The sequence below is a fragment of the Stegostoma tigrinum genome, chromosome 8, assembly GCF_030684315.1.
Source record: "Stegostoma tigrinum isolate sSteTig4 chromosome 8, sSteTig4.hap1, whole genome shotgun sequence".
NCBI lineage: Eukaryota > Metazoa > Chordata > Chondrichthyes > Orectolobiformes > Stegostomatidae > Stegostoma > Stegostoma tigrinum.
The window spans coordinates 587,522-650,111 of NC_081361.1; the positions used below are offsets into that span (position 1 = coordinate 587,522).

Sequence of the window (62,590 nt, forward strand, 5' to 3'; positions counted from 1 at the left end):
GGCATGTTTTATGGAATGATGCATTATACACAGACAAAAAGAGTTGAATAGAATAGAAGATCTAACACAGAAATGGACGGGTGTACTGACTGAAGAAATGTACAGATGACGTAAGGCTTAGCTTCTCCAAATCAGAAAGATGAAAGGCTGTAATCCAACAGAGCTCACTGAGAGAGGAACCGCAAAGGGGGCTAGAGGCAGTTGTACAGATAAGGAGCATTTATCAAACTGGACCAGTTCCGGAGACGAAGAAGGTAATGGGTGTACCTGAAGGTTTACATTGACAGAGGTGGAAGTAATGTTTACAGAGACAGGAAAAGTTTAAGGTACAGTAATAGGGAACACAGTGGGAGAGTTGCCGAGTTACACCAAGAGTTGGTGTTTGAGATGTTGGTTTACAAAAAATGGGAGGGCTGAAGGCAGGGGAGGAGCAAACAGAGGAATGAAGTGCTGTAATGGCTGGTAAAGTGTATAGATTGTGGGGAGATTTGTTGGGCCTGGGGGACGTTAGACAAACAGATGGCCGCAGTCTGGAACAAGCCTGACAGGTGGCAATTGAGACACGGGTTGGAGGACGTTACAGAGATAGAGGTTTGCAGGAAATAAAGGAATTTACAGGTGTAAGGAGGGCACCAGAGGCTGGTGCATATTGCAGGGACAGGGTGGGATGATGTACTACAGAGCATCATACAGACAGGTTTAAGGAGCAGAAAAAAGTAACGGAGATAGGGAAGATTTCAATGTTGTAAGAGGTGTGAGCATGTGGGACAAGGTTACAGAGATGGGGTGGCTGTAAGGATTGGAGGAGCACACAAAGGTGGGGCCACTGGAAGATATGACATTTCAGAAATAAGGATAATTCCAGCAGCTAACGGAAGTTACAAAGATTGGCGAAGGATATCGGGCTGCAGGATGGAGCAGATTGTGAGAGGTTTGAGAGATCAGGAGGATACTGTGTTCTGAGGAAGTTCCAGTGATAGGACGCTGTGTAAGTTACACACACAGGGAGGATAGTAGGGACCGGAACTGGTTATGGAGACAGGCCGTGTTACATGGAAACCTAAGAAAGAGGGCCAGGTGTAGGCTATTCAGCCCCATGGGCCTGTTCTGCTATTCAATAATATCACAATTGATCATTCAGCTGTTCCCTGTTCCCAATTTCTCCCCATACGGAGACTGTCATGACTGGAGCAATTTACAATGAAAGGGAGCTTTGGAACGGCTGGGAGAAGTTACAGATAAGGAGAGCTGTGGTGTCCTGTCGAGGTTAAAGAGACCGGGAGAGTCATGCAGTCTGGAGAAGATTACGACAATATACATCAGTAGTGAGGGGTTAGGGGCATTAAGCAGTTATGAATGTAGGGAGGCTCCTCGAGAATGGAAAAGATTACATAGATACTGATGGCGCAAGGGACAGGATTTTTTTCACAGATAAGGAGAGTGGATGGAGTTGATGAAGGTTACAAGGATGGGGAAGGTTTAAGGAGTGAAAGCAAATACATAGGATGGACGGCTGTTTGATAGGAGGAGCTACAGGGAGAGGGCCATTTCTTAGTTTTCTGCCTTGGTTATCTACCCTGCATTCCTTAGGCATTTCAGTATCTGGGTGATCTGTCGGGGTGTACAGCGATAGGGAAGATTCTGCCTCCTTGAGAAGGTTACACTGATACAGACAATGTTCGGGATTGAAGAAACTGACAGAGCCAGTAAGTGTTCTACGGACTAGAGATGGTTCCGAGCAGAGGAAGGATTAGAGGGTCTGGAGGGGATTACAGACAAAGGGAGGGTTATAGACTGGGGAAGAGGTTACAGAGATGGTCAGTGCTGCAGGGATGGCGGTAATTGATTGTGACCAATTGGCATTATTTATATAGAGAGGATCTGTGGTGGCTACAGTCCAAGAGAGATTTGTGCAGGCAATATGAGTTTACAGAGACAGGAATGTTTCTCGGGCTAGACGAGGTAACAGTGAAGGGGAATGCTATAACGAATTGAGAATGTAACATTCACAGGGAGAATTTCAGTGGCAAGAAGAGGTGACAGTCATATTGCCCTTTGTTTGGACAGAAGGTTACATTGGCCAGAAGCACTTTGGAGACTGAGGGGCTTTACAGAGAGTGGTGAATCTGAGCTGGAGGATATTACAGAGACATGGTGGACTGTAAGTAGCGGACAAGATGACAAATCTCAACATTGCTATTGTGACTTGAGGAGGAGGACGATACTGTGATTGGACATGTGATCAAGAATGGAGCAATTTTCAAAGATGGGAAGGGTAGTCAAAATTGGCATAGATTTTAAATATACAGAGGGATTTTAGGGAGGACTGGAGGTGACAGAGATACCAAATGTTCGAGGAGTTAGAAGGATTCAACGCACTGACACAGATGAGTTGGAACAAAGGGCCTATAAACTTGCTGTATGACTGACTGTTGGAGAGGCAACATGGAATGGAAACATCCCAGGGTTCAATACCACCCTCTTGAGAGAAGCCCATTTTTAGATCTGCTGCACTGATCCTCACTAAGACAGCACAGGCCTGGATTGAGAATTATGATTTACCGATTATGATTTTATGATTTATGAATTACTTCCTGTGCTGCCCACAGAAGATTCAGTACAACAGAGCTGAAAGTAGGGTGGTGAAGTTTTTGAGAAGATTTCCAGCTCAGGCTGTGTTTGATGTTTTAGACTTGCTCGCCGAGACAGTGTGTTTGATTGCGGATGTTTCGTCACCTTGCTAGGTAACATCGTCAGTGTGCCTCCAGTGAAGGGCTGGTGTTCTGTTCCACTTGTTATTTATATGTCTCAGTTTGCTAGGGTGGTTGGCATCTCTTCTGATTTTGTTTATCAAAGGTTTGGATATTGGGTCCAGATCAATGTATTTGTTGATGGAGTTCCGGTTGGAATACCAGGCTTCCAGGAATTTTCTAGCATGTCTCTGTTTGCTTTGTACTGTTATGGATATGTTGTCCCAGTCATGCTGGTGTCCTTCTTTGTGTGCACTGAAATCAGTGAGAACTGATTGTGTCTCTTGGTGGCTAGTTGGCAATTGTACATCCTTGTTGTCAGTTTTCATCCACTTTGGTCTGCGAACTGTTTCTCACTGTCCCTGCATGGTATTTTGTATTGGTTCATGGTATTGGATCCCATACATTCGCCAATAGCAGTCATAGGTGGTTGTTGGTTTGTGTGTTGTCCTGATACATTGGGGCCAGCATAGTCTTGTGGTAATCTCTGATAGGTCTCTGATTTGCGGTAGGATGACTGATGTGTCTCGCTGTATTGTGCCTTATTGTTGTAGTCTGTTATAGCAGATTGTGTTTTTGGGTATCCATTCCCTTTAAAAACTCTGTATAAGTACTCCACGTCTGCTATGAGCAGTTCCAGGTTGCTGCAGTGTGTTGTGGATCTTTTGAATAATGTCCTGATGCACCTCCGTTTACGGGTGCTGGTGGATAGTTGCTGGTGTGATAAAGTGCTGTTTACATTCGGTATACACTGTTCTGGAGTTCCCTGTTGCTCTTACGTTCCACCATAGCTGAGGAATGGTTCCTGTCCTCTTCTTCTTTTATGAATTTTCTTCTGTTGAGTATATTGTTTATCTGTCAGTGCGTTTCCTCTGGTCTTGTGCTTGTGATAATCATGAAGGTGTCATCTGCATAGGGGGCCCAGTGTTTGGGTTGGATTGTGTGGAGCGTTTTCCATTCTAATCTTTGTATTACCACTTCTGCTATCTGTCCTGATCTCCGGGATCCCATTGGCTTTCCGTTGATTTGTTTGAATATCTGGATTGTGTGGCACATATCCAGCATTTTCAGGGTGCTGTCCTTGTTGACTCTTTTGGTGTCTTGGAGCGTCTGCCATCCTGGTTCATCCAACAGTGTAGCCATTGTCTCTGGCTCGGTCAGTGCTTATGAATGGAAATAGTGCTGTTATGTCAAAGGATATCATCATCTCGTCCTCTTCTATCCTGGGGTCCTTGACAATGTTGAGGAATTCTTGGGAGCAGTGAATTGAATGAGTAGTGTTCTCCATGAAGTATTTCAGCTTCCGTTATCGTTCTTTGCCGAGCCTTTCTGCTGGTCTGCCTGCTACTGTCTTGGTGAGCAAGTCTAGAACATCAGCAGGGTGGTGCTTGAATCTGGGGTCTTTCTGTGCTGTGTGCCCTCTTCAGCACTGCAACTTCGTCATATCTTATGGGTCGAGGTTTCAAGCCATCTGCTCTGTTCACTGTGAATACCTTACCTGATCTAATGAATGCTCCAGATCTCCCTGTCGTTGTGTCTCGAGCTGGCCAGTTGACTTTAATGTGGTGATGGATGAAACTGGAGTTTGGAATTCTGCTGAGTCAGCATCTTTGAGTAGCTACCAAACACAGAAACATAAACAGACTGAGAAATTAGACTGGCACAGTGAAGATTACAGATACGGAATGGGACTGTGTACCGCAGAGATCTGGACATTCCCAGTTTCCATCTTTGGCCTCTGCTGCCACATCTCTCTGGAGGGGAGAATTCTGTTGGCTGAGGATCTCATAGTAGCTGCAAAAGCTGCACTCAAAGGCAACAAATAGATCCATACTGTGACAGTTACTGCATGAGGAGATACTGGGTGATATCACCAGGAATGTGTCAGGATCATACAATGGTCAGGAAAAAGAGGTTTTAATTCCTGATGCACTGGTATCAGTACTGAGGGATACACAAGCTACGAGAGGGACAGGCAATGGCCTTGTGTTACTTGCAGTAGATTATTCATCCACAAATTAATGACAATGTTAGAAATACTCATCTGACTCCATAATATCCTTCAGGGAAGGACATCTGCTACGCTCACCTGGTCTGGCCGACATGAGACTCCTGACCCAGAGCAATATGCCTGACACCCAACTCCATCTGAAATGGCCCAGCAAGGCACTCAGCTCAAAGGCAGCTTAGGTGGTAAATAAATGGTGGCCAGCTTGAGGCAGCCACATCCGATGAGTGAATAAGTTATGACAGGAACTGTGCTAGGACCAGTGTCCTGGCCAATCACATCGGTAGGTTTATGGACATGGCTTTAAATTGACTGAGAGGGTGCAAGGAAGGCGTTCAGATGAAATAAGTTTTCCATATCCAAACAGAAAAGGAGAAACATTGGAGCAGCTTGGCGATGTGGCTGACGACAAGCAGGAAGGAGCAGGAAGAATTTCACTAAAACTGTATGTCTTGTGAATAGGTGTGTGACAGGAAATTGTGGCAATAAGTAATTTATAGCACTTGTTTTCAAAGGACAAATACCTGCAATGAGATACATGGACTTGTATCACAGAGATTAGTGAGATTTAGACACCAGAGAGACATAGTTGCAGGGCGAACATAAGGTGGATATTATATAGAATATAGAACATAGAACATTACAGTGCAGTACTGGCCCTCGGCCCTCGATGTTGTGCCGACTTGTCTTACCAATCTGAAATATTCAACAATACACAAACATGCGGAAATTCAAGCAGAATGGGAAAACAGGATGGGTAACCCTGACAGAAATGGATAAGAAAAGCATTACAGAGAAAGCGTCTGGCCTCAGATTATGGAGTAGATTCAACAATTCATTGCTCATCACGACATGAAACATGAACTCATTGGAATTTGGAACAAAGGCACTGTGATAATTTTGGGAGACGTCAATCTTCATACAATCTGGGACAATCACACTGGCGATAGTGACATTCAAAGAGGAATTTGGAGTCTTTATTTCAGTGTTTCTTCGAATAACATGTTGTTCAACAGGCTAGGGACTTAACTATCTGGGATCGACAGTTGTGTAATGAAGCTAAATGAATGAGTAATGTCACATGAAGAGATCCTCTGGGAAATTGTTGTAAAGTAGAATTCAAAGGAATTATGAAGTTTTAAGGTGACCACACAAATTGCAAACAACAATCAGAAACATAAACACGCCCAATTACAGGAGTTTGAGAGGGGAACTACCAAGGTGAACAGACTGAAATAATTGGCTGTAAATGGACAGCAAAAACTATTTGAAAGAACAGTGTGAAACATTCAACAAAAGGGCATTCCATTGGAACGGACAAAACCTCAGCAATAAATTCCCATTCTGTCTAACTCGGGTCATAACGTATCATATTTAATTAAGAAATGCTGAGAAGTCAACCCAAATAAAAGCTAACACTTCTGAAAGAAATAATGTGCTTCGGAAAATGACAACGGGCTATCAATACATGGAAGTATGTGTTAAAGAGATTGCAGGTCGTCTCCTTGCAAGAGGATCGTAGTTGCAAGAGGAAACATTGTTAGGGTTCAATGAGATGATATCAACAGGGAGAATTGAAGGTGGTGAGAGTGTTACGGAGTGGCAAGGGCCTGAATGACGTTACAAAGTCAATATGAATTACTTCAGTGTTTTCAGAGTGTGAGGAGGGAAATACGCCCTTTTATTTCTTCATTCGTGGGTTGAGGTGTCATTGGATTGACCAGCATTCAGTGCCTATTCCTGATCGCATTGGGCAATTGATAAGGGTCAGTTAAGATTCAGACATTTTGTTCTGGGTCTGGAGTCACAGGTCGGCCAGGCCTGGTCAGATTTCTTTCCCTAAAGAACATGTGTGAAGAAGTTGGGATTTTTTTTAAGCTGATGATCAACAATGGGCACATCATTACAGAATTTTTTTTTATTGACTTCTAATTCCGCTATCTGCCACAGTGGAATTTGAAAAAAAAAACATTGGATTTACAATTTCCACAGTTCAGTGGAATGACTCAGAGCCGGCTGGCCATTGGCAGTGTACTGAGCAGGGGTAAAGAAGGGGTGGCTTGGTGACGGGATACCGGCCTTTGCGCAGTTATTTCACATGTACACTGACAAAAGCACTTTGCAACACAGGATTGATCAACTGCAGTTCACAGGTTGGTAACAACTCCTCACATAGGACAGAGCATATTCAGTCTGCACATAAACAATAGCAAACAATCACAGTACACGGAACATTTAAAAAAACGACTCATTCCACTCAGGAAACTGACTGTTCGGTCTCCAATTTTTAAAAAAAATCATTTCACACTTGAACAACAGCTGGCAGTCCACAGAAAGAAAATAATCACTCACAAGTCAACATGCAGAGACCTGGCTACTCACAATCTGCAAGAAAATGAAGTACAGTTCTGTATAAAGAACTGGCCATTCCTTCGTCACAGGATGAAATAAACGTTCTCAAACACTGGACTGAAATTTTCCATTGAAAAGGAGTTTTAAAAACAACAGCATCCCACAGAATACATGCTGCCCATCTGCAGTGCACAGGTCAGCACTGTGATGGAATACTCTCCATTTGCCAGGGTGAATGCAGCTCCAACAATACTCTCTAAGCTTGGCACCATCCAGCAAAAAAGCAGCCTCTGTTTGGAGTGACATTTTCTCACTTCACGTGTAACACACCGTGACAGCAGTGTCCACAGTCTGCAAGGATCACCATCAGCAGCATTTCACAACCCCACAAATAAACTGGAAGGAAAATAGCAGCAGGTGTATGACAGCAGCAGCATTATCAAGGTCCCATCCAAGCCACACTCCTTCTTAACAGCACTGTGGCTCTCCACCCTCCCAAAGGATTGCAGGAGGTCAAGTGAGGTAGCTCACAAAATAAAAAAAACAGAAGTTGCTGGAAAAAGTCAACATCTGTGAAGAGAAGCCAAAGCTCACATTGCTCAGAACTACCACCACCTTCTCCAGGCAATTCGAGATGGGAAGTAAACGATGCCACATACATGAATGACCAGGCAACGAAACTCAGAGACGATTCATGTCCCCTTTTATCCTCTTTGCATTCTCTGTGCAAATCACAGTCCCATCTGTGGTTATGCCATGAACACACATGGAACATTATGTTTGATCTGTACATCTCATTCACCAAGATAGATTGTGAGGAGCTGGAGCCCAAGCATGAATCCTTCCTCCAACTCACAAAGTACTGCCTGCAAACTCACAAATCAACAATTTATTAGCATGTGCTTTTCTGTGTTTTGAACAATTCTCAACACATGCCACCACATCATCTCCAAGCCCATGTGGTCCAATTTGTTCATATGTTTCTCAGTGGGAACCTGTTAAAATCCGTCTGAAATGTCAAATAAAGGTTTCTCCTACCGTCAATTTTTGGGGGATATGTATAATAACTCCACGTTCGAATGTCATTATGGAAATTGATAATTCAGTATGAAGCTAAGTGTCTAAATTTGAGGAATTCCACTTACCATTAGATTACCTTTACCACTAGGCATTTATCACTATCATTAGTCAGGACCTGGCACATATAGACTGGGAGAGGAACTTCTTGCAGTGGAGTTTTTTCGGAAAGTGGGACAGTTGTAAAGTGGTACGATGAGAATCCAGGATAAAATAACAAGGTGTAGAGTTGGATGAACGCAATAGGCCAGGCAGCAGAGGAGCAGGTGAGCTGATGTTTCAGGTCTGGTCCTTCTTCAGAAATCGGGAAGAGGAACAGGACTCAGAAATAAATAACGGTGGTAGGAGGTGATGGAATTTGGATAAAAAGCAGATTGGTGGAGAGAAGATAGACAGGTCAAGGACGCTGGTATGAGCTTCACTGGTTTTGGGATGAGGTTAGAGATGGAGAGATTTTGAAGCTTACAAAGTCCACATTGAGATCATTGGGCTGTAGGTTTCCCAAGCAAAATATGAGGTGCTGTTCCTGCTGCCTTCAGGTGGCATCGATGTGGTACAGGATGATGAGGATCTCCAACATGTTAAGATCAATAAGGAGCAAGAATTAAATGCTTCAGGCGTACTGGTGGATAATTTACCAGCACCCAATGTAATTTATCCCAGGCAAACAGAAGAGGCAAGGAGGAGATTGTGGAGGCAGATATATTTAATCGCGTAGTGGCCACAGGTGCAGTGCTGAATGACTGGAGGATAGTTAATGTGATTCCTTTGTTCAAGATGGGCAGCAAAGATTGGCCAGGCAATTGCAGAAGAGATAGCCTGAAATCAGCAGGAGCGAAATTATTGGAATACATTCTGAGGGAAAGGCCAAATCAACACTTGCAAAGGAAGGAATTGATGAGGATAATCAGCACGGATTTGGGAATGAGAGATTCTACCTGATGAATTCAGTGGAAACTATTTTTGCAGAGATGAGAAATAAGAGTGGGTGATCGTTTTGATATAATTGGACAACAGGCATCCAACAGTCGGTGAGAAATTGAGGAGCAAATATGTTGAGAGATCTTAGATAGACATCAGAATAGTAGGGGTGAAATGGTGAGGGATTATAAGTTTCAAACGGAGACTGATACTGCCTCGTGTTCAGCACTTTGATGGGAGGAATTTGTCAAGTGTGTTAAAGAAAACTCCCACAAACAATATGTAGATAACCCAAATGAAGAAGGGGCAAAACCTGATCTCCACTTGCTAAAAAACGTCGGCAGATACTGAGATAATGGGAACTGCAGATGCTGGAGAATCCAAAATAACAAAGTGTGAAGCTGGATGGGTGTGATGATGGGTCTAGGCCCGAAAAATAAGCTTTTGTGCTCCTGAGATGCTGCTTGGCCTGCTGTGTTCATCCAGCTTCGCACTTTGTAATCTCGGCAGGGACTGATGTGGTATTGGGGTAGCACTTTGGAAAAGTGACCACAATTTTATTAGTTTGAAAACAGCTGTGGAAAATGATTGGCCTGGTCCACAAGCTGAAGTTATAAACTAGGGTAAGAAAAATTTTGTTGGTATTTGATGGAAATTTTCATAAGTTACCGGGGGAGGCTATTTGCAGGTAAAAGGTCATCTGGCAATTTGGAAATTTTCAAAAGTGAGAGGTGAGAGCCGACATGCTCTTGTTGGTGTGATGGACGGTGCTGACAGAAGTAGGAAGCACTGAATGACTCGTAATATAGAGGCTTTGGTTAAGAAAACGGGGACACTGCTGGATGAAATGAATCCCCTGAGGTGTATGAGAGTGTAGGAATCAACTTTAAGAAGGAAATCTGGAGACCAGAAATGGGACATGAGATAACTTTGGCCAAAAAGGTTAAGGACAACCCAAAGAGATTCGACAAGGATATTAAGGACAAAAGAGTGAGAAGGAAGAAAATGGGGATTCATACAGATCAATGAGGCCACGATGTGGGCAACCACAGGAGATGGGTGAGATACTAAACAGTATTTCACATTTGTACTTACTTTGGAGAAAGACCAGTAAATTCAGGGAAATAAAGTGTGATGTCTTGAAAAGAGTCTACATTACAGAAGAGTGATATTAGAGGTCTTAAAAAGATTGATCAAGTTGGGGGATCAAGGGGCGAATTTGTTGGATCCTGAGCTCAAGCACAGTACGGTGTAAGGTGACCTTTTCGAAGTTTATGAATACCTGAGCAGTATAGATAAGGTGAATAGCCAACATCTTTCCCCCCAGGGTAGGGGAGACCAAAACTGGCGGGCATAGGTTAGAGGTGAGGGTGAAAATGTTTAAAGGAGAACTGAGAGGTAACATTTGCCACGGAGTGAATGATGCATATAAGGAACGAGTTGCCAGAGGATAAAATTGAGAAATTATGTTAATTAAACAAATAGATCATCATACAACTGCAATGCCTGCAGCTCAGTATTAGTTCGAGCAACGTGTGTAATCCTTGTCCTTCCTCATCACCAAAACTACAGAGATTAGAAAATACACAGACGATTTTGTCAGGATGGTGGACAGGATGCAGGATTACATTCACAAGATGTTGGAAAAGTTGAAAAAGCTGTACCTGAGGTTGGAAAAATTGGGAAGTAAACTGACGGAGATTTCCCTGCCGATGCAAGGTTCAGTGTAATTACATTTGCGGAACATCCCCATCTTTTGGGGTTATCATGCTCAAGAGGTCAGAGATTCAAAAATAACAGTCAATGAGGAAGAAAACATTGGAGTCAAATTTCTTTTACTCAGAGAGCTATTTAAGTGGGCAATGATTTTTTTTTCAGAAATGAAAGTAGAAGCTGATTCCTGAGTGTTTTAAACGATATATGAGCAAACATAAAAGGATTGAGTTAAACAAGGGGAGAGAGTCAGTGCCCAGGTTTGAGGGGAATGGGCGTCGGATACTGGGTGGCAGGGCAAGAAGGGGCAGGGAGATCAAATCAAATTTGAATGACTTTAGGTGCAAAGAAAATTCATGAACAGATGATTAAGACTGAGTGTGAAAACGCTCATGGTTTTGAAAAGTGTGCCATATTATTCAAAGTGAAGCCTGTTGAAAACAGCAACACAACTGATCATGATGTTTAAAAAGAATATAAAGGAAATGTATATGTAAATAAATTTTGTAAACGCGTGCAGCTGAATAGATCGTCCATAAAAATATTTCACGGTTTTGAAATATTTGGCGTATGTTTCTCTGTGAAGCATTGTCAATGGAACTTAGTTTTTTTTTCAATTGGTAAGGAAAGTCATCCCATAATAATTAGGAAGTGAACCACCTCTTGGAGACACAATCCCTGCTTTTATCTAGCAAGTTCAAATTCTACCAGACTTGTTTTTTTTGTCCCTTTTCCATGTGGATAATATTCTAACGTCAAACGGAGACATGTGAAAAAGCAGGAGTTTAACGAAATTCAATCAGAAGAAATATTCATGCAAATATAATTGATTCCTTCTTGCTAGCAGTTAGGATTCGGCGCACTCACCACCATGGCCCATCTCCGTTCCTGTTCAGGGAATCTGGATTTATTGTTCTTGATAGTGACAACAGCAGAAACAGAGTAACTGTGACAGGAATCCTTTCAATGTCTCGGATCATTTAATAATCCCGAGAACATGAATCAATGCCCCAGATTCTTAAGGACGGCCTTCTCCGCTCAATGGGCCAGTTAATATTTAATTCTCCTCTGATTCCACTTCCCAAAGTGTTTCTGAAGATTCACAAAGCTGAGACTGGGTTTTCCATTTTGTTTCCTTGCCATTGCCAGGACAATTGGGTCGGTCGGTTTATGAAATGGAAAGGGTCCCATAAGCAGCTTGTGGGACTATTTCAGCTTCCACTCTTTAATAATGTAGGAACATTCACTCTGATGTTCTTGTTAACATTTTATTGATTCTCGTTCATGTGCAACAGAAATTCAAACCTCAGCCCGGCTTCAGGCCAATGATAAATAGTCATTTGGGAGTACAAAGAAGCCATGAACTGCACAAGACCAGAGAGAAAACTACAATTTCCCTACGCCTTAACCGATGTCATTACCTTATCCATTGTGCTAACCCGAACAAAGCTTAAGAAAGCGAGCCAGGTTTGTTTGAAACCAAGAACATTAGGTTTCTAATGATGCACATGCAGGAATACAGTCAGTTCCTTGTCTTGTCGTTTACTCACAAGAACATTTGTGGAAAATGCCTGATCATGTGTGTATTGGAATATACCCCCACTCCCATCCCACAAACAAATCGTTTATTTCCCATGGTGCCTGTTGGAGGTTCGAAAGTAATTCCTGGATCCGTCCTGTGACACAGCCCGGGATCAACCTCCCCAGTTCAGATCAGAATGTATCAACGAGAATGGCAAGAAAAGAGACGCTGAAAAAATAAAGCGGAGAAGGGCAGGATGAGGGAGAAAAGTACAGACAAACAGGTGGAGACTGATAAAAGGCATTTGGAGACACGCGGAGAGAGCGGGGAGAAAAGATGGAGAAAGTGTGGGACCTTTCCACCTATTTTTTTCATCATAATTTCTCGTTGGGGTATGATCACTTGCCTTAATTCTGCACAGCAGTGCACCTGTCAACTGTGAGCTTGTGGTGCAATGGAAGCGAGTGTGACTCCAGTTCAGAAGGTTGTGTTTTCAAATCATGTCAGGCTTATGGCCTCTTGGCTCAATAAAGCGTTTCTCCTTTATATGCAAGCAGAGCTTGTTGTTTCAGAGTGCTGCTTGGCAGTGTTTCTCCTATTCAGTGGCTGTTCAATTACATGTGGTACTTCCCTGTTAGCTTTATATTGGGAACACTGCTGCAGGGATGTTGTTTGCCCAAACACAAAGTTTTCATCGTGGAGTTTAAACACACAACTGCCTCACTCTGGGCAGATGCTTCATTCAGTCAGTAACAATGCTGTGCTGCTAACATTATACAGATATTTTCTCACTTAATTTGTAAACACACAACTCTACGTTTCAATCTATCAGGATAATTCAGCTCCTCTTGTTAAAGCAGATGACAGTGAGTTCAGGAAGAAATGTTTCCAATCAACAATTCTTTTTTACAGCTGGAATGATGCTTATTGAACAGCAGGGGAGGAAACTGCAGTCCCGCAGCCCCTCTTCACATTCGCGGTGAGGTTGATTTTTATAGACTGTTTCAGTAAAATCCAATGGTTCAGGTCCAATGCTGGTTGGTGCTGTCCACTTCCTGATTGTTGTGTGAGTTACAGCCAAGGTCTCCAGGAAATATATATCATGTGGATGTATTACCAGGACAACTGAACGATGCATCTAAAGCCAGGAACCTGAAAATCGCCTAATTTTGTATACAAGAAATAGGACGCAGTGAAAATGCATCCGATCTTCACGCTGTCCCTGAACACTCTGTGATCAGCAGAATCCAAGTGAGAATGATCTTTTTGCCAAGATTACAGCAGAGAACTGAGAGGACTCCTCCTGAAGGTTATCAAAGACACTGAAGTTTTCTTTTTTCTGTGTGACATGTTTTATTTTGATCAAAGAAATGTTTATTCTCAGATGGGGAGAGACAGAATTGTGAGTCTTCCAGCGTTTTGTAAGTTCAAAGGCACAACTCTGTAAAAAGAACAAAAGTGAAAGCCTGTGACAGACTGAGAGGCACATATAATTCACTGACACAAGGAATAAGGAACAGGGCAGAAGAAATGCTGATGAACCAACTTTTACTGTTAAGTTGTAGCTTCTTTAATGGTCTCATTGTTCGGAACAAGCTCCCTCCACTGTAACCTTGATTTAAAATTCAGACAGAGAATGACTCTGTGTGACTGTTGTGTGAGACGTCACAGTGGGCAGGGCTTCTTAACAAAGATAAACAAGGCCGTTGAGTGTTTGTAGGGTGGTGCTGGCAGTCAGTCTTACATACAATGACTTTCAATGCAGTTGAAGAATCCAAAATATTATCAGTGGAAAACAAATGCAGAGGAGACAGTGTGAAAGGGCCGTGATTAGCCACAAAGCATGGCAGCGTGAAACTAAGACTATAATTTTATCTATGTCCACCTTGCAATAATGTTGGACCTATCGATTAAATGAGACCATGGGCAAAATGATGGAGGAGAAATATGAATAAATTAGGAGCAGAAATATTTGACCCAATGAGTCTGCTGCACCTTTCAGTGATAATCTTCAACTCCATCCTGCTGCCTGACCGGGATAGTGCTTTACCATCTTACTGATTAGACATCTGTCTAGCTCAGTTTGACAATACCCAACAGTACAGTTTCAAGAGCCGTCTGTGGGAAAGAATTCCACAAGTTCACTGACCCCTGAGCGAAGAAATTCCTCCTCATTTCTGAATTAAATGGGCTGAACGTTATTCTGATATGATGTCCGTTAGTACTTCTCTCTCGTGCTAGGGAAAATATTTGTCCATAATCTACACTGTCAAGGTCCCGAAGAATATTAAATGTTAATAAATGTTGTTAGATGATTTTAAACGCCAGTCAGCCTCCTGTGTTCCAAGGAGAACAGTCCCAGCCTAACCAAACATTGTACAAATTTGCATCTTATCCAGAGATAATGGGAACTGCAGATGCTGGAGAATCCAAGATGACAAAGTGTGGAGCTGGATGAACACAGCAGGCCAAGCAGCATCAGAGGAGCACAAAAGCAGACGTTTCGAGCCTAGACCCTTCATCAGAGAGGGGGATGGGGTGAGGGTTCTGGAACAAATAGGGAGAGAGGGGGAGGCGGACCAAAGACGGAGAGAAAAGAAGATAGGTGGAGAGAGTATAGGTGGGGAGGTAGGGAGGGGATAGGTCAGTCCATGGAAGACGGACAGGTCAAGGAGGTGGGATGAGGTTAGTAGGTAGATGGGGGTGCGGCTGGGCGTGGGAGGAAGGGATGGGTGAGAGGAAGAACAGGTTAGGGAGGCAGAGACAGGTTGGACTGGTTCTGGGATGCAGTGGGTGGAGGGGAAGAGCTGGGCTGGTTGTGTGGTGCAGTGGGGGGAGGGGAGATTTTGAAACTGGTGAAGTCCACATTGATACCGTTAGGCTGCAGGGTTCACAGGCGGAATATGAGTTGCTGTTCCTGCAACCTTCGGGTGGCATCATTGTGGCACTGCAGGAGGCCCATGATGTACATGTCATCTAAAGAATGGGAGGGGGAGTGGAAATAGTTTGCGACTGGGAGGTGCAGTTATTTGTTGCGAACTGAGCGGAGGTGTTCTGCAAAGCGGTCCCCAAGCCTCCGCTTGGTTTCCTCAATGTAGAGGAAGCCACACAGGGTACAGTGGATGCAGTGCACCTTATCCAGGCCTGGCAACATTCTCATAAATCTCCGCTGCAACCTGCAGAGTTCTTGAATATTTTTGAGGCAGACCAAGAGATATTGTGCTCAGCAAAGGTTGTCAAGTTTTTCAGGAATTCACTGGAATAGGAATTTAGGATTAGAATCCAACTGACCCTGCATATATAGAATGGTAGGGCACTGAATTTCGCTAATTCCGGGTCTGGGGAACTGGGATGTTAATACCGTCTGCAGCACTGGTTAATTCCCTGTGTGAGGGAACTGCTGAGGCAACCAATGTGAAACTCTATTGCCATTTGAGAAATACATCCAAGGTCGTAGCGTTTTAGAATTATGTTATTTCAACTGGAATATTAATTACATTTGCCAACTGAATATCAGGAAAATTGTTTTCATTTTGAAACATAAAAATATGACACAGCCACTTAGCCCATTGAACCTGCTTCGCCGCTTAATGAAATCATGTAAGAACTCCTACTTCACTGACATTTTATTCCTCTTTCCCAGGAGTTCTATATGTTTTTCATCTATAGAAATCTATACAGTGCACTGGAGGCTGGGATGTTAAATGTCTTCAAGGCGGAGATTGATAAATTCTTGATCTCACAAGGAAGCAAGGGCTACGGGGAGAGTGTAGGGAAGTGGAGTCGAAATGCCCATCAGCCATGCTGAAATGACGGAGTGGAGTCGACTGGCCCAATGGCCTTACTTCCACTTATCTGTTTTATGCTCTTATGGTCTCATAAATCTATTCATCTCAGTTTTGTACAGTCTGAACATTGACATCCTCCATGGCCCTGAATTCCATAAATTGTCTCCACTCATTTCAGTCAGCTATTTGGCAACAATTTCTGTTGTATTTCTGGTGCTGCTCCTGGCATGCCCTCCAGCATTGTGCTTGTTGTACATTTCCTACAAATAATTAATACAGAGATAAATAATTGCAGCCCCATGACTGACCATTGTGGAACTCCAGAAATCACATCTTTCTAACTTGAAAAATACACATTAATCCCGATTCTATATTTTCTGTTAATTAAACAACAGGCAGCCTATGCTCATTTAAACCTAACAGCATAAACTCTTACCTTGTCATCGATATCTTATCTGGCTTGTTGTTGAGGAGCGACTAAAAATTCAAATTCACTTCATCGACCACTTGCCTTTATCAACTGTGCTTGTAATATTCCTAAAGAAGTCTGGCAAAATTCCCATGTCCGCATAACGAACGTCCCAGGCATTCTTTTGGAAACGTAAACCTGATAGCCGATTTTCCATTCGAAGCGAGGCAGTTTGAAGCTTGCATTCACTAACAGCCTACTTTTAGAGATCGTGCAAGCTCCTGCTCGCTGACCTCTGAGACGCAATCGGTCAGTGTGTTCAATTGTTAAACAACAGGGCGATAGTTCAGGGGCACCCAGGCAAGAGTGATTGCTGTTTTCACTTCACCACTTTTGTACGTTACGCAGTTTTGTGTTTTTAATGCGGTACGGGAAGTTTTTCCCAAATGAAAACCTTATCTAGTGAGTAACCACAAAAATGTTTCCATAGCTAACGTAAAGAGCTGCAGATTTGGGGAATCTCAAAAAGAAACAAAAACTGCTGGAGAAACTCAACAGGATTAGAATTACCTGTGAGGTAAAACAGAGTTCTGAAATGTTAATTCTGATTTTCTGCCAGATCTGCTGAGCTTTCCCTGAAATTTATGTTTTTGTTTTAAAATTAATGATTCTCCCATCTATTGGGATGAAACAAACAGAATACTGAATTTAACTCTTCAGAAATCTGAGAAGTGGTTGGATTCAAACAAACCTTGTAATGATTCACGCTCCCTCAGCTCCATCGGGAGAAAGGCGAGAAGCTGCTGTACTTCTGCAATTGTAGGCGAGTGGTAAAGGTGATGAGCTTGAAATGCATTGTGGTATCTCTGCGCAGCTTGGCATCTTGCCGACAACGAATGAGAGTCGAAAGCAAATAAGAAGGGATTTTATACTCTGTCTTCTTGTTTTGGAGAGAAATAGCAGAAGGTGGGGAATAAGCATTTCACGCAAGCCGCCAATGGTGGGCAGTAGCAATTCCTTGCCTGTCAGAGTGAAACAAGCAGAAACCTTCAACCGTGTTAAGTTACATTTCGATGTACACTTGCATTGCTAAACTTGGTGAGGCCATAAGCCAAGTGCTGGATCAGGGACAGCCAGAAGTGTGAGTTTAACTGGTGCAGACCTGATGGGTCGACTGGTCTTTTTCTGTGCTGGAGACCCGGTGTCATGGACCTAGTGGCATCATCTACGGTACTGAAAAAACAGCAATAATTAAAAATAAAAGCACATAGGAAAATATTATCACCAGGGCAGAGAGGGAATAGTTGTACAGATAGCACATCAAAAGCAATGTTAGAACAAGAAGAGGTAATGTTCGCAGCTGCAAGACAGCATGAAGCCAGAGATAATGAAAGGAAAATTTTAAATTTACAAGCAATGGCCAGTTCAGAAGAAAAAGGTGGAATGAATAAAAGAAAGGGCAACGTTAGGAGCAGGCACTATTTGGAGAAAAGGAGGCAAAGTGGTAGCGCCCACATTCTGCCAGCAGACATTGTGCAATGTTTACCTGGATTAGCACACATAGGTAGAAATAAAATGATAGAGGTGATACCTACTTGCTGCTGGTGGAAAGGAATGGGAAGAGACAAAGCCAAGTTTTGTCAAAGATGTGCTTTATGTGCACAGGCTGAAACAGGACAGGGAATTAAAATAAAATGAGCCATCAGCCCCATCCGCAGAGGCCATGGAAACACATTCAGATGGATTTCATAAGGCCACTTACGCAAAGTCAGAATAAAAAAAAAGTTTTCTGGCTATTTTGACCAGATTACCGGATGGGTAGAAGATTTCCCCATAAAAGACTACTGCAGCCTCAGTGGCAAAAATACTGACTGTAGAAATAATGCCTTTGTGGCGGATTCCTCTACAAATAGATTCAATACAATCGGCCCATTTCACTGGCAAGACGCTGAAGGAAGTGCGTAAATTACTGGGAATAACTCAAAGGTATCATATCCCCTACCACCCACAGATCTCGGGGATGGTAGAGAAGATGAATAGAAGACTGAAAAATGTTCTCACCAAGGCAATAATTGAAGAAGGGGTTAAATGGACCGTTTCCCTACCAGCCATTCTAATGGCTTCTCAAGGAACAACTCGCAGACTAAAAGGACTGACTCCTTTCCCATTCATTACTGGTCGCACCATGGGCCTCCTGCAAGGGCGGGGGGACCAGAAATGATCACCTCAAAAGGACAGATTTAGGAAGGCACGTGCCAGCTTTTCATGCATCTCCAACAGCTGAAATACCAGATGAATCAGGTACAGTCGGTTCATGGCTGGGAACAAGAGGGAATGTGCTCGGCATGCCCGATGATAAGGGCTGGGGAAGGAGTCTTCATTCATGAACTGCATCCAAATGGGCAGCGCAGTTCTAAATAGGGTGGCCACAATGAGGTGATTGTCAACGGTGATTGTGGAGTTTTGGTCGTCAAAATTGGGATAGGCAAATGGAGACACCCGTCACAACTGAAAATATTTAACAATTAACAGAATTGGCAAGGCCTCGGGCATGTGTGTTTGCCTTGTGTTTCCACAGGACCCTGTTCCTTATCGTCAAAATGACCGCCCAAGGAATATACATTTGAGGAATCGACACTGGGGCATGCAGTGCTCCAAAACCATTGATGTAATGTTGATGACTCAAGGACTATGGATATATACATAGGACTTAGTAAAATTTGATTGGGAAATAAGGGCATGAGTTCGGCTGCCAGGAATTGATATGTAGCTTATAGAAACCCTCTTAAAGTATCCCGTGGAGATGGTTATCCACTGTTAACATGTAGTCAGGGTAAAAGCCATATGTGGTGTCCCTCTCCTTTGAAAATAGGCAACTGCAGCCGTCCTTGATCTTAACTGCAATACCATGTTCATCTTCAGTGTATAAAGGTAACAACACTTATGCAAATCCTATTATAATCTTGTATATGAGCAAAACACATGCCAGGTTCATCTTGCTGGGGTCAGATCTGCATGGATCTGATGGAGCATCGACTCCCTCCAGCTTTTTAGCCATACTATTGAATGCCAGATATGTGCTCACTTTACTAATGGCATGCCAACTGCTAAACGAACTGTCTCAGGGAACAATTGTCCCTGCCATATTCTGGCGGAATGGGTCCTCTCCTCAACTGCTCTGAAGTCGACATTATCCTTGTTGGGGTGAATGGTATGAACCTCATGGATGCAAATGAATGTTATCCTCAACGCTTCACTGACTACAACCTATTTACTAATTAAATTGAATCTAGAACTACCACACAATTGTACTGATGCATCAGGTCAAGCTTTATTTCTGGAAATGATTAAGTCTGCCCTTGGAGGCATTTCCCTTATACAGATGGTGAGAAAGCGGGGATCACCCAGGCAGAGGCGAGGGTTCTGGCAGGATTCAGGACGGGGTCCTCTGCTGGTAATGCCATAGATAATTCGCTATTACAAGAAAACTCAGAGTGTTGAAAGAGAAGTTGAAGGTATTGTTGGAAAATAACGTAGATTTCCAAGAAATAGCCACTAGGTTAGAAGAAGAAGGATTGAAATTCAGACTAAAACTCTCTCTTTTAACAATTTGAATAAAACTGCTCTGAATAACGAGTTTGAAAAGATTTGTAGCTCAGATTGAGGTTCTGGATGTGAGTTTGCTCGCTGAGCTGGAAGGTTAGTTTTCAGATGTTTCATCACCATTCTAGGTAACATCATCAGTGAGCCTCCGACGAAGCACCGGCATTCCAACCGGAACGCCGTCAACAAACACATTGATTTGGAGCCAATCTACCATCCCCTGGAAAAAGAGCAGGAAATGATATCACCAATGCAGGAAATGACATCACCAACCCAAGGAAACCTAACCAGATAAATAGAAAGCGGAACATAACACCAGCACTTCGTTGGAGGCTCACTGATGATGTTACCTAGAATGGTGACGAAACGTCTGAAAACTAACCTTCCAGCTCAGCGAGCAGACTCACACCCACTGCTCTGAATGTTCTAATTGATTTTGTTAATAATGGGACAATGACAAGGTGGGCATCCTTTGTTCGTTCCTGGCATCCGCTTTATATAGTGACCTGTGGGTGCAACCGTTGGCCTAAGCGAATGGGTTTGACCCTTCTTGAGTCACTTCTGAACTGTTATCCATATGGATCAACATCCCATCAACTAAGGATATTCCCTGAATCTACAAAATTTGTCGTACGCTGCTTGGCATGACGACCACTTGTTCAGGAGCAAATGACTATCACCAATCCTCCTCCGAGTATCACACAACACCAACATACCTATCTCTGCTAAGGCTGTATAACGTGGGCAGAGGAAACAGTTCTCTCCAGGCCACCTCGAAGCATGCCCTTCAATGCACGGTCCATTGGAAGGACATTAGTGCAGTGGGGCTCGACATTACCAAATGCCCTCATGCCCATTAGTGGGTGTGCTTATGTGAGGGTTATTCAGTCCTGCAGTCTGTGTGCGGGCTACACAATTACTCTGATTGCATATGGATATGGTACTGATTTTGTTTCCATTTATGGGTTAACTCACATTTCTATGTCAATCTGATTCTACACCCAAAAGTACAAGAAGTGTCCTTTACCCAGCGACGACATCCAGGACCAGTTTTTAACTAATGCAGCTACAATCAAGTTTGCAACAACTACAGAACCTCTGACCGCCCAGGACATGACTATCAACACTTCTATTAAAACATCTCCGGCAGCTATTTGGAACTGGGCTCAGTTGTTGCAGGCCCTACAAGCAACGCCCGCCCCGACTGAGACATGTTCAAATACCATGGCAAGACCTCGTGAGGATATGCATCAAATTGATGCATAAGTAGCCTAAACTGATGGTGATCATTTCAAAGGAGAAAGGTGATGTAGCTTAAATACTGAATGTTCAGCCATAGTGGATAAGACTGTGGAACGGGCGGTTAAATGTGAAGGTCCATCCTTGGGTCTGCATTGTCTCATTATTATTTAGCTAGTTATCTTGCTTAGAATAAAGAACAAAGTACAATGAAAAAAGAACATTACAGCACAGGAACAGGCCCTTTGCACTCTAAATCTCTCACCCCTGGTAACTGACCCTTCCATCCTAAGAAAAAGAAAGCTTGACTCTGGTGGCTTATACTAGGCATGTATACTTGCCTGCTTTAGAAGCTGCTTACGAAAACTGCCAGTAGAGACGAGCTGAAACATACTGTAGGTTTGGCAACCAGTTTAGAGACAGGAGCTTGCAACAATCTCACCACAGGGACGTGTGTGCAGCTATGCAGCTATTGTAATACTGTTATTCCCATGGGCCAGAAGCATGCGGGGATGCTGAAGGAAAAAGAGTGTAGATTTCTTATAGAACTATACATTTTTTCCACAGGTCTGTAGTAAGGGACAATATACAGATCATTTTAAAAGTCAGGATTGAAAGGTCACTTTCTTCATGCTGAAGAGACAGGCAGCTCTTTGTAAGATTGTTCCCTGAGACATGGCCAACAAATGGAGGAGACACTGCAGAGAGGGGAGTCTCTGCAAAATAGAACGAGGAGTCACAATCAGATCAACCATGGCCTTATTGAATAGTGGACCTGGATTTAATGGTTTACTCCTGCAACGTATTGATATATTTCTGTTTATAACAAGCCAAGTCTCCTTCTCTCCTATTGCATCATTCTGGTAGGGAGTGAGTTGACTCCTCCTTTTCCTGGGAAACAGAATGCTGGGGGCTCACTGGCCTCTGACATTTCCTATGTATTTGTCTCAAGCAGTTGATTGACTGCCTCCTATTCCCGTACACAAAGTTTGTGGAAATAGATGCCCTCCTCCTAATCTGAGTAACAGTTTCGAACAACTGTGTGGTTTCCTGCTGCTCTTGTTGATTGGAATTGAGGGACTGAATGGCCTATTCACGTTACTTACAGCTTCTGTGTCTGAAATCCTTTCTCCTGCTTCTGTAAAACATCTTCAAAATATGAAGTTTTTTTTTCTCTGTAGTTGAGCAAGTAAACTGACTGATTTGACAGATTTGAGAAGCTGAATGGCCTCTTCTTCTTCCTTTGCAGTAGATTTGAGCAGCTGAATGGCTTCCTCCTGTTCCTGTGTAACATACTTGAGAGAATGAATGGCTGGGTTATTAACAGCCATGAAACTGGATCTGACGGAGGTTCCTCCTGCCTGAGTTACAGAAAAACAAACAACACAATGTACTCCGGGTATCCTCTCAGTAAGACCTCATAAAACTGCAGTAACACTTCCCTATGTTTTGAATGATATCCGCTGCAAAATGTGCCAACATTGCAGCTTTATACTTCTTCAAGTGGTAATTGGCGAGTGTGGACTGAATGATCTCTTCCTATCCCTCTGTAAAAGGCACATGGGGTGGAATTGCTTCCCACTGTTCCTGAGCAGCAGGCTTAATAGACTTTCTTAAGGCCATGAACGGATTTGATAACAGCGTGTTCACCAATAGGAGAAGCATCATGCAAAGTCAATGAGCAATAACTGTTATTATCCTGCTTTATGACTTCTAGAAATGTCCCCACTAGTCATTTTATGCATTGTCTGTTATTTTATCCCTATCTCCATTTATAAACAGAGTGAGGCATGCAGTGTAGTGTACTACTATCATATGCAAGCAAGAAAGTTTAAAAAGATGGGAAGATTTATGGTCCATTCCTCAGCAATTTCATTCCTATCATCCAGACTGCATAAATATCCCCTTTTATTGTGATATGAAAAACCGTGTAAAGAGGGTGTTAACTGAATCTGTTTGTTCGGTGACTGTGATTAATTTCAGTCTCCATGGATTCTAATTATCCAAGTGGATGGTTCCATCTTTTAATGATAAATGGACTCCATTCGATGTGTTATCCCATAGTATGAGCTGGAGCATAACCTACAACACTAACAGGAATCAGCAGCTCCAGAGAGAAGGGGAGCAGAGGTCAGAGTCTGAGAAAATTAGACTCAAATACTCCAGCAATGGATCAGAATCTGAGAACAATAAACTGGAATGCTGCAACCATGGAAAGGAGTTTATCTACATATGTTTGGCTTCTTTCTACGTATTATGATGGGATGTCATTACCAGGGCGGATACAATGCACGCTTTACATTATTCAATGCTTTTATTATCCTATCCTTGCTGTCATTGGTGTTCCTGGTAAGGCGCACTGTTCGATTTTTATTTCTATATGCCGTGTTCAACTGTACTGCTGTTCTTTTAATTTACTCTACACTCTTAGCTGTTATTCCTGCTAAGCTTCTGAGTCCAGATATTCCGCTTCAAAACAGTATTAACTGCAATAGTGAACTTGTTCATGAACTCTCTCACTTTTGCTCCTGGCAGTGTCCTCGTGGGTCTCTATACTGAGCCATACAATTTCTGCTGTGATTCGTTGCATTCGTACAATTGTTATTTAAATATCGTGAGTATGAAGGTTACTGTCTTCTGTTCTCATTACAAATTCCATTGACTCCATTCCATCGTGATCCAATATCTCAGGTTGAAACAGTTGAATTACAATGGCAGTGATTATTTTGGCCATGAGCTGGTCCCTGATCATTCCTAATTTTAACTACTGACAGTCTCAAAATTTACTTTACTGGCTCATCAGATCTGCTATTTGAACCTTGAGCTATGAAATTCAGTCTTTATGGTGCCAATAATTTTGGAGACCTGCTGCGCATATGGGTACAGCCCGGCGCGAGATTTACACCATCTCTCCCAGATTTTCAAGGGCCAGAGAGAGCTCACCAGGTGCCATCGGGAACACAAAGCTTTCCAAGGCATGAGCCCCTATTTCAGTGTCAACCCAGTCCAGGGTGCCCTGCCCTTTACAAAGAAAAGAGAACTTTTCCTGGGGGTCTCGCCAGTTTCTTCCGGATTGTTTGCGGTATCGCACTGGACACACTGAGGTGCATGTCTCCACATCTCCGGATTCAGAGATCTGAACCGGAATCCCTTTTAATTGGTGTTATAACATGCCAGAGACTGTTCATGATACGATGGCTCAGTGGTTAGCTCTACTACCTCATAGCACGCGGGACCTGGGTTCAATTCCACCTGTGTGGAGTTTGCACATTCTCCTTGTGTCTGCATGAGGTTCTTCTGGGTGCTCCGGTTTCATCCCACAGTTCAAAGGTGCGCAGGTAGGTGGATTGGCCATGCTTTGTTGCCATATATGTTTGGGAATGTTTCAGATGGGTGGGTTAGAAATGGGGAAATGCAGGATTAAGGGAATGTGTCAGGGTGGGATCCACTTTGGAGGGGTGGTGTGGACTTTTTGATCTAGATACCCAGTTTCCACACTGTAGGGAATTCTATGATATGATGAGAATAATCTGCTGCTGACACTCCCAGATTCAAACCTGCCTAAGTAGGCCTTGGTCAATCCTGTACAGCTTGTATCTGGACTCACAAAAATACCATCCATGTGTAATTCCTGTGCGCACTGAACAATATCAATCTTTGATCTGGTAGTGATTTAATTTTAATATTCTCAAGTACAAAATCACATCTATCCATGAAATATCTCTCAGTCTGTCTAAACTGATTCCCAAAACACTGTCAGATTTTCATGCATGAACTGATTACTTCCATGCGTGTTCTGGCTCACATTTGTACATGTACAACTGCCCTATTCCCCCTACACACACACACACACACACACACACACACACACACACACACACACACACACACACACACACACACACACACCCTCTTGTTTTGCCCTTGTGCAATGGAGCTATAGACACAGATATAAATATATAGATTTACATAAGTACGCGAGATGCCCATTTACTGTCACTTATAGCATGAACTACAATGTTCCCTAAACTCAGTAGTTGTCTAGTGCTAGTATGGTAGCAACATACTGGCAAAGGTTTGCAATGCTGTCTATGCTGGGCAGATAGCCCAGTTTACTGAACAATACACTAACGTAAGCTCCATGTTCAGTTCACATCTTGTCCCATTTATGGAATTTGGGCCGGATCTGTGAGGCAGAGTCAGAATGTGATGTAACGTGTCATTTCAGTTGATTTGGCATTGCTTTTATTTAATGCTGTCATTATTATGATTGGGACCCTCTAAGGTCTCACCCATTCGGTTAGTCCCACTTCCATCCCTTTTTCCCCCATATTTCCACAACATGTTCTCATTTAATTAACTGTCTGTTTCTTTCTCGAATTGGAATCTTTCTGTTCCTCTGTATCCTCCCTTGGCTTTGATTCTTGGCTGCCTAGTGTATAGAATGCTGGCAGGGCTAAGCCGAGAAAAATTAAACTGCTGTGTGTCAGTATTGTCCTGCTGGAAGTGGTGGAAGTGACAGAAGATGATTATTTGAATGTGGATTCTAGTGCAGTGGAAAGTGAGGACAAGGGTATCATTCTGCTGGAGAGAAGAGGAGTGGGTGAGAACAGAAACACAGGAGATGGGTCAGCCCCAGCTGAAGGCTCTGAAATGGGGGAAATTTCTCTTGGAGGGAAAAGGAGGACATGCCCAAGGCTTCCCGCTGGAATATGGCATCATTGAACAGAAATGACAGAAACGGAGAAACTGGGAAAATGGAGTCACTCTCAGCTGATCATGTGCTCAGCCACATGTGGAAGTTTCCCCTGAATGATTCAAAAGAACCAGACATTTAAATTGCAGGTTTTTGTCTTTAAACTGCTCTAAAGCAGGATGTGAAAATCGAACCACAGAAATGTCAGAGGATGTACAGCGACAGAAGTTTAAGTAGACAATCCATAATGCTCAGCATTGATCGTTTCTTTTCAAAAGGATGGACTCGATAAGAAGAATAACTGCCCATAGTTCACATAGGCTGCCAAGGATACCATTCATCACAAACTGAAGTATTCAAATTGTTGAGAGCTAGTGTAGTCCAGAAATGAGATGCTTATTCTTGGAGCCAGAAGCAAATGATGTGAAGCAAAAAGAAAGAAAACATGTTATGAAAGTACATTGGAAAGAAAGACTAAAATATAACAAGTAGCAAGAGATTTTCAATGCATACATAAGAAACCGTTCAAGGTGAGTATGTCACCCTTTGAAGAAAGAAGGTCATGACAGTACGTGTGGTAGATCTGCAGGGTATGACTGGGGGATACAGGGGACAAGCAAGTAATTTACACCAGTGTTTTACATCGTTCCTCACAAGTAAAGACATTGTAAGTGTTTCAGTGATATATGTAAGATGTTACGAGGAGAAAACCTAAATAGTCTCAAACCAAAAGAATACTTTTTTGATAACAATACAGGCATAAAGGTAGACAAGTCAACAATAACTGTTACACAGTTCCAAAAGAAGTAGCAGCAGAGTGGCTGGCAGCAGAGTTTGAAATATTCCATAACTCTCTGGATTGTAGGAATGTTTCAGCAAGATTGGAGAATTTCCATTGTAGCAACTGTCTTCAAGAAGGTACTGAGACAGAAAATAGGAACCTATTGGCCATTCAGTCCCTTATTCAAGACGGAATTGAAGGACATTTAGAAAAGCTTAATGCAATTAGATTCAACATTGTTTTGTGAAAGGAAAATTATGTTTTGCCTTGTAAAATCATGTAAATTTTTCCTGGAGTTCCTTGAGAACATAACAAGCAGATTGATAAAGGGGAACTTGTGTACACTGCTTGGTTTTCGATATGGTTCTTAATAAAACAAAATAAAGATTCTTGTACAAGACAGGAGCTCACAGTGTGATGGTTAATAGATACGTGTGGAATGAGGATTGTTAAACACATAGAAGACTGAGAGTGGGGATTAATATGTCTTTATCAGTTTAAAAAGATATACCTACCGGAGTACCACAAAATCAGTCCTATGACATCAGTTATTTACAATTTATACTGATGGCTTGAAGGCGAGGCTTGAGTGCATTATATATCCAAAAGTGCAGATGATGCAAACATACATAGGAGGGAAAATCGCAGTGAGCATGTAAGGAATATGAAAGGAGACATAGATTAGGGCAATGACTTGACAAATATTTGACAAGTGGAGATTATTTTAACAAAAAGTATGAAGTCCTGTACTTTGGCACTGAGAGGCAAAAGCCACGCTGTTATTTAATGGGGAGTATGCCAAAAAAAATGTATAAAAACACAAAATTAGCATGTTAGTGCAGCTCCTAACTAGGTTGATTCTTGGGGTTAAACTGTTGACGAATCAAGAAGGTCTAAAATGGTTAGGTGATTATTCATTGTCGTTGAAGTGAATGAGGAGTGATATTATTGAAAAAAATGCAGAGGGGCTTGACAATGTAGGTATTGAGAAGTCATTTTCATTCGAGGACATAGATACAGAACAAAGAAGATGTAAAGGATTTTTGTTTCCTTTCAGAAGGTAGTGAATATTTGGAATTTGCTAACCCAGACAGTTTTGAAGGCTAGATAACTGAATGTATTTACAGATGAGGTGGTTGAATTTTGATATATCAGCAAGTTGAGGAATACAAGCAGTTGACATTAAAGTGGAGGTGAACACTGGATCAGAACAATCATGTTCATATTGATTAACGGGTCACGCTGAAGGGGCCGAGTAGCCCACTCCTGATCCTATTTCTGATGTTCTGTTATTAGAAAGTAGCTGTCTTTTTTTAGAAGTCATGTTGTGCAATTTTGCATTCACAGAGACCAGAGCCAATCCTGGGTCAGTGAGCCCTGGGTGAGGTATGGGGACTGTGTTTACAGTGAATCTGGCTTTGCAGCATGATCCACATCCGAAGCAGACATTGCAGGGAGGGAATGCCTGTAAAGAGGGATTGGGGTGGGTGTGGTTGTGTTCTTCCTGACCTAGGTTGGATTTTCCAAGAATATTTTCCAACCTATTCCTCAATGATCTGAGGGGCTGAATCGATCATCAGAACATAAGATGGAGGAGCATGCGTGATCCAATCAACTCTTTTACACTCCTGCACCAATAAATAAGATCGTAGCTCATCCCATTGTGGTCTCAGCTGCACTTTCCTGTCAATACTATATTTTCCATAATTCACCTGTCCATCGAAAATCAAACAAAGTCAGCCACGAAATAATGTTGAGATTCAATCACCACAAACTACTGGGAAAGAGATTTCCCACTTCAACAGATTCCCACTTTGTATATTTCTCCCCAATCCCTGTTCTGACTGAGGTTTGAGGTGTCATTGTTTCCTTTTCCAATCCACTCCTTTATTGGCCACAACAAATTTTAAGTGCAACCAGTCTGGTGATATGGCCAATGACATAGGCCTCAGACTGGGCCAGGCTCAGTGATTGGAACAAGTCAGACAGATTTCTTTTGTCAGCCATAAATAACCGGTTTACAACCGAATCAAGCGTCCTCAGCAAACGCACAAAGCCTAATGACAATACATTTGGACTATGCAGACAGCAAACGGCGATCCACTCTCCTCAATAAGATCACCTTTCATTGAGTGGGTAACATACTAAACCTTCATAATGTGAGAACTTCAATCAAGGAATAATGAAGTGAAACGTCTGTGAACTGCTTCGAATGTCACTTTATCCTTTCTCAGGTCAGGAGATAAAACAAAACCATCACAAGCTCTGACTGTGTCACGTCCTTCTTCCAAAGTTGATTGAAAATGCAGCGAGACGATACATTTTGTGTCTTTTTTTTTTAAAAAAATCATCGTCAATTTATTACCAAGATGAGATTTATTTTTCTTTTCTCAGAGTGTTGAGAGTCTTTTGAACTCTCTTCCCCAGACAGCATTGGAGGTACAGATAATGAATATTCTCAGGCACCGACAGACAGATACATGAATAACAAAGGAACCAAGGATTATCTGGAAGTGGAAAGGAATGTGTACTTTCGGATAGAAATGCTGACAGTGATACAATATGACCAGACTCCCAAGAAATACAATGGAAAATGAAGTGATAATATGGAGAAAATTTTTAAATGAAAGCAGTGATAGAATAAAGTTGCAATAGTCCCAGAGGACCATGGGAGTATTATCTCATGAGAGAGAGAGACGACTCTTGGTGTTTTAACCTGAGGATCATCACACCTCAGGCAAGGACCAAGGTTGAGAAAGTGGGCTGTTCATTTTTATTCCTATTCATTGTAACCTGTGTCAGTGTGGAATTTGAACTTGCGCTGCTGGCCTCCCTCTGCATCACAAACTACCTGCCAGCCAATTGAGTGGGAAGCCAAGAAGCTGATGCAGAAAGAAGTAGACAAAAACAAAGGATTTTAGAAACTTTGATAACAATGAAGAAACTATCAGTCAGGTAATGTTCAAGACGACAGCTGAAGACAAAATCAAACAGATTCTCTGCTAGCAGTCAATGTTAAAGTGAGAGAAGTGTTTAAATGCTGTCATTGACTGAACAATAAGTTGAGGCAAACAAGATAATCACAATTACTAACTGTGAATGGATATTTTTGACCATAAAATACGTGTATATTTTTGATTGGTTTGTGTGAAATGAGCTTACAAATGCATAAAAGTATAAAGCTAATGTTATATATGATTTGGAGAGTCTGTGCTCATGAGAGCTGCCTACTGATCACATGCTTCAAGAAAACTGATGTACGTTAAACCCAAGTGTCATTTGGTCAGTGACAGGAGCTGAAAGGACTGAATGACTAAAGGTTTCTACAACATAGAGATCAGGATACAATTAGATAGACGCTGATATTATTGAAAGGTGGAGCAGATTTGAAGGACTAAATGGCCAGATAATAGACGTTAATTATAAGTCATTTGGAAAAATTACAGCTTTGCTTCTTCCCTTGTATGTTACATATTGTGGGACTGGCATTTTCCTGATCTTGGGATTGTTTGAACATTATCTGGAACATTCTACAAACAACATAATCCAGAAAATTCTAGAGGTGGCATTCGCCAGAGCATTACATAACCATGTGGGGTATTGCAAATGTGAGAGGGGAGATGCTGTATACAGGAGTATGAGTGGTGGAGAATGAGCCTTGTTCAGTAATAGGTGCTATAACACATACAGAGTGAATGTGAGGGAGCAGAAAGAATATCGTGGCACTTATCCTAGCACAGTGGGGAAGGTTATCGAAGCTTGCACTGTATTTCTGGACAATTCTTCAGACTACAGATACTGCTGACTGCTCAGGCTGACTGTGTGGAGTTTGCATATTCTCCCCGTGTCTGCATGGGTTTCCCCTGGGTGCTCCCACAGTCCAAAGATGTGTCGGCTAGGTGGATCGGCCATGCTAATTTGCCCGTAGTGTTGAAGGGTGTGTGGGTGAAAGGAAGATGGGTCTGGGTGGGATGCTTCAAGGGGCGGTTTGGACTTGTTGGGCTGAAGGGCCTGTTTCCACACCGTAGGGAATCTAATCTAATTTAATATGTCACAGATGAGTATGAGCAAATGGAACAAAGGAGCAGGAATATTTCCAAGATAACAAAGTGTGGGGCTGGATGAACACAGCAGGCCAAGCAGCTGCAGTTCCCTGCTGTGTTCATCCAGCTCCACACTTTGTTATCTTGGATTCTCCAGCATCTGTAGTTCCCATTGTCTCTAAAGGCAAATTTCCATGTGAGGTCTGGAATAAGTGAGTCGATGCCTGACTGAACACAGGGAGACAAGGAACTGGATTGAAGCTTGTGCTTTGTGAAAAATTAATGATAACTCATACCTTTCAGAATCAAAGTGGGTTGGAGTCTGAGGAATGAGAAAGGTGAAGTATCGTCAAACCTAAAAGACAAATGAAAACACCATAAAAGTAAAAACCAAATTCAACATGAAAAGAGAAAGAGTACGATCACACTTAAATACTAGACCAAAAAATATGCTGACTTCAGCCTCATTACATATGTCAAATATTCATTTGCGCCTTCACTGTCTACTTGGTCTTCCTTCAACAATTTAACATTTTAACTTGTCAACTGAGCAGCCAGGACATCACCCTTCAGATACTTCAGTTCAAAATGAAACTCAACAAAGCTTTGCTCTAATCCAACACCTTGAACATCTGGAATGATTTCCCAAAGGGCCTTTTTCATCTAAATACTATTTTTTGGCTGCTGTAATGTAGGAAAGGCACTGGTTAATGTGCAGAAAGCACGTTTTCATGAATAACAATTGGTAATGATTAGCTTTTCCATTGAAATAACATTCACTGAGGGATAAATAGTAGATGATTTATACGGGAGAATTCCATTCTTGTTTTTTTTGCGAATTGTTGTGATAATGGGATCTTGCGGTCATCCGAGATGAACATTTTTCCTGCTAATATCACCTTCAGCAAAGACCAGAAGAAACATTTTCCTCCATCAAAGAGCGGACACAAAAATGTGGCCAATATAATTTTGGTTTTGGCAAGTACTGGAACCATTGCGACCCACAACATACACGCATTAATTCAATCGGGTTACCCCACATTCACATCATTTTTCCAGTTTTCCCATCTTTGAAATTCGTACTAAAATCCAATTTCTTTACAAATAGTGTCCAGTATATATTGAATTCAAATTACCTCAAAACTCTTCTCACAACCAAGAGTGATACCACGAAGGTATTGCTCCTTTCCCTCCGCTTCAATTAGTGTTAGTTCTAATTACACTGATGAGGGAGAGAAAAGAAATAAGCGATGCGCACTTGAAACTGCAGAGCTACAAGTCTGCAATGTTCACCTCACGTTGTCTCAACATGAAGTGAGGACACACAGCAGTTATTGTTTATTCTTGTTTGTGTTTATGACATCACAGGCAAACCATTGTGACGTCACTGGGCTTATTCTTTTTTAAAAGAAAACCTTCCTGAGAAAGAACACAAAACCTGTTCGAGCAGTTACCTGCTGTTTTCCACTTCATCTCCGTGTACGCGGTTGTCATGTGGGGAGGGCTTGTTTGTAAACGTGGGCATCATAACATGGATGCAGTTTCCCATCTTCACCATCTTCCCTTAACAGCCTTCCTGGGATATTGCCCATGGGGGTGAAGGCACCAGGAGGCCTGCCCACATGTGACCAATCCGTCTATTAATTTATTTGGTGGCCAGACTGGCTGATCAGCTGTCAAGAGGATGGATGGTCTCATCTGTCCTGAAAGTCCCTTAAAAACATCCCTGAGGTTAATTTAACCTTTATATTCACCTTCGAATCCTTTGCACTCCTCTCATCACAGTCACAACAACACTTACTGTTATGTCCTGCATGTTCACCAACTCTCTATTCATGCTCATACATTACCTTCAGTTCCAGAGCCCTTCTCTTATCTATTAGCCACCAGTGTGACACCCTACAAAATGCCTCTTGGGGATCCAGGTGTTATGCAGCTGTTGGTTTCCTCTTTGCGACCTCACTTGTTTGACTCTGAAAAAGGAATGAAATTGTCAAACATGCCTGGCCCCAGGGTGACCTTGAACTTACCTGCAACTGCCCTGTCTCCATCATGGAATGGCTTCTTCTGGATTGACCACGTTGATTTAATCAGATGATACGATTTTTGTTTTAAAAGCATTGCTGAAACATACTTAATGAAGAGACATTATTAAGCACTTTCCCAACTGATTGAAATCATGTTAACTGGCTTTATCCCTTATTTTTGCTCCTCTTTCTTTCTTACATAGCAGTGTTACAACTGCTAATTTCTACTGAACTCAGACTTTTCCAGAATCCAGGATATTTTGGTAAATCAGAAACCAAAATATCTACGATGTCTGAAGCTGGGCTCCAGGGGTATTCAGTTTCTTGGAAGGACTGACAAGAAGGAGGAGGTAGGTCAGCATTACTGGTTACGGAATAAAATTAATATGGTAATGACAATGGATATTAGTTCTGGTGAAATGGAGTCTGGGTACAGTTTAGAAACATCAAGGGACAGAAATTGACAGTGGTCGATGTATATCCACCCCAGTCAACTCAAGTGGTAATTTTAGCAGAAGGCACTAAACAGGAAATTGAAGACACCAGCAGAAAGGGAGAGCTCTAACTGTGATGAAAGGTCACTGACTTCAAGAGTCAGGTGACTTCAGTCTGCATAAAGATTGGGCAAAGCAAATCAGTTATCATTGCATACAGGAGGAATTCCTGACATACTTATTAAATTCATTCATGGGATGAGGGCATCACTGGCTAGGGTAACATTTATTACCAATTCCTAAATGTCCAGAGAGCAGTTAAGAGTCAACCACATTGCTGTGGGTCAGGAGTTACATGTAAGCAAGGCTGGCAGTTTACTTCCCTTAAAGGACAACAGATTCATGCTCATCATTAGACGCTTAATTCCAGGTTTGTATTGAATTCAAATTCCGCCGTCTGCTGCAACTGGATTCAAACACAAGTCCCCAAAGTACTATCTGGGTCTCTGGATTAAGTGTCCAGTGATAACAATCTCAGGCCACTGTCTCCCCAATGAAGTGTGTGCAGTGCGGGTTTCTGGGTCAACACTTTGAGGAACCAACAAGCAAAACTGAAGTTTGAGGTGGGAAGACTGTGTCCATGCCCCCTCGGGGAAGTGACCCTCATTTTCACCCACAGAAGGAAACTAACAAGGACACCTTCCACTGAGAGTGCCAGAGGCTTTCGGAGAGAGCAACCCCCAGAAAGCAGAACGTCACTCACTTGGCTCTATTGTCCCATTCCAGACTCCAAAACTAGAACCTGTTTACAGCAACAAATGGAAGTATTTGATGGATGCCCTGGGTTTGTGCTCCTCCCCCATTGCTCACCTGCAGTTTTCCTGCTTCACCTTGTACTTCCAGCCAAACATCACTGATGTCAGCTGCTTCCTGCCATTCCAAATGCTCCTCCTCAAGTGGAAGGACAAACAGCAATGTGGAAATTCACACATATTTCTGGTCTGTGGAGGAAATGATACTGTTATAATTTCAGATAATTTTTAAAGGGCTCTTTTTGACCTTTGAAGCAGGCTCGAACTCACAACCACTTGTTTCTGAGACCAGTGCTCTGACCACTGAGCTGTGCAGCCAGGCACAAGGCATGGAAAGAGGGTCTCATGTATTGGAAATAGCAAAAGAATAGATAACTGGAGACTATTACATATCAAGACGTAACAAAACCGAAACAGAGCAGAGGGGCATCATGTGCAGAAGGTTGGGAGAATGCAAGGCCGAATCAGACAGTGTCCTGAGTGCCATAAACTGATCTTTCCTGCTGGTCCAGTGATTACGATTCAGTGCCTTCACTGTCGTAGCCTGTTCATGGTTATCATTTAAAGTAATAAATCTGAAATACTGACTGATCTTGAGAAGCAGAATTATGTCATTGATCAGTCAAAATCGATTCACTCCATGTTACAGTTCCACATCAGCAATGCCAGCTGAAACTGCCTGGCGTGCAATCAGTTTAAAACAAGAATAGAGGGGAGTTCAGGAAAAGTGAAGGGCAATGATAGTTTGTGAGAGTTGGCTGGAGGCCAAGTGGAGTCAGGTTCAATGTGGGTGCTGAAGACCAGTCTTCACTGTTACCCTGGCATACAGATCACATTGGATCAATCACACAAGGATCCTCCTTTGTGTGTTGTCTTTTGCACACAACAACTCGGGTCAGTGCCTCGAGGGGCTCGGATATTTTTAATTTGGCAACTAACTCAGGTCAGTGGTGCACAAACTAAGCTGTGTCGGGACACTATTTAAATGGGTCACCACTCATTGCAATGACCCAGAACTATGCAGAAAGAGGAAGAACACCAATACAAAATCTTCGCTTTGAATGGCTATCCCTGCAATTTCATCCACAGGTACTGACTAAACAGCAACACGAAGAGGACACATTATGCCCTAACACACTGGACACACTGCCACACATCAAGAACATATCAGAACTGACAACTCCTATGACCACTAGGAATTACGGTAGCACACAAGCCCAAAGCCATGCTACGACAAACATTCTCAAGGATTAAAGACACCATACCCACGACATGCAGAACTGACAGTGTTTACAAAATACTGTGCAACGATTGCCACAAACATTATATCAGACAGACAGGAAGGAAACTAGCCGTCAGTGTACATGAACATCAGCCGGCAGCAAAATGACATGACAAACTTTCCCTAATATCAGTACACCCGGATAATGAAGGCCATCAGTTTAACTGGGACAACATAACCGTAGTAGTGCAATCCAAACATAGCCACACATGGGAATTCCTAGAGGCATGGTTCTCAATCCATAATGCAGTCGGCAAACATATAGAATTGGACCCCATATGCAACCCATACAGAACAGAATGCGAAATGACAGAAGTTGCCGGAACAGACCGGGCAGTATAAATTTCAAGTGGAGGAGAACAACATCGCTTCTTCGGAAGTCTCACTCATGACGTTACCTTGCGTGGTGACGAAAAGTCTGAACGAAAACAAGCCAGCTGGGTGAGCAAGTTTACAACTTTACTTGTTATCTTTACCGTTTAATGTGTGGCTCAGTGTCAGTCTTATACACACAGTGTTCTACCCGCTTCTCCTGCTGTACACAAGGTTTCCCAGCAAAAGGCAGCTTTGTGTGGAACACATGCAGTTTCTCCTGACAATGGGTACTGTTGCCATGAGCTGGGATATGAAATATACAATGAGCTGAAGTAGCCCCACACTCAAGTTACTCATTTACCTTTTAATTTCAATTTTCAATTTCCAAAACCCAGCAATCCATTCACTTAAGCTGCTGGGAACCTGACAAAAACAGCGTTGGCCAGACATTCCTCTTCGGGAGTGTCTGTCAATTTGCAAGGGTAGAAAAGCTGTCAACTTCACTCGAGTGAGAGAGGATACAATATTCCAAACTTCCAATTCAAAATCAGATGCCGTCTCAATTACACCACTGGCTCCACACGTCTTGCTGCAGCTTTCATCCTGTCGATTGCGATGTAATCAGGGATACTGGCGGAAAAACCATTTGCAAGGTGAATATCCTGCAAAATAATCACCGTCGCTGCTGCACTTCAACGTTCTCCACTTTGTGAAGCGGTGAATGTCACTGGCAAACGAAACACATTAGCCCTCACATGCCTGGTTCACTGTCACCTGTTTCTTTGCCACCCGTTTCTCTGCTGGAACTTGCCATTGCTTTGTTCACAGTCACTGCAAAGTTCTGCCTTGCATATTTTTTTTATTAAATTATCTCCTCCCAACTTAAAGACATTCCCTAGTCTTGAAATCTCCCATCCTTGGGAAATGACGACCACAATTCATACTATCTACATGTCTCATTATTTTATGAACTTCTAACAGGCCGCCTCTCAACCTCCTAAGCACCAGCAAGAAAAGTCAAAGTCTATCCAACCTTTCTTTATAAATCAAAGCTTCCATACCAGGCAACATCCTGGTAAACCTCTTCTTAACGCTCACCAGCTTCATGATATGCCTCCTGTAATTGTGTGACAGAAACCGCACATTGTATTCCAGAAGAGGTCTCATCAACATCCTGTGCAACCTCAATATGACTTCCCAACTCCTAAACTGAAACAATTGAGCAATGAAGGCTGCCGTGCCAAAAGACTGTTTAACCACTGTCTAAATGAGATGTAAACTTCAAATAATCATGTACCTGGATCCCCTAAGTCCATGAGTAGGCACCTTAACAGTGAGAGAAAGTCTGTGGGAGGATGAGGAATAGTTTTGAATTTCTTTGACCTCACATCTGAAGAAATTTATTGGACACATGCAGCTGAATAAGTTCAACAATTCATACTCCGTGAAGAACTATAAATGAACCTGAAGATTTTTCAATTAAAAAGTAAAGTTAGACCCTCTCGAGTCAGAAGGAAGCCATCGCAGTTCTGTTTCTGAACTTCTCCTACCCAACAGGTTCTGCAACATGTCCATATGAAGATGGATAAGGGAGAACCAGTGGATGTAGTGTACCTGGACTTTCAGAAAGCCTTTGATAAAGTCCCACATAGGAGATTGGTGAATAAAATTCGGGCACATGGTACTGGGGGCAAAATACTGAGTTGGATTGAAAATTGGCTGGCTGACAGGAAGCAAAATGTAGTGATAAACGGGTCCCTTTCAGAATGGCAGGCAGTGGCCAGTGGGGTACCACAAGGTTCAGTGCTGGGACCGCAGCTGTTTACGATATATATTAATGATATAGACGAAGGCATTAGAAGTAATATTAGCAAATTTGCTGATGACACAAAATTGGGTGGCAGTGTGAAATGTGAGGAGGATGTTATGAGAATACAGGGTGAGTTGGACAAGCTAGGTGAGTGGACGGATACGTGGCAGATGCAGTTTAATGTGGATAAATGTGTGGTTATACACTTTGGTGGCAAGAACAGGAAGGCAGATTACTATCTCAATGCAGTCAAGTTCGGTAAAAGGGAAGTACAACGAGATCTAGGTGTTCTTGTACATCAGTCAATGAAAGCAAGCATGCATGTACAGCAAGCAGTGAAGAAAGCTAATAGCATGCTGGCCTCATAACAAGAGGAATTGAGTACAGGAGCAAAGAGGACCTTCTGCAGCTGTACAGGGCCCTGGTGAGACCGCACCTGGAGTATTGTGTGCTGCTTTGGTCTCCAAATTTGAGGAAGGACATTCTGGCTATTCAGGGAGTGCAGCGTAGGTTCACGAGGTCAATTCCTGGAATGGCGTCCGGGACTATCATATGTTGAAAGATTGGAGCGACTGGGCTTGTATACACTTGAGTTTACAAGGATGAGAGGGGATCTGATTGAGGCGTATAAGATTATTAAGGGATTGGACACTCTGGAGGCAGGAAGCATGTTTCCGCTGATGGGTGAGTCCAGAACAGAAGACACAGTTTAAAAATAAGGGGTAGGCCATTTAGAGCAGAGTTGAGGAAAAACTTCTTCACCCAGAGAGCGATGGATATATGGAATGCACTGCCCCAGAAGGCAGTGGAGGCCAACTCTCTGGATACTTTCAAGAAAGAGATAGATAGAGCACTTAAAGATAGTGGAATCAAGGGTTATGAGGATAAGGCAGGAACAGGATACTGATTGTGGATGATCAGCCATGATCGTAATGAATGGTGGTGCTGGCTCGAAGGGTCGAACGGCCTACTCCAGCACCTATTGTCTATTCATTCACCATATCCAGATACATGAACGTTGGATCACTCTCCAAAGGTATCAGTAACTATTGCCAATCCTCAGTTACATCTGGAGAACTTGATGTTTGACCTTTCTGAACCAGTGCAGGTCATGTGGTGAAGTCGCACTTGCAATGATATTAGGTAACGAGTTCCCAAATGATCGTAAAGGATTAGTGATGTTTTCCAAAAGAACAATTTAAATGTTTTCACATTTTTGATTCAATCCAATGATCTGACATATTACACAAGGTTGTCACAAAACAATATTTGATACCAGGTACTTATTAGGACAAGTGACCCAAAACTGGCCAAAGAAGTAGGTTTCAAGGAATATCCTGAACAAACAAGGGGACTTTGAAAACCACGGATGTTTAGGGAGTAAATTCAAGAGCTTATGGCCTTAGGAACTGAAAACATGAAAAAGGTGGGAGTTAAAACCAGAAATCCACAGGAGGTTGGAAGTCAGGGAGAACAAATGTCTTGAAGGAAAAAGCAAAAGGACAGTAGATGCTTGAAAGTTGTAACACAAGCAGAAATTGATGTAAAACTCAGCTTATCTGGCAGTGCTTGTGGAGAGAGAGAGAGCAGCATTACTGTTTTGTGTCCAGTGACCCTTCTTCAGATATATCTCAGAGGGGTTTGCAGCTGGAGGGACTATCAAACGAAAGTGGTGTGATGCCAAAATTTCAAAATAAGGATATGAATTTCAAAACCTTGGTGCTTTGCCACTGAGAAAATGTTTATGTTAGTGAGCACAGAATGGCAAAACTTGAAGATGTTAAAATCGGTGAGAATAAACACATGGGCAGCAGATTTTTGGATCAGTTCAAGATTTCAGGGAAGTAGTATTAAGAAGCCGGCCAGGAGTGTGTTTGGGGAGTTAAGTCGAGAGGTAGCAAAGGAATGGATGAGAGTTTCAGCAGCAGATGACCTGAGATGCTGTTGAGGTTGAAATTGTATGTGGTCTTTGTGATAATGAGTGTGGGGGTGAGTAATGTGGTTAGAAGCTCATCTTGGGGTGAAATATTGCACCCTGACTGTGACCAGTGTGTTACCTGCCAGTTACCCGGGGCAGGGATGGAGTCAGTGGCGAGGGAGTAGAATTTTGCTCCCAGCCTGGATTGACATTTTTCATTGTCTATTTAAATGTGATCTATACCCCTTTTCAAACAAGAACAGACTTGGCAGCAGAACTAATTGGTGAACCAACTGTCAGCTTTATTGAGACAAAGTGTGGAGTTTATCTGTTATGAAGTAAACTACAGTGACAAACTCAGACAGCTACTTACAGTTGAATGTGGATTATACTGCTTAAGTCAATAACTAGGCAGTAGAGCAGTGAAACAACTTATTGGAGTTTCTGCAGCCGCGGTCTTCAAACTTTTTCTTGTGTTGGGCTTTTATCTTCTGATTCTCGTTGCTTTCCATTGCACAGACCTTTCTTGAGAGTCTCTTTTCTGCTTGTTCTTTTTTGATTAACCTCCCTCTCTGTCCAATCACAGTTCATATGAACAACACTCACCTCACTTCACCACGTGATGTTCTTCATATTCATAATTATTCCCTTTACATCTTACCTGAGGACTGCTAGACCTGTATTTATTACCCTTATTTCATCGCTATTTCTCTATTGGCTGACAGAGCGGTATCAAGAGTACCTTTAGCTTTGAGCTGCCGGAAGCCTTTTCAATCGCGACTTATTAAAAAATAACAAAAGAACTGGGATGTTGTCAATCAGGAACAAAAACAAAGTTGCTGGAAAAGCTCAGCAGGTCTGGCAGCATCTGTGAAGGTAAAAAGACAGATCCAGTTTTCAGTCTCATTCGTCTCAAAATGCAACATTGCGACGACGTTCATTTGCTTCCAACAATAACACAAAGCACTGCGCATGCTCCAGCTCACAGTGAAGTCCGGCTGATTGATGTCAGTGCGCGACCAATAGGAGCACAGGTGTGCCCTGCATGACCGGACGGATGTCGCCCAATCGGAATGAAGGGAGGGCGGGATCAGTGAAAACCACGTGATCATCCACGAGTGCGGTGCAGAGTCGCTGAGATAACCGGAACTGCAGATGCTGGAGAATCCGAGATAACACGGTGTGCAGCTGGATGTACACAGCAGGAAAGCTGACGTTTCGGGCCTAGATCCTTCGCTGAGACCAAGATTTGTGCAATTGAGGTAAGAGCAGGCCACAGTAAAGAAAGCAAAACGGTAGAAAGCTGGAGGGAAGTTTTACAAACAGTTAGTGCACGTCGGAAAACACACCCATTTGAAACTCCCAGACTCACGTTTGCAGAAAACAAATCAACGCCTCAGATGGCGATAGGCCCGTGTGACCGTCACCATCTTTATTGGGGGCAGTGATCCGCGGGGCGCATGCGCGACAGCTTTGAAACTTTAAAAGGGCCGGGGGTGAAGCTGGAGGAACACAACAGGACAGGCAGCATCAGAGAAACAGGAAAACTGACGTATTCGGGCCCACACCCTTCAGAAATGGGGGAGGGGAAGGGGATGCTGAAACAAACAGGGAGAGAGTGGGAGACAAGTGGAGAGGAGACAGACAAGTTAAAGAGGTGAGGATGGAGCAGGTAAAGGTGAGTGTAGGTGGGGAGGGGATGGGTCAGTCTATGGAGGACCAACAAGTCAAAGGGGTGGGATGAGGTTAGCAAGTAGGAAATGGGGGTGTGGCTTGAGATGGGAGGAGGGGATAGGTGAGAGGAAGAGCAGGTTAGGGAGGTGGGGATGAGCAATTGTTTATTGCGAACTGAGTGTAGGTGTTCTGTAAAGTGGTCCCCAAGCCTCTGCTTGGTTTCCCTGATATAGAGGAGGCCAGAACGGGTGCAGCGGTGCAGTATACCACATTAGCACCTGCATACCCCATACAGATTGCCTCAAAGCCCTACGCTATTTCCTGTCCTGCAGGTCTGACCAGTTCCCCTCCACTGACCCCATTATGTGCTTCGGTGAACTCGTCCCACTGCCTACAGACAAAGGGGGTGGCCATGGGTACCTGCGTGGGCCCAAGCTTTGCCTGCCTCTTTGTTGGAACAATCCCTCTTCCGTACCTCTTCCTCCAGTACATGGATGACTGTATCGGCGCTGCCTCGTGCTCCTATGAGGAGCTCGAACAGTTCGCCCACTTCACCAACACCTTCCACCCCAACCTTAAGTTCACCTGGACCATCTCTAACCACCTCTCTCACCTTCCTGGTCCTCTATTTCCATCTTGGGGAACAATCTCAAAACCGATATATATTTCAAGCCCACTGACTCCCACAGCTACCTAGAATACACCTCCTCCCACCTGTCAAGTTTGTTTTCGGAGACCCTCACGGACGTGCTGCAATAACAAGACACTGACCTGTTTAGAAAAACACCAATCATTTTCTTACCAAGCAAGTACAAGCTGTGAAGAATCACTGTACTCAACCCGGCACACAGTGCAAAGTCTCACAAGGAGTTCTCCCCGGACAGTCCCTGCTTTTTATACTTTACAAAAGACATGATACAGAAAACGATTTCACAACCTCCAATGACATGATACATAAAACAATTACTACAACAGACAAAAACAGGATACCAAGCAATTATTACATCGACAACATAAAAGACCAGGATATAGTATCGATTGCTTGTGAAGTAGCTGCTCATGGCAGGAGGTGATTTTGAGTTGTTGTCCGGGACAGATTGTGATTTCAAGTTGCCAGTGTGTCTGGCTAGGACAAAGTCAGTGCCCTGGCTCCTTAGTCAGCGACAGAAGTTACATGCTTTAGAGGTTTCACACCTTTACAAAATTTCCCCACCTAACCCTATTTGATACAGATTGATTCTAATTTCAGTTCAGTCAGGAAACTTAAGACAGTGTCTGCATGCCGATGTGTGAGAAGATAAGGAGTTACAAAAGCTTTACACTGAATTCCTAGCTGGGCAGGAAGCTTCAGGGCAGTGTCTGCATACCGATGTGAGTAGATAAAAGACTTTACTTCTATAAATCGAAGTCTCTGTATAGGAATCAAATGCAGATGAAAGACTTTGATTTCTATACTTCTTTAAATTAATGGGATGTTATCACATTAACATCTCACACCCACCCACCGTCCTGCAAAAATGCCATCTCCTATTCCCAATTGCTTCACCTCTGCCGCATCTGCTCCCAGGATTCCACTCCCGTACATCTATGATGCCCTTGTTTTTCAAGGACCGCAACTCCACTCCCCACCTCCCCACCAGAGTGGTCAAGAACACCCTTGACCGTGTCTCCTGCATTTTTCTACAACTCCTCCCTCGCACCCTGTCCCTGCAATAACAACTGAAAAAGAATCCCCCTCATCCTCACATACCACTCCACCAATCTCCGGATCGAACACGTCATCCTCTGACACTTCCGCCATCAGCAATCCGACCTCACCATCAAAGACATTTTTCCCTCCCCACCCTTGCTTGCCTTCCGGAGAGACCAGTCTCTCCGTGACTCCCTTGTCCGCTGCACGCTGCCCTCCAACCCCACTACTCCCAGCACCTTCCCCTGCAACCAAAGGAAGTGCTACACTTGCCTCCACACCTCCTCCCTCTTCTCTTCCCCCCCCCCCCCCCCCCCCCATCCCAGGCCCCAAGAAGACTTTCTACATCGAGCAGATGTTCACCTGCACATCTGCCAATGTGGTATACTGCATCCCCTGTACCCGTTGTGGCCTCCTCTACATTGGGGAAACCAAGCGGAGACTTGGGGACCGCTTTGCAGAACACCTACGCTCAGTTCGCAAGAAACAACTGCACCTCCCAGTCGCGAACCATTTCAACTCCCCATCCCATTCCTCAGATGACATGTCCATCCTGGGCCACCTGCAGTGCCACAATGATGCCACCCAAGGGTTTCAGGAACAGCAACACATATTCTGCCTGGGAACCCTGCAGCCCAATGGTGTCCATGTGGATTTCAGAAGCCTCAAAATCTCCCCTCCCCCAACTGCATCCCAAAACTAGCCCAGCTTGTCCCTGCCTCCCTAACCTGTTCTTCCTCTCTCCTATCGCCTCCTCCCACCTCAAGCTGCACCCCTATTTCCTGCTTACTAACTTCATCCCACCCCCTTGACCTGTCTGTCCTCCCTGGACTGACCTATCACCTCCCTACCTCCCCACCTCTCCTCATCTTTACCTGCTCCATGCCCGCCTCTTTAACTTGTCTGTCTCCTCTCCAAATATCTTTTCTCTCCATCTTTGATCTGTCTCCCCCCTCTCCCTATTTCGTTCAGAATCCTCTTCCCCTCCCCCGTTTCTGATGAAGTGTCCAGGCCCAAAACGTCAGCTTTCCTGCTCCTAAGATGCTCCTTGGCCTGCTGTGTTCATCCAGCTCCACACCTTGTTATCTTGGACTCTCCAGCATCTGCAGTTCCTATTATCTCTTATCCAAGAGAAATGTTTGTTTCTTATGGATTTTTTTTCCCAGACTGTTGGATCATAGCAGCTCACACTGCTCTTGCTCACTTCTGTGCTCCCTGATCACCTTTGTCGGTGTCTAATCTCTTCAGTCTCTACTGATGGATAGATTTGATCTCTGTAGTATTTTACTGTAATTTCCTTGTACCTTTTTTGTAAATAAATTTTCCTCTGCTGCCCACCCCCTGACCATGTGCTGCTCTCTGACCAGATTAATTTTTGAATGGTATCTTTCACAGTCAGGAAATATTTTCCCAGAAAGAGTGTATTTTTCTTCCATTTCAGACCACCAAATTCTACAGCGTTTTTATCTGTCATTCGTTTTGCACTTCTGCAACATTTACTGTGTGTTTCTCCTTCCACAGGTACCAGCGATCGTTGCCAAAGCCCTGTTACCTGTGGAGAAGGTGATGTTTAACTTTCGTGTGCTACTGCAGTTTGTATGATAAAGGTGCTCTCACAATGCTCCATTTGAGAAGTTACAGATCATTCATCTAGCGATACTGAAGAGCTACTGAAGAGCTAATGGTTTATGTCCAAATCAACAAACTATTTGTATTTTTATCATGTTTTATAATTTCACAAAAATATTATCAACAAACTTTTGACGTAAGGCCATATTAGGTCAGGTGACCAAAAAGTTACCAAATCTACAGGTTTTCCTGACTCTCTCAAGGAAAGCAAACCTAAGAGGTTTATCAGGGGAATTCCAGATCACGTTTTCTGGCAACTTTAGAAACAGCCTCCAATAGTGAAGGGATGATTAAACGCATTGTTGGAGTCTGGAACTAAATGAGTTATCCAAGTCTTGAAGGTTGTTTGGTGCAGGGAGATAGGGCTCATCACAGCCAGGAATTAAATCACTGGTGAGAATTTTAAATTGTTGCTTATAAATAGGAGCCTTTGTGGGTCAGGGAGCACAGCAGTGATGGTGAACAGGTCTTGGTACAAATGAACTTGTGTGCAGCAGAATTTTAGGTATTCTTGAGGTTGCAGGGATGTTGAATGTGGGAGGCCGACTGGCAGTGAGTTTGGATAGTTAAGTCTAGAGGTAACACAGGAATAGATGAGAGGTTCAGCAGATGAGCTGAAACTAAGGTGTCACTGTCAGTCATTGTCACTGAAGTGGAAGTAAGTGGTTTTTGTGCAGAGCTCTGCTGTTTACCCTCCCCTCACCTCAGGAATTCAGCTGTTTGTGAATTTGCGGATCAAGTCTGTAATAAGATCAGGAACCGAGTGCCCACCATGGCCCATGCTGGGTGTCACTGAGCAGGTTACTGCTGAGTTAGTGCTGCTTACGACCGCTGTCGACGACGCCTTCCATCACTTTACTGATGATAGAGAGTAGATTGCTTGAGGGGAAATTGGTCGGGTTCAATTTTCAGTGTTTCTGTGCTGAACAGACCTGGGCAGTTTCCCAAATTGTTAGTAGATGCCAGCGCTGTAGCAGAACTGAAATAGTTTGGCTTGGATGCTAGCAAGCTCTAGAGCACTAGTCATCGCTACTATTGTCAGAGTGTTGCCAGGGCCCATAACCTTTGCACTGTTCATTCATTTCTTTAATATCATGTGAAATGAATCAAATTGGATGAAAACTCACATCTCTGTTGGGGACCTCTGGAGAAGGCTGAGATGGATCATCCAGTTGGCACTTCTGGCTGAAGATTGCTGCAGACTTGTCTTTTGCATGGATAGGTTGGGGTCCTGTGTCGGGTAAAGATGGGGATTTTTGGCATTCTTCCTCCAGTGAGTTGTTTAATTGTCCATCACCGTTCACGACTGGGTGTGGCAGAACTGCAGAGCTTGCATCTGATCTATTGGTTATGGGGTGGCTTAGCTCTAACTCTTGCTGCTTATGCTATTTGGCATGCAGATAGTCCTGTTTGGTGGTTTTACCAGGTTGGCACCTTATTTTTTAGGTATGCCTGGTGCTGCCCTTGGCGTGCCCTCCAATACTCTCCGTTCAACCAGTGTTGGTCCCCTGGATCAATGGCAATGGCTGTCTGTAGGATATGCTGGGCCATGAGGTTACAGATTGTGCTGGAGAAGGTCTGCTACTGTTGCAGTCTCTCTCAAAGCCTCATAGATATCTGGTTTTGAGCTCCTGTGTCTGTTCCAAGTCTGTCCCTTTTAGCCGAAGTTAGTGCCACCCAACGCAATGGGGGGTATTCTCAAGTTTAAGATGAGGCTTTGTCTCCACAGGAGTGTGCGGTGGTTGCTGTTAACAATCCTGTCATGGACAGATGCCTCTGCAGCTGGGAAATTGGTGATGATGAGATCAGCTATATTTTCCCCGTTTGGTGCGTCAGCACCTGCTGCAGTCCCAGCCAAGCAGCTTTGTCCTTCAGGACCCGACCAGCCTGATTGGTAATCCTCCTGCAAACTACTCCTGATGTGGACATTGAGTCCATTTAGTGCTATTCACACTCGCAGTGCTTTCTCTAAGTGCTGTTCAACATGATGGAGTTTTTTGTTTCTTAAAATTCCCTCTTGGGATGTGGAAATCGCTGGCTGGACCAGCGTTTATAACCTGGAAGGCAGTTAAGAGTCAAGCACATCACTATGGGTTTGGAGTCACATGTCATCCAGACCAGGTAAGGATGGCACATTTCCGGAAAGGGCATAAGTGAACCAGATGGGTCTTTCCTGATAATTGGCAATGGTTTCATGGTCATCATGAGAATCTTAGTTCCAGATCATTATTTAATTCATGTTTCACCATCTGCCATGGCAGGATGCGAACCCAGGTCCCCAGAATGTTACCTGGGTCTCTGGATTAATAATCTAGCGATAATACTACTGCTGATTTATCAACCAAGGGAGGATGGTACATGGTAATCAGCAGGAGCCGTGAGACTTCCAGGCGTCAGAGTCAAAGTTGAGTACTCCCAGGTCAAATAATCTGGTCAGAATAGCACTGTGCTGTCACGTCTGCTGGGACAGGGCTTCACTAAGGACAATGATAGTGGTGTGTGTCATTGTTTGCCAGGTATGTTTCCATGAGTCTGACACTGTTCCTTGACTCGTCTTTGAAGCGGCTCTCCAAATTTTGCCACTAGCCCCCAGATATTATTAAGCAGGAGTTTGGGGGGCCGATAGGGCTGATTCTGCAGTTGTCTTTCCTAGTTCCCTGGTAGATGCCAAATGGGCCACCCAGCTTCATTCCTTTGTTGAAACTTTGCAGTGATTTGCAACTGAGTGGCTTGCTGAGGTTGGCAAATTTCTTTCCCCAAAGGACATTAGATTTTTTTTTCACTCTGTCATCAGCAATTGTTGCCATGGCAACCAGTTGATTCTTCCAGTTTTTTTAATTGAATTCAAATTCCACCATCTGCTGAGATAGGATTTGAACCTGGACTTCTGTTGTACATTTTAACATTCTGGATAAAAGTTAGTCATCAGGTTTGTTCACTCATTTTTAAATATCACTAACACAGGCATTGTTTCTTTGCAAAACACTGTCCATCATCCTGTCTCCTCCATCCTCCGCTCCAACAGCAAGTGAAGGAGACACATGCAGTTTCTATGTCACTAAGATTGAGACAATCCAATCAGCTGCCTCTGCTGCTTCCCTCTCTTCCACAAGCCCACCAAACCAAATTGCCTAGCATGTTGCTCCTCGTTTTAGGCTTAAACTTGCATCTTTGTCCAGTTTCATGTCAAGCCTTATCAGAGCTCATCTTAACCCTTTGCCCTATTCTCACTAAACTACAAATATTCCAACTCTTATTTCTCCTCCTCCTCCTCCCTGCCTCTTCCCCCATGCCAATTCACAGATATTGTTACTTGTTCTGTCTGTTTCTCTTTTCTGGTTATGTCCTTCTCACCCATTCTGTTTAAAACCAATGTTCGACCTCACCGTCATTGGAAAATCCCACTCCATCTCTCTTTCCTGTCTGAAATCCATGTAGTAAATGTCCCTCAAGGATCTATCCTTGGCCCATGCTGTTTCTCACCAACATACTTCCAGGAGGTGAGATCTTCGACAAGCACTGTGTTAACTTTCACATGTATTCTACAATGTTCAGATCTAACTCGTCTCCATCACTTTGCTCCACTGTTACTCAATTATAAAACTGCTTTTCATGCTTCCACTACTTGATTAGCTGAAATTTCCTCCAATAACACTTTGTGATAGTAAAACACATTGCCTTCAGTTATTATTACAAATTATTTTTCCTTACTATTGTACTGAATCCATCCCTCTCATTGGGAACTGTCTGAGGCTGAACTGCACCCTTCTCAATAATGCTCTCATATCTGGTCTCAAGATGATCATCTTACCGTACATTTCAATCACAAATGCCAGAAATTTCAATCTCTAAAATGCTCCTTCTCTCCACCTCACTCCAGCTCATTCGCGACTGAAACCCCTTACCCATGTCTGTGTTGCCTTAAGCTTGACAATTCCAAAAGAGAACCCTCTCTTCTCTGCCTTATCAAGAATCTGCTCCCACGATGAGAAATATTTCCTCAGCATTTATCCTGTCAACTCCCTTGAGAATCCTCTATTTTTAATTAGAACATCTCTCATTCTTCAAAAAAATCTAGTTAGTATATTCCAGACCTGTTTAGTCTTAGCTTAAAACATAATCCCTCCAAACCAATGATCATCTTAGTTCAACTTCTTTGAAATGCCTCCAGTGAAGTGATATACTTGCTCGAATAAGTGGACCAAAAAAGCTGCTCACATTCTTCCAGATGTGGTCTTGCCAGCAAGTTGTATATTTGTCCTAAGACATGTATTCCAAACTCTTCTACTGCAAACACCTTGACATAAGGATAACATCCCATGACCCTTCCCGATTACCTGTTGCAACTGTGTGCTCGCTTCATGCTTCCTGCACAATTATTCCTGAATCCCTTTTGTGTTGCAGTTTTCCACAGTTTTTACATTTTTAAATAACACTGTTCTTCGGTCATCTCCTCAAAAAATAGCAACTTCTCATTTTCCCAAATTATACTCCATTTGCCGACTTGTCGCCCATTTATCAATATCTCTCCATAAACTCTAACCCTCATGGAACTTGACTGTTATCCCTTTTTATGAGATCCTCCCTCATTCTTCTCATCTTTTTGTTGGGAGCACTGGGCAACATGACACATATGTAATTGCTGCCTTTTTAAGGGGCGTTTTTTCAAATGACTGGGAGAAGCTTACTGCCCATTTCTCAGAATCGAGACAACTTGTTCATCAAGTTGCATTGGGCCGGAAAAGCTGATGTCTCATTGTGGCAGTGCAGCAGCACAGAAGGAAAGAAAAGGAAGCAAATCCTGCTGCCTGCATCGCACTAAATCTTGGCCATTCTTTGCCTTGTGTCAAACACCTGTTGTTCTGTTCAGTGACATGAAGCCCCAATGTGGAAATTCCGAGAAACCCAAATAGAAATCCCTCAAATCAGCTGCTGACTCCCACAAGGAATAATGTGCAGCAGGAACAATGCACAGTTACCCTCGGCCAGGAGGAGGGGATGTTGTGGATTTCTACTCTGACAGTGATGGATTTTATGAATTTGTGTTACAGGATATTACAAGTGGACTTTCAGGTAGGAAGCTCAATAATTGTAACACCAAACTCTGACAGAATTACTCAATTCATCAGGACCTGGATATTCGCATTGTGTGTGAGTATTGTGTTCCTGCTCATTCCCATTTGCCATGTAAAATTTCTCTCTTATTACTCCATTCTCTCAATAGATCTTTCCTACAACTTTCAATATATGTCCTGTAGTCCTTTTTTATGGCCAGTTGTGTACGTTTTACCATTCTAATGTTTATCTTTTGTAAACACCTCCTATCAAAGGTCCCCTCAAAATCCTTTGTTACAAGGAGATCAATCTCCGTTTCCCCAAGCACCTGATTACCCAATGACAGTTTGCTTCTTGTGTGTGAGGCACTCATCCACTTTTCATTTCCACTTCCCTGCATGAGTACAGCCCCAACAATATTAAAGGAAGTTAACATCCTCCAGATGAAGCAGTGTCGGAGTGGTGTCCCATCCACCACATTCAACATTCCCCTCTACACCACTGAGGCAAAGTGGCATCACTGTGCCTAAGGTGAAGTCACCATTATCCTACCTGACCATAGGGCTAGTTTAACCTGAAGATTACCACACCCCAGGCAAGGGGAGAGGTTGAGAATGAGAGTCCATCTATTGTCGATGGATATTCTCAATATGTACCAGCAATACCTAAGTCACATGAAATTATAACTTTAAAAAAAACCCTATCCATGCAACTAAAAACCCTCTTCGTACAAACCATTCTGTTAAATCTCCTCTGCCCCCTATCAGGGACCCTCCCGTCCTTCACGGTGTGTGGGGGATCTTTGGTTTGCACAGACTCAGCTCGTCTCTGTTCCTGTCTGTGATGTCATCATGCTGTGACAATGGCACTGAGCCTCACTCTCTGTGAGGGTGGTAGGCACAGAGATCCTCATAGCGTTTAAGGCATATTTAGATGCACACTTGTGATGCCAACACAGACAAGTGTATGGGCCAAGTGCTGGAAAATTAGATTAGAATAGTTAGGGTGTGGTTTTTAACCAGCCCAGGCTGTATGGGCCACAAAGCCTTTTTCTGTGCTGTAGACCTCCGAGACTCTTCACATAGGAAGATGCCCAGCAATATTTCAAGTTATTTCAGAAAATGAGATATTAGACTAAATGACTCATGATTGGTCAGTGTTTTCGGGAGTAAAGTGAGGTATAGAGGGAAAGCGGTTGACTTCAATTCTGGGGCCTGAAGCCCAGGAAATTGAAAGTGCTGCCATCATGTGGATGAATAAAAATAAGGATTGTATTGGAGGAAAGAAATATCGTTCTTGTATCACTGATCTGTGAGGCTGGATGATATGAGAGACAGGAAGGGTTCTGAGACTGGAGAAGACTACAAAAATAGAGAAAAGTGAGCTTGGAGGAGATTACAGAAATGGGGAAGATTGTGAGGCTGGAGGAGACCAGACAGAGGGAGTTTGTGACGGTAAAGACAATTATAGAGCTAAAGAAGTTTGTGGGCTGGAGGAGATGACAGATAAGGTGGTCTGTGAGACTGGAGGAATCTAGATAGATGGTGTGAGTTGAGGCTGGAGGGGGATTCCAACGATAGGCAGGTCATGAGGCTGGAGAGGGATTCCACAGATGTGAAGGGTGTTGAGACTCGAGAATGATGCCTGCAACAATGCAGGTAGTGAGGCTTGAGGGCATGATCTGGAGGGTAGTGAGGTCTGAGGTATGATTCCTGCAGTAGGGAGGGTAGTGAGGCTCCAGGGTGGATTATTATCATAACAGCACAGTGGTGTACTTACAGCAGATGGAGTGCAGCAGTAATAGAAAGTACCACTTTCTCCAAATTGAATAAAAGTGGAAATCAATATTAGCCTGTGCAGCAAAGGCCACATCCCATAAGTCAATTAAAATTGATGGGTCTCTGGTTTGGAGAGAGTGAACAAAAGCTCAGGTAATTCTCCATTGTAGCAATGTTTGGTAACCGTGGAGTACAACATTCAGATAATTGGCAAAAAATGCAGAGTGAAAATGTGAAGAGTGTTTGACTCAGCAAGTTCCCAGGATCTGGAACAGTCTGAATGGCAGCTGGATGCAGATTTAGCAGTTATTCTCAAAAAAGAGTTTGGATTTAACTTTTCAAGGAATGATGGGCAAATGGTGGGGGAATTGTTTCAGTTTTGCAGCACCTCCAGAGTGAGAGTGAAGCCTTTGACACGATTCCACATGGTAGACTGATACGTAAAGTTAGATCACATGTGATTCAGGAAGAGCTCGCTAATTGGAAGCGGAATTGGCTCAGTTGGAGGAGAGACGGTGGTGCTGGAGGATTTTTCAGAGTGGAGTTCTGTGACCAGCATGTTCCACAGCATTTGGCACAGGGTCCACTTTTGTTTCTCATTTATATTAATGATTTGGATGAGAATTTAAGGGACAAGATTAGTAAGTTTGCAGATGATACTAGAATTAGTGGTATGAAATGTTGGTATAGTGGTCAGTGAAGGTTATCGAAGATGACAGCAAGATCTTGATCAATTATGTCAATGGGTTGAGGAGTGGAGGATGAAGTTCAATTTGAATAAATGTGAGACATTGTATTTTGGTAAAATGAACCGGGTAGGACTTGCACAATTGATGGTTGCACCCAGGGTAGTGTTGTGGAACAGAGAAATGCTGAGATTCAAGTGCATAATTCTTTGAAGTTTATGTAGACAAGTAGACAGAGTGATTAATAAGTTGTTTAGCTCACTTCCTTTCATTGCTCAGACCTTAGAGTCTCAGAGTTGGGATGTTATGTTGAAGTTGTACAGGACATTGTTTTGGCTTCATTTGAGGTATTGTGTGCAGCTCTGGTCGCCCTGTTACAGGAAGGACATTATTATTAAACTGGAGACAGTTCAGAATAGACTTGCTGGGATGTTGCCAGGAATGGAGGGCTTGATTATCAAATAGACGGCCAAAGCTGGCACTTTTCTCACTGCAGCATAATGGGTTAACGAGTGGCCTTGGAGGTTCATAAAATCATGAGGGCACAGATTATGCAAATAGCAAGGGTTTATTCACAAGGTTGGCTGATTTCAAGACAAGCGGACATGTGTGTAAGGTGAGAGGAGAAAGACATATTTAAAAAGACATGAGGGAAACTTTTATTTTTATGGAGTTTTCCATGTGTGGAACAAACTTTCAGAGGAAGTGGCAGATACAGGTACAGCCACGTTGTTTAAAAGACATTTGAATTAGGACATAGACAAGAGAGGTTTAGAGGAGTATATGCCAGATGCAGGCAGATGTGATCAGTTTAAAATAAAACTTATTTATTTAATATACATTTCAAAATTCTAAATTGGAGTAAGGCCAACTTTGACATTGTTGGGCAAGAACTTGCAAAAGATGATCCAGAGAGGTAATATGCAGGTCAAGGAATGCTTGGAAAGTGGGAGGTCTTCAAAACTAAAATAAGGAGAGCCCAGACACAATATGTTCCTGTTCATGTGAAGGGCAAGGCTGGTAAATGTAGGGGATACTGGCTGACTGGAGAAATTGAGGCTGTGGTCAAGAAAAAGGCGGCAGCACATGTCGGGTATTGACAGCAGGAATTAGGTCAATCCCTCGAAGTACAAGGGCAGTAGGATTATACTCGAGAAATCAGGACGGCAAAAAGGAGACATGAGCTATCTTTGGCAAATCAAGTTAAGGGGAATCCCAAGAGATTCTGAAACTTCATTTGGGACAAAAAAGCAACTAGGGAGAAAATAGGGCCCCTTTAAAGATCAACGAGGCTGTCTGTGTGGAACTGCAGGCTGAGATAGTGAATGAGTATTTCGCATTAGTATTTACTGCAGAGAAGGATATGGAAGTGAGAGAGCTTGGAAACATAAATAGTGAGTCGTGAGAAGTGTCTATATTACAGAGATCTAGGTGCTAGATGTCTTAAAATGCATAAAGGTGGATAGGTTCCTGGCACCTGATCAGGTGTTACCCACAAACTCTGGGAGAAGCTGGGGAAGCAATTGCTGGCCCCTTGCTGAGGTATTTGTATCACTGACACTAGTGAAGTGCCAGAAGGCCGGGTGGCTAATGTGGTGTCATTCTTTAAGGAAAAGCCACGGGACCATCGACCGTTGAGCCTGATGTCAGTGGTGGGTAAGTTGCTGGTGGGGATTCTGAGGGACAGGATTTGCATGTGTTTAGAGAAGCAAAGACTGATTAGGGATAGTCAACATGGCTTTGTGAGTAGGAAATCTTGTCTCATTAACTTGATTGCCTTCTTCGTCACTTCTTCAAAAAACTCAAAGCAGTGGACATTGTCTATTATGGACTTCAGCAAGGCATTCACCAAAGCTCCACATGACAGATTGGTTAGCAAGATTAGATCAAATGGAACCCAGGGAGAGTTAGCTATTTGAAACAAAATTGGCTTGAAGGTAGGAGACAAGATCATGGTCAGCTGGGGGAGAGTGGATTCAGTCTAGATGACTATGAACAGCAGTGTGCTGCAAGGATCGGTGCTGGGTCCACTGCTTTTTTTTAATCATTGATGCAAATCATGCGGAATGAATATTGGAGGAATGGTTAGTAAGTTTGCAGATGACACTAAAATTGTTGTTGTAGTAGACAGCAAAGGCGTTTACTTCCCAAGCACAATGGGAACATAATCACATGGGTTGATGTGCCAAGGAGTGATAGAAATAAGTTTTTAGTTCAGATAAATGTGAGCAATTGCATTATGGTAATGCAAATCAGCGCAGGACTTAAACAGTTAATGATGAGGCCCTGGGGACTGTTACACAACAGAGACTCCTTGGGGTGCAGGTGCACAGTTCCTTGAAGGTGGATGGCAGGTACAGAAGGTAGTGAAGATGATATTTGCTCTGCTTGCATTTATTGGTCAGTGCATTGAGCGTAGGAGTTGGGAGGTCAATGTTATAGGCTGAACAAGGCATTGATTATGCTGCTTTTGGAATACTGTGTTCAGTTCTGGTCTCCCTGCTATAGGAATGATGCTGTTGAACTTGGCAGGGTGCAGAAAAGATTTACAAGGATGTTGCAAGAGGTGGAATTTTGAGCTGTAGGGAGAAGTTGAATATGCTGGGTCTATTTTCCCTGGAGCATTGAAGGCTGAGGGGTGACCTTATAGAGGTTGTTAAAATTATGGTGGGCGTAGGGTGAATGGCCAAGATTGTTTTCCCAGGTTAGGGGAGACTAGAACTAATAACATTGGCTTTAGCCGAGAGGGAAAGTCTTAAAAGGGAACCAAAAGAACTGCAGATGCCTTAAATCTAAAAAAAAACAAATTTGCTGGAAAAGCCTAGCAGGTTTGGCAGCATCTGTGGAGGAGAGAAGAGTTTCGGGTTCTGAGGAAGGGTCACCGGTCCTGAAATGTTAACTTTTTTTCCTCCTTAACAGATGCTACAGGCCTGCTGAGCTTTTCCAGCGAATTTGTTTTTTTTAAAAAGGGAAAGTGGGTGGTGCCTGTGTAGAATGAGCTGCCAGAGGAACTGGTGGAAGCTGGTACAGTTACCCATCCAGATACCTTTTAAATGTTGTATGTGAATAGGAAGGGTGTCGCAGAGTATAGGTCAAATGCTTGCAAATGGGATTAGATTAATTTGGGATATCTAGTCAGCATGGACAACTGGGACCAAAGGGATTGTTTTGTGCTGTACAATGCTGATGAAGCATTTTTTGTTTTCATTTCAGATTCCCACAATTTTACTTCTGCACTATTCTTAGTCTTTCAGAGGGATCGAAAGGTTGAGTTACAGATCTATACAATGACTGTCCTTCCTCGCTGGCTTCCCCCACCTCTCTTTTGGTAGTTTTATGCAAACACTGACTGGATCCCTTACCTGGAGGATATTTATGAATGAATTTGTTCTAATGGTGATCCAGCATTTTCCCCAAGTATCGCTCCACACATGCCCAGAGAATTTCTCAGTTTCACAATCTGTGTCCTTCTGGTTTCTTACTCGCTACACTTAACTTTCTGTTTGAAAGTATAGTCTGCAGTTGGAGAATTTTAACAGGTCCACATCCAGGTCTGACGGTCACTTTGTTTATCACAACCCAATTATCTCAGGGTTTTGAACATTGAAGGAAAACGCAGCACTCACATTGGGGAGAAATGCACATGGTGTGTGTGTTGAAGAGTCTGTGAAGATTCATCTGAAATGTCCGAACACCAGTGCAGTGACACTGGGAGACAGTGTGGAAATGTGCAGATTGCAGGAAGGAATTTCTTCATCCATCCCAGCTAGAAACTGACCACCAGAGTCACACTGGAGAGAGACCATTGGCCTGTTCTGCATGAGGGAAAGGCTTTGCTGATTCGAATTCCCCGCTGATACACCAGCGAGTTCACTCTGGGGAGAGACCTTTCATGAGCTCTGAGTGTGGGAAGGGATTCATTGTCATCCAAACTGTTAACACACCAGCGAGTTCACAGACAACCACAGTTGAAGAACTTTGCTGTCACTCTCACTATCAAATGAACCATGGTTTTGGGCTGTTTGTACAGATGTTACCGACCCCTGCTCAATTAAAGGTGCTGGTATTGTGAATAAAATGTCACACTAACAGTTGTGTAAGGTAGAGCTTGGAAATAGTCACGTTGTCACAACACGTCGACACATTCGCACTGACTAAAGACTATCCACCTGCACGATATGTGAAAAGGGACTTGCTGGTTCATCAGGACTGGTTAACTGCCAGCAAATTTCTGAATAAGTTGATTGGTTTGAATATAGCTAACAGTAGAATCAAAAATAGTATCAGTGATAATGGGAACTGCAGATGCTGGAGAATCCAAGACAACGAAGTGTGGAGCTGGATGAACACAGCAGGCCAAGCAGCATCTCAGGAGCACAAAAGCTGACTTTTCGGGCCTAGAGAAGGGTCAAGGCCTGAAACGTCAGCTTTTGTGCTCCTGAGATGCTGCTTGACCTGTTGTGTTCATCCAGCTCCACACATTGTTATAGTAGATTCAAAAACCATGTGTTTTGGGCTTGTTGCTGGAGATCATAGAATCCCTCCAGTGTGGGAGCAGACCATTTAGCCCATCATGTCCGCACTGACCTGACAAACAGTGTCTTACCCAGACACTGTCTGCGTGAGTTTCCTCCAGATGCTCTGGTTTCCTCCCACAGTCCAAAACTGTGCAAATTATGTAGATTGACTATGCTAAATTGCCCATAGTATCTTGTGTGCAAAATGCAGGCATAGGGTGGGTAGGGTGTGAGACTGGGTGGGATGCTCTTTGCAGGGTTGATATTGACTGAATGGCCATCTTCCACACTGTAGGAATTCTGTGATGATCTCGATGGCCCTTTATTTGTTAGACAGGTCTGCACACCTTTACAATGACGGATTCTGTTGCTCTCCACAGACATTTGTTTATTGGAAACAATGTAATCTTTCATTTTGTGGATAAAAATCAAAGGAAAGTTTTAAATCCAAACATAGGATTGGGCTGAGTCATGTCCTATAATCCCTGATTGCATTTTCCCAGTCGGCTATGAAACCTGGTGACCGCTGTGACTCTGCCTGGGGGCATTGCAGTCTCTTCAGCTCTTTACCTGGTGTCCATAGCAGTGATGGATCTCATGATGGAAACATAAACCAAGACATTGTATGATTTCTAGTACATATTTTCTATTTAGTCTTCTGTCCGTCACTTCCCTAGAGGCTGAGATACTGTTCTGGGGACCTAGGTGTGAATCCATCTGGAAATAAGAATTTGATGATGACTGTGAATCCATTGTCTTTGTTGGAAAAAACCCATCTGTTCACCAACGGCCTTTAGGGAAGGAAACTGCCATTCTTATCCAGTGATGTGATCATCCCATGAATGAATTTTTTTTAAAAAAATGTAAAAAAAACTCCTGCCAATACGTTTAACTCTGTCTTAATTTATTTGACAGCTGATGGTTCAAACTGCTTGTTGGTCACTTTCTCTTTTGATCAAGTTGTGGCCATTTCGTGGTTGAAACCATAGTAATTCTCGTACAAATAGTGCATGCTCTGACATGCCACTTAGGAACCAGACATCCACGTTGACCATATCCTGATGCTGTTTACCATGAAAGCGAAATTCTTCACCATCTTATCTACTTGTGCTGCTGTTTCAGGGAGCTATGGACTTGAACCTCCCAAACTCCCAAAAACCTTGAGCATTTCATCAAACTGACCTCCAATGGCAGGAATGGACAGGGTCAGCTTGGATTGATGAACATAATTCAGGCTCAACAAGTCTATTGCAGCATTTTGAGAATGTAATTAGTGAGTGTGGCCACCTCTCTGTACTGTAGTGATACAGATTCCCTGATCCTGATTGCCCCAATGGCTGACTGACACTGTCAAAGTCCCTGGGCTGATATCAAATGATTCCTTGGACATGCTGTGTCAGGATCCCCTGACTGAATCCTGTCTCCCTTGCCCTGACTGAGAACTGTTTCCCTGAGACTTGTAGACGTGACCATTTGGTTGAAAAAAATGCATTAGTTGCCACAGCTGCTGACCAGCCCTTGACTGACTGCTGGTAATAACGATGCTAAGCTGCCTGACTTATGCCTGTGATAAGCAACCAGGCAAGACAGGAGCACTGTGGGACATTAGGTTCTAGTTGAGACATCAAAGTGCAAAAATGCCAGGGAAAGGCAGAGACATTGTGCCAGGCCCTGAGCAGAACATGCCTCAGGTGCTGAAAAGCATGTAGAGTTCTGACAGCAACAATGTACTTTTTGGGCATCTTGATGTAGCATTTTTATTTCACTCTGGCTCATTTTGCTAGATCCGCAAATATCTATTGGTCTGGCTAATGTGAGAAATGGCTTTTGGCGTAATATGCCACTGACTTGGTCATTCACAGTTGTGTCCCACATCAGTGAGTCAGTAATCTGATTAAACTCATAGGCCTCGACTTGCGAAAAATAAAGCAGCCACGTGCACATCTGTTTGATTGGTTGCTTTTGCACTCAAATGAAAAATGTGCGTTGTATACACCATATCCTTTCCTGGCTCACAGTGTTCCCAAAATCTCTCATTCAATACATCCAAGTCATCATCATCAAATTCAAAATTAGTGAATACTTCGATAGCATTTTTTTGTGAAATGCTATTTGTAATGAGGTAGTGTTGGCAGGTGATTTTCTTTTACTTCTGATGCCATGTGTGAATATTCAGGGATGGTGTTGGTGGGAAGGTGCAGCATGTACCAGGGATGAGGCAATAATATTCAGAGTAAGTGCTGACCATGCAGAAAAGGAGAGATTAACGTTTACCTTGGAACAAGCATATTTAGAGAAAGTTGGGTGAAAGTACTGAGAGAAAGCATTTCAGTGGTACGGTGGCTCAGTGGTTTGCACTGCTGCCTCACAGCACTCGGACCCGGGTTCGATTCCAGCCTTGGGCGACTGCCTGTGTAGAGTTTGCACATTCTCCCCATTTCTGTGTGAGTTTACTCCCACAGTCCAAAGATGTGCAGGTTAGGTGGACTGGCTGTGCTAAATTGCCTGTTGTATTCAGGGAGGGGTACATTAGGAGGGTTATAGATCTGGCTGGGATGCTGTGAGGTTTGGTGTGGACTTGTTGGGCTGAAGGGCCTGTTTCCACACTGTAGGAATTCCATGATTATGGTTCCAGAGCATTGAGCATATCCCAGCATATCGAGGATAGTAGGAACTTCAAATGCTGGAGAATCTGAGATAACAAGGTGTTTGGACCTAGGATTTTTCAAGTTTTGATCAGTCTGCTTTTAAAATTGGTTTAATAAGACTTCATCATTCCTGGGAACACTGCAATACCACAATAATGCATGGAGAAAGCTCGTATTCCAACTCCCTGCTCCAAAAATCAGTTTAATATAGGGTCCTTAGGCAAAGGACATATCAGATATTAAAGCTGATAGGGACAAATGCTTTTTCTGTGGTGTTGTCTTCACACCAAAACCACTAAAAGCAAGGCCATGTTTCCACACATGAGATAGCCACCAACTGTGAACACTTGGTATAATAAACACTTGATCCTATTTTCCACCAGCCTGACTGTGTGCAAAGACTTGTAAATCACTGCTGACAGTTTTTACTGTTGTTCCCAAACTCCTGGGTTTCTTAACCAGGGCAAAGAAGTCAGATTGCACCAGTGCTTTTTCATCACTTTTCTAGAAAACATCTTCGTAGTGAATGTAGATCATCGAAAATGTACCAATCAGATGAGGTAGGGCAGAGCTGACGTCACCAACAAGCCTCATCAACCAGCTCCATGACTAGCAGCGGGTCAGTGAGATTGCAGCAACAATCGGCAGAGAACGGCACGCTCAGAGAATGTCCCAGCACAGAGGAAGGTGCTTCAGCCTGTCACTCTCTGCATCAGCTTTCTGTATGGGTAACTTCACCAGTCCCTCCCGATGCCCTGTAAATCTCATCATTCAACTCTCTCCTGAGGGCCATGAATAATTCTGCTTCCAGCGCCCTCTCAGGCAGTGCACAGCCGGCAGGAACCACTCGCTGAAGATGGTGGGTCCCCCTCCCTTGATAAATGTGACTCTTTGTTACAAAAAAAAGGCGAATCACTATCCCCTCCCTCCAAATCCATCCCACCCCGTCTATTTCTTTGGAATGTGTAACTGCCTGCAGTGTCAATGTGCCTGCAGTTGCTAAAAGGGTCTGATTTTTATGCCATTCTATTCTGTGCACTAAGCAAACTGAACTGTTAGCAATGCATAAAAATGCCTGCCTCTTCCCAAATCAAATCAAATACTTGAAACAAATTCTAATTCTGATCAAGTAATATCCCTGTCAGGAAGTACTGGGTCACAGTTACAAACAGAATTTCTTAGACTAATCCATCTGACCTGGAATATATGAACTCTGGTCCCCAAACCACTCCAACATCCCTAACGTCACTCCCCGCCCTTCATGGAAATGAGCAGCGTGATGCTGCTGGATATTAAGTTCAGTACCTTGAAAAGTCACAAATGGTTTGGCTTCGACTCCAAACATTCCAATTACAATCTGGTAATTTAGAATTGCAAATTAAGATCCAAGAGCTGCAGAGATATAAAGGATGGAAACAGACTGATTGCTGCAACTTGTCTATTCGAACCAGATATCCTAAGTTATTTTAGTCCCATTTGCCAACATTTGGCCCCTATCCCTCCGTCCCCTTCCTATTCATTTACCAATCCTGATGCTGTTTAAGAGCTGGGATTGTACCACCTCCTCCGTACATGCAGCATTCTCTACATGTAAAACTGTCCCTCAGGTCCCTTTTAAACCTTTCGCCTGTCAACTTAAACCATGCTCTCAGGTTTGGATTCCTTTCCTTGAGAAAAAGATATTGACAATTCACCCCATCCAAGCCCCTCATGATTTTATAAACCTCTGTAAGGTCACGCCTCAGCCTATGACGTTACAGGGAATCAGCTCCGGCCTATTCAGCCACCTCTTCCTGTCGCTCAAACTATTCAATCCAAGCACCACTCTTGTAAATGTTTTTTTTCCTGAAACCTTTCAGTTAAACAATTTTCCTGTAGCAGGGATATTATAACTGAATGCAGTATTCGAAAAGTGGCAATGTTCTGTACACCTGCATTATAACGTCCAAACTCCGATACTCAATACATTGATCAATAAAAGCAAGCGTGCCAAATGCCTTCTTCACCACCCTGTCTAACTGTGGCTCCGCTTTCAAGGAATTTTGCATCTGCACCCCAATGTCTCTGTTTGGTGACACTCCCCAAGGCCTTACCATTAACTTGTAAGTCCTGCCCTAGTTTGCCTTACCAAATCGCATCACATCACATTTATCTGAACTCTATCTGTCACTCATAGGCCCATCTGATCAAGGTCCCGTTGTACTCTGAGATAACATTCTTCACTATCCACAACAACATGAATTTTGGGGCCATCGGCAAACTTACTAACCACCCCTCCTATGCTTCCATCTAAATCATTTATATAAAGTTATGGCTAAGCAGTGTCCCAGCACTGATTCTTGTGACACACCACAGGTCACAGGTCTCCAGTCTGAAATATAATACTCCGCCATCACTCTGTGCCTCCTGCCTTCAAGCCAGTCTTGGATCCAAACCATTAGCTTCCACTGGATTCCATGTGATCTAACCAGTCTACCATGAGGAACCTTTTCAAACACCTTTCCAAAGTGCATCCAAACAATTTTTACCCGCTCTGTCTTCACCAACCTTCTTTGTCACCTCTGCAAAATCCTCATGTTAGTGGGACATGATTTACATCACACCAACACCAGAGTCAGATGACTGGGAACAGTATGTGAAGCAAAATGTGTACATGAGATAACAAAATGTGGAGCTGGATGAATACAGCAGGCCAAACAGCCCACAGCCTCCACAGCCAGCAGCCCCAGAGGAGACAGCCACGCTGAGCCCTGCCGAATTTTCACCATCCCCCAGACCTCCCACTGACTGAGGTCAAACGGTTAGTCCTCAGTAAGGGGCTCACCTTTGTCCTCATTCACCCACACATCCACGAATGACAGTCACGTTAGGACATTGAGCAGTTTTTCTGCCACCTTTGCCTCTCCAGCTATCTTCTCCTCAATCCATCTTTAATCCGCCTCTCCCTCACTCCCTATTTATATCAGAACCCTCTCCCCATTCCGCTTTTCTGATGAAGGGTCCAAGCCCGAAACGTCAGCTTTTGTGCTCCTAAGATGTTGCTTCGCCTTCTGTGTTCATCCAGCTCCACACTTTGTTATCTCGGATTCTCCAGCATCTGCAGTTCCTATTATCTCTGATACAAAATGTGTACATTACTGGTTGAAAATAATGAAATAATTTCATTGTCTTCAACTTTAAAATCAAATGCTGGAGTCTGCAGCTCAAAAGATATCAGAGCCACTGGGATCAGAGGAAACCCACAGTTCATGAAATGCCCAGGATTCAGGGTGATGTCACTGAGCAATTGCCCGTGTGTGATAACATCACCCACTTGAACACAGAGCATTCGGGTCTGCACAAACAGGTGGTGTGCACCAAGGAAGTGAGGGTCTGTGGAGTGATTGAAAGGAGATTGATCAGAATGATTCAGG

At 43.3% G+C, this 62,590-nt stretch overlaps 2 long non-coding RNA genes and 1 other non-coding gene across 4 annotated transcripts; 1 reads left to right on the top strand and 2 right to left on the bottom strand.

The window, feature by feature from the left end:
* Positions 1-32,966: 32,966 nt before the first annotated feature.
* On the bottom strand, positions 32,967-40,931 carry LOC132209869 (uncharacterized). The gene is made up of 3 exons (XR_009446001.1): positions 39,874-40,931; positions 34,234-34,364; positions 32,967-33,035 (listed from the first exon to the last, which is right to left on the bottom strand). It is a non-coding gene; the product is annotated as an uncharacterized LOC132209869 (long non-coding RNA).
* A 3,456-nt stretch (positions 40,932-44,387) lies between these two features.
* LOC132209870 (uncharacterized) lies at positions 44,388-56,981 on the top strand. Of its 2 annotated transcripts, none has more exons than XR_009446003.1 (3): positions 44,388-44,427; positions 49,545-49,644; positions 55,226-56,981. It is a non-coding gene; the product is annotated as an uncharacterized LOC132209870 (long non-coding RNA). The 2 variants fall into 2 exon arrangements; XR_009446002.1 differs by having other exon boundaries at positions 44,394-44,548.
* Positions 56,982-59,291: 2,310 nt separating this feature from the next.
* LOC132209930 (U2 spliceosomal RNA) lies at positions 59,292-59,483 on the bottom strand. Its single transcript, XR_009446109.1, has one exon. It is a non-coding gene; the product is annotated as a U2 spliceosomal RNA (small nuclear RNA).
* Between the last annotated feature and the right edge of the window lie 3,107 nt (positions 59,484-62,590).